The 72,089-nt window shown below is 38.2% G+C and overlaps 4 protein-coding genes and 2 long non-coding RNA genes across 6 annotated transcripts in view; 2 read left to right on the top strand and 4 right to left on the bottom strand.

Annotated features, from left to right (window-relative positions):
- nlk2 (nemo-like kinase, type 2) overlaps positions 1–7,218 on the bottom strand; it is a 78,346-nt gene extending 71,128 nt beyond the window's left edge. Inside the window, exon 1 of the mRNA XM_082179733.1 lies at positions 5,610–7,218. Within this exon, the coding sequence (XP_082035859.1) occupies positions 5,610–6,076 (467 nt within the window). The 5' untranslated portion in view covers positions 6,077–7,218. The remainder of the gene's footprint in view (positions 1–5,609) is intronic.
- An 8,849-nt stretch (positions 7,219–16,067) lies between these two features.
- On the bottom strand, positions 16,068–28,054 carry nufip2 (nuclear FMR1 interacting protein 2). Its single transcript, XM_082179717.1, has 4 exons — positions 27,678–28,054; positions 22,975–24,669; positions 19,799–19,831; positions 16,068–19,606 (listed from the first exon to the last, which is right to left on the bottom strand). The coding sequence occupies exons 1-4, from the start codon at positions 27,820–27,822 to the stop codon at positions 19,554–19,556; spliced, it is 1,926 nt and encodes a 641-aa protein (XP_082035843.1). The 5' UTR covers positions 27,823–28,054; the 3' UTR covers positions 16,068–19,553.
- A 6,847-nt stretch (positions 28,055–34,901) lies between these two features.
- LOC309505984 lies at positions 34,902–35,846 on the bottom strand. Its single transcript, XR_014208608.1, has 3 exons — positions 35,706–35,846; positions 35,235–35,309; positions 34,902–35,144 (listed from the first exon to the last, which is right to left on the bottom strand). It is a non-coding gene; the product is annotated as an uncharacterized lncRNA (long non-coding RNA).
- A 5,453-nt stretch (positions 35,847–41,299) lies between these two features.
- LOC309506884 (uncharacterized protein) lies at positions 41,300–42,802 on the top strand. The gene has a single exon (XM_082180835.1). The coding sequence runs from the start codon at positions 41,593–41,595 to the stop codon at positions 42,379–42,381; it is 789 nt and encodes a 262-aa protein (XP_082036961.1). The 5' UTR covers positions 41,300–41,592; the 3' UTR covers positions 42,382–42,802.
- Positions 42,803–57,393: 14,591 nt separating this feature from the next.
- Positions 57,394–61,874, top strand: LOC309505372 (uncharacterized protein). The gene is made up of 15 exons (XM_082178733.1): positions 57,394–57,811; positions 58,235–58,336; positions 58,424–58,495; positions 58,624–58,704; positions 58,787–58,882; positions 59,015–59,336; positions 59,509–59,794; positions 59,917–59,940; positions 60,016–60,225; positions 60,306–60,397; positions 60,540–60,644; positions 60,771–60,885; positions 60,970–61,051; positions 61,281–61,445; positions 61,537–61,874. Exons 1-15 carry the CDS (start codon positions 57,603–57,605, stop codon positions 61,811–61,813), a joined length of 2,238 nt encoding a protein of 745 aa, XP_082034859.1. The 5' UTR covers positions 57,394–57,602; the 3' UTR covers positions 61,814–61,874.
- A 113-nt stretch (positions 61,875–61,987) lies between these two features.
- Positions 61,988–63,413, bottom strand: LOC309507159. The gene is made up of 3 exons (XR_014209055.1): positions 63,186–63,413; positions 62,592–62,768; positions 61,988–62,504 (listed from the first exon to the last, which is right to left on the bottom strand). It is a non-coding gene; the product is annotated as an uncharacterized lncRNA (long non-coding RNA).
- Between the last annotated feature and the right edge of the window lie 8,676 nt (positions 63,414–72,089).

Below are 72,089 nucleotides of genomic sequence, written 5' to 3'. Positions count from 1 at the left end.
CATGACATGCGAATGCATGTGTCTGGCATTTCGTCTTTATCAGCACTGGCTCTAACAGCTCACGGATGGAGGCCGCACGTGTAAAAATACAAGTAAGTCATGAGGGCTGTGATTAAGATGGAGACAGAGATTATCTGGTAGGTCTCTGTTTTTGGATCTTGTTTGAGCAGCAGGAGGCCTGTGGGACGCAGGTTGAACAGGCCAAATCTGTTTTTATGATATGTATTGTTTGTTAATATAAATACGAGCAAACTGTTGGCAACAGACTGTGTCATTCTGCTCGCCTCCTAAGTTCTCCTGGTCGTGAATCAGTTTATCTTTCGGGCACTAGCGAAGGCCTTGATTCACAAAACATTAAGACACTGATGACACAGTTAGCTGCAACACGACTTCAAGATCAAACATTAAATATAGCTATATCAAAGCCATTGCTGTATAAATGGCAATGATATTCATTGTAGTTGTTAACAAGTACAGTGTCAATGTGAAATGTGCCATTTTACTAAGCAAAACAGGTATTCAAGAAATAAATTAAAACAAATTAAGTAAAATATAATAATTAATCAAATAAAAGGAAAATAAATAATAATAATAATAATCAAATAAATACAATAAAAATTGCAGATTATAATTAACGAAAAATAAACTATAAAAAATTACTAGGGCTGTGAAAATTAACATTCATTTTGCGCTTTTTTTCTTCATCATGACGCATTAAAAATATTTATCGCAATTAACGCAGCATCTGTTTTTGGCGTTACATTATGATTCATGCAAATGCTTTTACACCATTCAAGTGCGATTAGACACAATAGAGAACGTAGTGCTGTACTGGCGGCGTCTGTGAATCTCCTGTCTGTGTGACACACACACGACTTGTGTGCGCAGAATGCCGCTTCAGACAGTGCAAGCAAGTTTGTGCCAACATGCCCCGTTTTGTTGAGTATCCTTGAAAGCACAGTCTTAAATAAGTTAAATGAAGTCTTAAATGAACGTAAAGAGTTGTGAGAAAATGGGATGCATGTCAGATCCGAGTCTGTGCGAAAGGTCTTAAAGTGACAGCAGCCTAATAAACCTGCTGATGTCTGTCATTAGGCTAATGTTAAAGAACAAAAGAAAAAGAAAAACAATAACTTTTTTGTGCATTTTGGCAGGGAATGTAAAAATCTGAACCGGTCTAACACCAACAGAAAAGAATATATTAACTGATATATTAAAGGGCACAGGTAAATGTGACATTTATTATAATGGTTTATGTGACGATTGTTTTAAGTTCACTTAAATTAAAAGTTGTTATTTTTTTTAAAGCCTAATAAATGTTAAAATCAATAGCTTTCAATTATACTGTAATGTTGAATGGCTATAATTAATGGCTAAAATTGAGGAAAAAAGTGACAGTATTGTATCAGTGATACTGGAATTCATTCATAATGAATATTCACAAATATTTAAAACATACTGTCTTTATGTTGTTTCTACATTAATTTGGAATTCATGAAAAATTTGCAATTAATTTGTTAATTTGTTTTAATTGATTGACAGCACAAAAATTGCCAAATTGAACAATGAACAAATACATTTAAAAAAGTGAACAAAGTGGTTCTTTAAAATCTAACAACTGTATGATGTCCTGTATGATGAAACAACTAAACTAATTTTAACGTAATATTACATAAAATAAAATAAATCTCTTTTATGTACATTACCAACACATTTATAAGGAATATATATATATATACACACACACACACACACACACACACACACACACACACACTTGTGTTTATCCTCTGATAACTTTACAACATTTTCAGTAAACAAATACACTGAGAAACCCATGATCATTAGCTTTTACAGTGCATTCTGGGAATTTCTAGGGTGCAAAATTAAGTTCACTGGAACAATTCTGACAGTGAGAGCATTCGAAATGTAGAACTCCCTTGGGCTTCTGAATTAGCAAACAGGTTGAGAAAAGCAAACAAATTATTTCATGCACAAAATACATATGCACTATAATGCAAAATTAAAGACTTCTTGTCTTGGACGCCATGGCCATGAGTATGATTCCCAGGGAAACTAATCAAACGTTTACCTTGAAAGCAATGCAAGTCACTTGTCTGCCAAATTCTTTCATGTAAAATGTATGTAAATGTTAAGTAATGTAACGTAAAGTTATCAGAGGCAAGAAATTACCAAAGCTGCATCCTAAACCTGACTTACAACATGCCACATTAAGGCACACAAAACATAATACAGGACACACATGGAATTCCCAGAACCCACAAATGAGGCATCACCATCAACTGAAGCCTTCTAAAATTACAGCGGTTTAGCATTTAGCGCTCCTGTTTCCCGTAAATTTGTTTACGTACACTATGAGTCAATCTCAAACTACAAGCGTACATGCAGGTCAAGGGGTTTCAAAATAAACTTTTTGACTGAGCATCAAGAGAGAGTTATGCCACTATATCTTCCACATAAGCACTCCACGCTATTAAAAATCATACTAGAGTGACAATTTTGAGGGTATTATTAATGACAGATATGGGATATTTCCCAGAAAGCATCAGACCCAGCAGTTTGCACTTCATTTCCTGCAGACTAGAATATGATCGAGTAACGCTTAGCACACGCAGGGTCTCTTAGGCATAAACCACCAATTCTATTCCATTTCATTTTGCTTTCATTTTCATTCTGAAGACAGGATATAAACCTGTTTGCAAAATCACTGCACAATATGCTTACTTTAATAAAGCATTATTTCCTGCAATTAAGCAAATGCAAAAAGATAATATAGATTATATGTATAGTTAGAATATCAGATAATTAAATTCAACTCCATCTGCATCAGAACCAGTATGTGACACACACACACATTGTGTCCGGGCCAAAACCAATTTATCTAAACTTTTGCAGCTGCACGAATGAAAGGGCACTAACTAGAATGTAAAACACCATCCAAAACAGCCTTCTATATAGCTAACACAAGGACCAAGCTCTTCTCCTTTTTTAACTCTTCCTATATCCCAGTACAGGAACCGTTCCAATAGACAGGATCCCTACGAAGTCTTTGGCCCTGTTTACACCTGGTATTAAGATACGTTTTGGCCGATCGGATCACAAGAAGATGAAGGAGACACGTCCTTGTTTACACCTGGAGTTTTAAGAAAACACACAGAGAGCAGCAGCTTTCATTTCTGCGCTGATAGTGTGTGTTAAAAAATCACGAATGGTGAGAGAACATACATTTCCCATTATGTTTATGTTTACGCATTACGAGTTCAAAAAGGGTGCAAAGGCACCATAAAGTATCAAAACATATTGAGAAGCTAAACAATAGCTTTGTGTGACAAACAATCTGCAATTGAAGTTATTATGCACTGAAATTCATGCGTTTGCATAAAATCATGAAAGCTCCAGGTTCCATTGATTGTAATTAAAAGTAAAAGATAGCACCTTTCTTTAAAACATCTTGTTCTGTATTCCAAAGACGTAAGTCATACAGGTTTGGAACAACATGAGAGGTACTATTAAATGATTACAAAATTGTCAATTTGTAACTTTTTGGGTTAATTATACATTTAATTACCTATGGTTCTGCAGTCTGAACACCCCCTTTAAGAGGGTGCAAACCCTAAATGATTTTCCTCTATGGTCGTGCCTCTAGAGGACAGCTATAAATATACCAGCAGGCAACAGTGCAGATTAAAAGCAGACAATGAGCAACAGGAAGCGATTTTGAGGAAAGGTCAGGCTAAGATTGCATGGGCGGGGGTAGCGAGGCTGTTGATGAGAGCTCCCCTAGTTTTGTGGCCCCTCTGCAGGCACCAGTTACAGGCGATTCCTTTGGATAAACACACAGAGAGCCAAGATATGTGTGCTAGAAAAAGTCAAAGAATGAAAATGGCCCATTATTTTAATTTTGTCTATTGTGCTTAATATATTGCTTGTCCCAGGAATTAACTCTCAGATTAACCTCTGAACAGAAGTTGTGGCTGAGTCTTCTACAAGGACAGGAGGGTGTGTGCTTACAAAGGATATTGCATTTCCTTGTAGTTACAAACTCATTCTGAGAACCAGCACTCTCCTTCCTTAAAGAATTACACATATTACTCAACTTTTCATCTTTTGTCTGTATTGCCCTGTGAACTGGTTTGGTTGTGGCAGGAAGAAATTCAAAAGTTATCTACTAGGCACTTACATAAAGGGATAGTTCAGTTTTTTGAAGATATTTTGAAGAATATGGTTAACAGTTGCTGGTCCCCATTGACTTCCATAGTATGAATTTGTTTTTAATGGAAGTCAGTGGGGACAAGACACTGTTTGGTTACCCACATTCTTCAAAATATCTTCTTTTGTGTTCAACAGAACAAAGAAACTCATACAGGTTTGGAACAACTTGAGGGTTGGTTGAAGGATCCCTTTACTTTACTACATTATATTTATAGGTTCAGTGCCTATAGGTTTATACATGGAGTGAAGCAAACACCTGTGTTGGGAACTATTCTCAAGACACTCAAACTGACATGAATTAAATCTTGAGCATTTAAGTCAGCTTATCCCTTAAGTAGAGCAATGTTCCCTTAGTGTACATCTCAATTTCTTTGCCAAAAGCTGTCCCTTATTCCCCTTGAACTGTCACAAGGGAATCTAAAAATATGGTACCTCTCCATCCTAACAAACCTGACAGGTAAAACATTTTAAAGGTGCACTCTATAAGTTTTGGTTTAGGTTTAGTCAGATCTAGTTACAATGGGCAAAATGATCATTGTTATGCTATTTGTCCACTCTTTCTATTTGATCAATTGTAAACGTGCTGATCCATACCATCACTCTTTAGCTGTTATATTGCACTTTTATGTTTATTTATTGTAACGCATTTTATAAAGTAAACCAACACACTCTCATGGCAATTCATAACTATTTAACATTTCTGCAAATTGGTGAATAATTCATACAATCTCATTTTAAAAAAATTTCGCACAATCAGTTAGGGTTAAGGGATGGGCCTTCATGCTTACCTTTTTGTCTAAAAATCAAACCATACAATTCCGTACAAATTCATATCGCCATTCCGTAAAATAGTTACCGGTACGTTTTCTCTAGGGATTAAGGTGACTAAACATATTTATTGTCAGTATTAGTGGTGTTTTATTATGCTGCCTTCACGTGTCACTTCTTAAGTCCTGAGCTTGTCACATTCAAAATGTGACTTGAGAGAGCATTCATGTCCAATTTTTTAACTAGGAAACTAGTATTTAGGATTATTCCGATGGCACGTGAAGGCAACATTACTGTAAGTAAATTGGTCAATTGCACGCCACAGCTGGTCATGTGACATCAACATGGCGGCACCCATGAGGGGGGAGACCAGCTCTGTGTGGAATAACAGCTTTTTTTCTATTAGTCTGATGTATCTCGAGTCTTCATCTCATGAGAGTGTACATCATTTTAATTATACTTCCCAAAGATGCATTCTTTATTTGTAACTTTTTTATTAGCACATTACTTTTAAAGCGCACTTTCGAAGTCCAAATTAAAGTCGTCAGCAGCAACAAACGATCAACTTTCATTTACAGAAGTTGTTACAATGTGATTCAATCACTTACCAAACAACACCGAAAGCTCCGTATCCGATCGGTCTGTCCGGCTCTATATCCAGCTGTTGCTGTAAGTGATGCGAGTGGTGGTGGTGATGATGATGCGCCTTCACGGCGGCGGCTTGAACTTGCGCCGGGGCTGCAGCGGCCGCCGGCCCCGGAGCTTGACCAGGAGCGGGCGAGGGGAAGTACGGCTGCTGCTGGCTCGGGTTCAGCATCACCGCCGCCGCGGCAGCAGCAGCAGCAGCTGCGGCCGTGGAAGCGTGCTGCTGTACGGGGTGCACGGCGGCGGCCGAGCCGGGGTGCTGGAGGTGATGCTGGCCCGGGTGGTGATGGTGGTGGAGGTGGGCGGGTGGCGGGAGATGGGGCAGCTGGTGGTGATGGTGCGGGTGATGCGCTGCCACTGCCGCGGTTCCGCCGTTGTACGCAGCCATCATTTTCGCGGCATTGGAAGCCGTCGTTCCGCACAGAGCCATTCACTCACTCAACAACCAGAAAATGAGAGGTGGAAAAACAAAACAAAGAGGCGAACGAGATGGAGAGGGAGGCTGCCAAGATGTCAAACTCTCATTTGGCTGTCATAGAGCCAAACGACGGGTAAAAAAAATCAAAGCATAAATGTCCGGCATAGCCTACATCAAGATGAGTGTGAAAAGGTGTCATACTAACAACTCTCCAGCTTTGATCTGACCTACTTCGGAGGATCTTTTGCGTTATACGTTCCAGACTAGCAAAATGACAATCGCGGACATCCAAGAAAAATCTCGCGATGGATAAACAAAAGAAAAGTAAAAGAGGAGAGAGGGATTAAATCAAAATAATGCGTTCCCCCCATAATAAATCAATTCCGCACGGCCTTAAATCTCCCTCATGTTGGAGGCATGAGGAGCACCTTGCTTTGCTCTAAACTCGGGCTTGTATGGAAAGGGAAATTAGGCGAATAGTACAAGTTACGTGGGGAATGCAACATTCATCTTTTAGATTTCCTCATATTTGCCATTTTGGGCTCATCCAGCCCTGTTTCCACCGCCAGGGCTGCATGCAGTTTGCAGAAGTTACGTGGGTCTCAATCAGGCCACCGTTGCTGACTTGGTACTTGCTCGCCAGCTTACTTGTTTACATTCCCATTAAAACGCACAATTCCCCCGCATGAAAGGCTGCTGCTACACTGTATCGATCCGGAAAGCTTGTTTTGCAGTATGGCGCTCTGTTGCGCTCGAGCTCTAAGCTGTAGATGGATAGCTCCAGATCCTCTCCAAATGTCAAAATCCCCTCGAAACACCCATCACGCTGATCAACGGAGCAATCCGTTTTCCTAGAAACATTCTTCCGAAGCTTTCAACTTATTTTCCCCATCGATAACGATGTGCTCGTTCACCGGCGTGCCGCGTGCTTGCTCTCAGTATCGTGGGCATGTATATCCAGTGAAGAAGAAATCAAAATAAGAACATCCAGTGTTTCTTGCAGTCATAAAACAGGCGGCCAGCGTCCTCACCCCCTCGCCGGATGGTGCTGCCAGGACCTGGGAAGGCACACGCGCAACCCTGCCGTCTTGGGTACCCGTCTAGTCCGCGTCCGATGACAGGTCTCTGAACCAATCACGTCGCGCTTCAGAAGTAGCACAGCCAATCAGCGGACGAGAGGAAGAGACGGAGGTCCAGCCATAATAAACAGGCCCTTGTTGCATGTGGAAGCTGGCGCCATTACGGCTACACGATACTGTAAAAGACAGTGACAGTCTACGGAGATCTTGAGCCGGAATGGAAAGCGAGGGGCCCCACTTACCCAGAGCTATTACGCGAGACATGCCATCCAATTAGCACCTGCCATTGAAGTGAGTCCCTAGCCTGAAAGGAGAGCCATGATTCGCTGTCCTATCGTTTTTCAAATCGAAGAAAAATGCACAGTAACAAGGACTGTCAAACATTATACAATATACAGTATATTATAGAAATATATTAAACAGTTTATAAAGTTTATAGTTTGTTGTTACAGTGCATTGAAATAAGTTTTACTTATGAAAGATAAAGTTTAATTTTGCAATCCATTGGCCTATCTTGAGAATAGTTCATAAATATTTTTTTTCTTTATGATTCAGTCAGAATGCTTTTTATTTTTTATTTATTTTGTAGGATACTTTATAATAATAAAAAATCAGTTTCTCACCATTAAGTTCAACACCTAGCAAATCTGTAGGAATGTTATTGACATATTTTTGTTGTTGTTGTTGTTGTTGTTTTTTTTAAGAAAAAGGGCATTTTTCCTGAATGTCAGGACAGGAGAGGATGACATATGTTTAAAATGTTGTAATTTATTAATTTCAGTTTCTGTTGGCCAAAAACTATTTATATTTTTGTATACCTTTTCCATCTTGGGGCAGAACATGCCCAACTATTTGGTCAAGTGTATCTCTTTTTTTCTCTCCTAGTCTACAGATTATTTTGCAGATGTTAAGGTATGTGCCTAAACATCAATTAACATTCTGAGAAATATTCATGAAAAAAAAAAAAAAAAAGTGTGACATTTAGCCCTGGCCTCCTCTATTATTAAAACATTAGCTAACATAATGTAATATGCTCTAAATAATTCATGTGCAGGATGCATGCACATTTTACATGCATTTTTCCTTTCTTCATTTTTCTTTAGAGTAGGTTTGTTTGTGAGACTGGAAAACTTAATCAAGTTAACTTAAGCAGTTTAGAGTCTACAGCTGTACATTCCACACCTTTGACCTCAACTCTTATGTGTTTGCATAAGGATAAATGCTTCATCTCAGCAGGATCTCACACTCACAGCACTGGCAGTGTACTGAAGCATGCAGGTGTTTATTTGTGATGCTCTGTTTAAGCATTAAATCAACCATGGGTCCACTCAAATGCAGAATCTTTGATTCATTCTCAACAATTATAACATGGTGGACCTTATAGACCTTGTTTAATCTGCTTTTAAGGCCTTTTAAAATATTTTGGTAGTGTTGCACAATGATGCATCTGAGTTTACATCTGAATTTAACCACCAGGACATTAAAGTCTGAAACTAAACCAAATTGATTAGCTGTAGAATCTTCCAGACAGAGTGAATGCAGTAGGCCTACGTGTCTAATTATCCACTGGAAATATTTTAAACAGAATAATTAATCTCTTGCTCAGGTCCAAAATAAACTGGTATCCTCCTTTAAGTGCAGGCCTAGTTCTTATGGATGAGTGGGACGTGCTCTACATCGAGTCCGCGAGGATAACAGTCCCTGAACTGAATCAGGCCTCATTGATTTGGACATTTTCCCCTCTGAAAATCAAATGTAGCAGCTGCAATGTCTTAATCAATAATGCCAAGGAATCATCCACATTGCCTTACATCTTTTCATTTAAAATACCGTGCTGAATTTGCATTTGCACACATGTAATCTACCTAAATAAATCACCCAGTTGGTATTGGTCTGGTTAGAATCCTGAAAACGTAGCTTTTCATGAAAACAACGACATGAGTTGTTCAAATTAAATCGAGCTTTGAATATAATTAGTGCTAGATTTTAATCATACTCTATTATGATGATGCCCATTTTCTGCATCTTGTCTTAGTCATTTTTCTCAGCTCTTCATCTTTTCATCAGGCAGCGTATGGCACATGAAAACTTATAGAGATTTGATTCATTCTCGGGCACAACGTGCATGGATTAATTGAATCTCTGTCTGTTCAACAATTCATCCATGACCCCGAAAGCTTCACAGTACATAGAATATAGAAACAAATTCAGCTAATTTTCATGTCATTTAATTGTATCCTTTTATCTCTTCAAAATCAGACTTTATTGTCAATGCAAACAACTAGAGCTGACACTAAAAATCAAGTACATTTAGTAATATGCTGTTATCAAAAGAAAGAGTCTGTTCTCAGCTACCTGAAACTAGGTGGTTTTCCATAACCATTGGATTGTGGTGGTGAATATTTATGGTTGAGAGTGCAGCATCTGAGCGCTGATAAACTGAATTAAAGGACATATAGTGGAACCCTGCTTATTATTACTATACAGATGAAGATGCATCTATTTCTTAGGCTTCATGCTGCTATTAACATTTTCAACTCATCGGCTACATTGATGAATGAGACGCGTCCAGCCTCCCCTTATTAAGCTTTCACAGCAAAAAAGCTTTTCCTGATAGATTTCTTTTGTAATAAACTTCACGACTATAAAAGTAGAGACAGACGAACGCATGGTTGTTCCTAAGTGAACGCATCTCAGCCTGACATAACTTTCAGGCTGGCAGGTTATTAATGAAGCAATGAAGGAGGGAGATAAGAAACGTTTTGTCACACCAGCAGGAGTGATATTACCCAGCATCCATATACTGTATGCTGTAAAATTCAAAAGTAGCTTAAATTTGACTCGCTGTTGGGGTCCCAACCAAATATAAATTCCAAATCGCAATATGTGTGATTTTTTTCAGGGAGTGATTTAAAGTGTAATATTTGCTTTTATTGCAATGGAATACAAAATATATGTACTGAGACAATAGTTTAACAGGGCATTTATTTCCCCATAGAACTAATATGCTGATGGATATGTATTTTCATTTAAAATATGTTTTATGTCTGTAAACCGTTCAGTAAAGTGTAAGGACATTCAGTGTATGCCTTTAAGACATTTATGTTATGTGAATTTGCTTTTTAATGATGCACTAACGGACATCTTATATGTATGCTTGGTTTTGTGCCTTTAATTTGGTATTTATTGTGGTTTAAATAAACCACATTATGTACGCACCATGTTTAAATGCATTAAACTGCCTTTTAGTGGTATGCAAAAAAGCAAGCTCTTGTGTCCATGGATTTTGATAAGAGCTTCACAGCCCATTTTGGACATTCTGCATGCATAAGATATCTGTTTGATGTTTGCACGAGCCAAGATAATGTCTTCCTGTGTGCGTTTGCAAGCACAATGCAACAAACAGCTTCACCCATAAAGTTTTCTGACTAAATTGTCACATTTTTTTCATGGTGCATGCATTTTTTTTATTATACACTATTAATACAAAGAATTAAAGAGTAGTATGCTTATCTGAATTCAGCTTATGTTTTACTGATGTCTTCGATATTATATGGACACCTACATCTACAGTACTGGCACGGATGCAAAGTTGTCCGATGCCATTGTAGAAATACTCTGTTAATAGGCATATTTTTGGGTGCATGGTTCCTTTATTCTGCACAATACATTTTAGGGCTAAAACTTTTTGTTACTGAGTGCAAGGTTTGACATATTGACTGAGATAAGAGTGCAAAACAGTGGCTGAGGATGTCATCAATATGGCCCATCATTTGCTACACCACGCACGATCAATAATTCAATAACATGCATTTTTCATCGTCCATTCAGTTTGATCAGCTACATATAGAGATTCAAATAACTGATGAAAGAATAAAGGATGCAATAGAAAAACATCATTGCACTTTTGACCATATGCTGTACTAAGCTTGTACCCATGCACATAAATCTAATTATAATGTGGACACTGATTTAGCAGTATTCTCTTACTACAAGGATTTAGTGAATGGTTTAGGATAACCCAGACGTGTGGATCTGCACAGAGAATCGGTGTCCTAATTAGACCCTGGCATTGACAGTGAGCACTGCTTGGGGCACTGCGGAGGGGAAGCTGCAGGAATGTAGTGCTGAATAACTCCAGGCAGACCATAGTATGTAAGTGGAGCAGAAAACAGATGGTCCTGAGCATGCAAAAGAAAACACATCAAAACACAAAGAAGCCCAGTAGATATAATCGTCCCAAGAGTTGGTGCATCATGAATAGGGATGGAAATCGCAAAGAATATAATGGTTTTGGTTCCGTTTCCTCTTAACAGTTCTAGTTCATTAACGGTTCCATTGATCCATCCTTTTAGTACTTGTAAAGAATTATATTTGAAAAAAAGAATAGCAATTTCATATCTGCATTAATGCAGTCCAATAATTGGCATTGCACCACTCAACAAAACAAACAACATATGTACGTAGTAACATATTTCATTAAATGTCAAATCTTATAATGAATGAATGAATGAGGCATTTATATAGCGCTTTCATAATGTGCATCTTTAACTACATGTTGTCATAAATAACAACCAGATACTAATTTATGTCTTGCAGTTAGTTGACAGCTGTGTGTGTGTGTGTGTGTGTGTGTGTGTGTGTGTGTGTGTGTGTGTGTGTGTGTGTGTGTGTGTGTGTGTGTGTGTGTGTGTGTGTGTGTGTGTGTGTGTGTGTGTGTGTGTGTGTGTGTGTGTGTGTGTGTGTGTGTGTGTGTGTGTGTGTGTGTGTGTGTGTGTGTGTGTGTGTGTACGTACCTACTCAACCATATTTTGGAGTCAAACTGTATCCAAAAGTGAGCCAAATCAGACAAATCTCCTGAACGTCTATTTGGAGACATTCTAATTTGTGAAAATAGTTTAAAAGTAAAGTAAATTATTTGTTTAAGTATTGTTATTATTATTTGTTAAAATGCAGAAAATGTTCTGTTAGGGTGTGGTTGGATTTGGTTTTAGAGATATTTAGAGATATGATATGAATGTATTTATATAATAGTTATAAATACTGCAGTTGTAGTAGTAGTATTTATAGTTAGCTATATTTAAAAATAATAAAAGTCTATGGAATGTCCCTATTTAGATAGCTAAACGTGTGTGTGTGTGTGTGTGTGTGTGTGTGTGTGTGTGTGTGTGTGTGTGTGTGTGTGTGTGTGTGTGTGTGTGTGTGTGTGTGTGTGTGTACATGTTTGACTATACTTGTGAGGGCCAAATGTGCCCACTTATATAGTGAAATATTACGAAAACTGACTAGTGAGGACATTTTACTGGTCCTCAACAGTTAAAATGGCTTATTCATGAAAACATGTCCAAAGCATGTTTTTATTTAAATAGTGTTTTGCGTGTCTGAGAGAATATGAGAATAAACAGTTTGTACAGTATAAAAATCATTATGTCTATGGAAAGTCCCTGTGTGTGTGTGTGTGTGTGTGTGTGTGTGTGTGTGTGTGTGTGTGTGTGTGTGTGTGTGTGTGTGTGTGTGTGTGTGTGTGTGTGTGTGTGTGTGTGTGTGTGTGTGTGTGTGTGTGTGTGTGTGTGTGACTGACTAAAAAGAACCGACTCTTAAGAGTCATGCATTCAAGAATGGTACTACACTAGTTGCGTTGTGTTTTTATTTACTAAAAAAACTGCCAATTGCTCTGGAGTCGGAATACACTGATCGCGCTGTTTGTTTTTTATTCACTAAAAAGAATTGCCTCAAAAGAGTAATTCATTCTGTCATCAAACTGCACTGGTTGTGCTGTAGTTTCAGTAGTACTACAGCACCAGTAACTGTTAAGAGAACTGAACATTGTTTGGTTTGGGTGTTGATTTTAAAATTAAAACCAGTTCTGATTCTGAATAAGAACCAGATCAGTTCTTGTTTCCCAATGTGTGGAATCAGCACCACAGTTCAACTGATAAACCTCAGTAATTAAGATTTTAGGAAGAAATGTTAATAAACTGATGCCTAGCCAGTGTTTCCATTATATTTGCTGTAATCTATCCTATACAAAACATTAAAGGGATACTTCACTTTAAAATGAAAATTCTGTCATCATTTACTCACCCTCAAGTTGTTTCAAACCTGTATGAATTTCTTTCTTCTGCTGCACAGAAAGATAGATATTTTGAAGAATGTCAGTAACCAAACAGTTAACTGGAACCATTGACTTCCATAGTAGGAAAAAAAAAAGTACTATGGAAGTCAATGGTTCCAGTTAACTGTTTGGTTACTGACATTCTTCAAAATATCTTCCTATGTGTTCAGCAGAAGAAAGAAATTCATACAGGTTTGAAACAACTTGAGGGTGAGTAAATGATGACAGAATTTTCATTTTAAAGTGAAGTATCCCTTTAACAAAAGTAAGAGGACACCCAAACACATCTCCTCAGCTTGTTGAACATTTCATTTAAAAGCCAGTGGCGTTAATAAGAAGTTGGTCATCCATTTGCTGCTATAACCGCCAACATTCTCATGGGACAGATTTTCACTAGAAGTTGGAGCGGCAGCTGGGATTTGATCCTATGAGGTCAGGCACTGACGTCGGGGACCCAGTTTCTTGTTTTATGGCTTGTACATGTTATTTTGACCAACTATTGTACATGTAAGCCGTTCACACATAAAGATTACAGAGCGGAACAAAAGAACATAATTCATACACGGCTTTAAGAAATGAAGAAAAGACCACATGAGGAATGTCATGGAAGTATGTAATTGATTTTTTTTTTTTTTTTTTTAAATGATATGCACGTAAATTATTCATGATTGGATTTAATGAATCCAATACTCTAGGTACAAGTTTTAATTGCAAAATCAGGCTGTATAATGAAAAAATGTCACCGTTCATGCAGCTCCAGTCACAGAAGCCTTCAGGCCTTCTTTCAGAGGGAAACGCTGCGTTCTCGCCACACTGTGTATAGGCTGTGAGTGTTACACTGGTGAGAGACTGAAGTATTGCTGATTCCTGCGTCAGAGAGAAAGAGAGCAGTATGTGCTTGGCTTTAGTCACAGAAGCATAGAATAGAGCCTACAAAGAAATTCAGTGACACTGACCTCATACTCAGAAAGTCATCTCTATTTAAAGCACTAGGAATTTTTCTGCTGTCTATTTTTACGCTCCTGTCTTGGGCATATTTCTGATGGGGGACGGGGGTAGGAGACTGAAATCACTGCCGTTTGTGACAATTCTATCACTTTGGAGGAAGCACGCTTTGCTTTTATTAGACGTGTCAATCACGGTCCAAATATGCAGTGCTGTTTCGACGCAAGTAGGATTGTGTGATGTTTAATGGTATTATTAGAAACTAAGAAAGACTGAAGCGTTATGTTCCACTTTTATCATCTGCAGATCTTCACAGGAGATGCTGGGACACGTCAGACCCCCCTGGGGGCTTCGTACCTTCATCATTAATGTAGTTCATTGTGGATTTTCCCTATAGGCATGAGAATCAAGATCATGCTGGCCTTTTTTTCCTACACAGCCATTTTTGTTCTGCCTATTTGATGCTTATGTATACGTATAGAGTGCAAAAAACACCATTTATTCTAATGTATTTAATGTTGATAATTTTTAATGATTTTTTTTTTTATAAAGTTGGTTTGAATCTACCCCATATTTTTTTTTTTACCCGATTCTCTGTAGTAATTTTTCTAAATAAGAAAACTCCCTTCAAATGTGATTTAATTTTAAAGCAACACTCACTTCATTTCATCCCGTCACTTTTAATTTCAAGAATACTTAAGTCTGACAGTGGTAATACCATGAAACGAATAATGAATTTAATATAAAGTTATCATATTATAATTGAATGAGATAATGTTTATTAGTTCAACTCTATTATTAACAAAGTTCATCCAATATTTTCTAAATAGATTGTAGCATGATTGAAAAATAATTATTTCTATTTGAATATATAGCGGAATGTTTTTGCATACGCTTAGAGGGATTTCTGAACGTAAGCCTATTTGTCTTCCATTAATCATCTTGTAGTTCACTTTTCACTCTTGATGATGGCTTATGTACTTATCTTGCACTTTATGATGGCCAACAGCGACATCTAGTGGTGCAGATCTAAATTGCTTCGGAGGTGGAGGACTCATAACAAATGCACACGCCAAGAACATTGAACTCGAGGCAGTAGCTAAAATTGTATGGTTTCTAAATTTAGAGTTCATCAAACAATAACTAAATGTGTAGACAGATAAGAAATAGTCAATTCAAAAAGCCACCAATGTTTTATTTAGTTCTCATCCCGATGCCTTCATAAACAGCTCGACCTCCTCCAGCATTCTCTTCCCTTGACTCACCTTTACACGAGTGCCATTTTAGAGACGCCAGAGGGGTGCGGGGACTTCCCTGGGAAAACACAGGTTCCGTAGGTCCTGTTTATAATGTTATAATAACAGTAAGTCAGGGTTATAAAAATGAAGACGGAAGTAGAAAGTGGGGTGTGCTGCTGTAAATCCAAGGAGTTTATGGCTTGAGTATTAAAGGAATATTCGGAGTTCAACAGCATTGGCGGCGGCATAACGATTAGGCCTACCACAAAAATAATTTTGTCCCTTTTTAAGGTTACGGTGAGGCATTTACAATGGAAGTAAATGGAGCCATATGTATATAAACGCAGGAATTGTTAGTAAGCAATTTTATTAAAATTAAAATCATTTTTACATAGGTTTACGTATAGGATAAACATTTACCAATTGACCCCATTCACTTCCACTGTAAGTGCTCACTGTAATCTGTATGAATTTTTGAAGTAATCAACATTATTGGCCACAGATTCTGATGTTTAAGTGAACTGAATTTCCTTTCTTTAAGCAGGAAAAACATTTAAGTCAAATTACACTGTAGACTAATTCAAAAGAACACAGTGAACTAATTCAAAAGAACACTAAGAGAACAATAACTTTTTCAACAAGTTTATTAGCAGTGACAAAGATTCTTGAGACAAAATGTAACCCCCTCTTCATGACCACTAGGAAATTCAGAGAGAGCAACATAAAAATGACATATTAATTCAAACTTTTAACAGTCAAAACATGGCACAACTGAAGATTGTTGGGGGTAATGGGGGTGTGGGGACGGGGGCAAAATAAAAGCAAGAGTTTTTCATGTTCTGATGTGATTCCGTTTAATATATCGCTTAACACAGGCACCCTGAACTTGAAAAGTTCACATTATTAACTTTGCATATAATTGAGCGCATGAATGAAGACAAATACACATGCTTGCACACGAACACACATATGCATCCACACGCATAAGTTGAGTTGTCAGGACAGGACAAGAATCATTCATACATCAAGAAAACACATGAAATTTGAATATGCCAACAACGATGCATTTTCTTGGTACAGATTTCGCAATCAAACACACCATTTAAAGATCACTGTACCTCTCTCCCATCCATACGTTCTGTCATTGCTTTAAACACTAAGGGGCACCATTTAAGATTTATGTAAATAATTTATATTGCAATTATATCATTTGTGGAGTAGTAAGTGCTTATTTTAAATTGAGGAAATGAAGCTAATGTGCAACCCCCCAAAATATAAACTTCGTTCTGTTTGCATTCTGTGCATAGAACCTCTATATGTGCATTTGAACCCTGGAGTTGAGTTTTGAAAACAAAGACCAGGTTAAGTTCATTCTGCTGAGCGTTTACAGAGATGTAACTGAGTTAAGGGAACAGTTCACCCAAAAATGACAACCATGCCATTATTTACTCACCCTCAGGTTCCAAACCCATTTAAACTGGTTGTGTCTATATAATGAAAGTCAGTGGGGTCCAAAACAGCACTTTGCCCCACTGACTTTCACGCAATGAGACCTTAGTCTTGCAGGTTTGGAACAACAAAGTTGAGCAAAAGACGACAGAATCTTCATTTTTATGTGAACAATCCCTTTAATTGGAAAACAGGGATACTGGGACAATGTGTTCACAGAGGTATTTCATAATTAACTTAATCTAATAACAGATGGTTATAAATTATGCTTACATCAGTAACTCCTTAAGCAAATCCCTTGGATACACAAAAAAAAAGAAAGAAAAAAAATAAGAAAAAGAAAAATGCTCGATGTGAGCTGTTTAAAGACAAAATTTAGCTAACTACAATAAAACTCAAGTGAAGCAATGAAGAGATGTGCATCTAAAAAGCCAAGAAACAAGCTAATTATCGATCGCATGATTTCTCTACATTGCACAAAGCTTTTAAGTGGAATCCAAACGGAATTAGAGAAGATGAAGCAGAATTTAACAACCTTACATCTGTTTCGAGTTCTTTTTCCCAATATCTTTTGAACTAAGACACTGAACAGGCTTCAGACACCTCAAGAACAGAAACAGATTAAGAACTATTGCAAAACATCCCACGTTTCGTGAAGAAGACGGACCACATTGGAAACCCTCACATGTTGCATTTAAAACCTGAAAACTCTTGCAAAGGAAAGACATACAGATACGTAGTGTGGTTAACTTCTTCCATGTGTACTTAAATCTTTTCACCTGGCAGTGTTTCATGGTCATGTACAGAAAACATGGATGCCAAATGATACCTGTAAAGATGCAAACATTGGCTTTCAGTCAAAAATTAAACCCCTCAAAAGGTTACAGTAAAAAAAAAAAACTAAAAAAACCAGCTGGTACAAACATGGGACGTTCTTTTCGTTTTTGGCAATAACACTGTTGGTGCATTTTTTTTTTTGTTAGATAGAAGAACACTGCCCTAATTCTACCTGAGTGTCTTTTTACTTTATTTCCTTTTTCACTTTTTTTTTTATTTTTTATTTTGTTTCATATACATTTCTTTTGAGATTGTGGACCGACAGTCCTTAGGTAGAGGTTAAAGTTAGTAGCCTATGATTAATAACTAGAATTTCAAATATGTACTGATATGTCAATGTTTAAGGAAATACAATTCAAGAACATAATACATAAAGTGCTACTGATTCTTACGTATAAATCAATTAATCTGTGAAATGATAAAGCAGAGGATAGACTTTAAGTTTAGAATGCATTTTCTGACATTAGAAACAGAAACATTTACACAACAGCAGAATTCCTGTCAACAGCGGTTCTATTGATGAGGCTCATGTGTGCTGTAGCAAACTTAACCAATAAGCATGGAAAAACAGGAACAAATTAAAACGACGGAAATTAAAAGCATAAAAGTGTGATTGTGGCGCTCAATAAAAAAGCTAGGGGCTTCTAGTCTCTCAAGCAAAAATAAAAAGTCCAGATCGTTTGCCAGCGATTGCTCTCTATTTCAAAGAGCGGCTCTACATTACTAAACCAAAACGAAAAAAGATCCGTAATGTACCTTATTAGCATTAAAGTTAAAGCAACTGTGTGGTGTGGCACATCTTATCGATTAGTTGTGGGTACTAACTGCTACTTAAAAAATTAAAAACATAAAACACTCAAGAGAAAAGAGTATAGCATGATCTCTGCCCTCCGTTTACACACTCTCACACAACGAGCAAGAGACTCGAACGGCTGTCAGGTGACAGAAGCGTGAAGAGACGACAATAAGACTATTAAACGATAGCACTTTGAACTCTTCCAAAAGAGGACACACAGAGCAGCATACTGCACATGCACACTACAGGGCGTACGGTCTCCCATTCCGAGTGTACCTCATAACCTGCCCTTGGAGTTTTTAAGTATTTCAATGAAAAGTATAAGAAGGAAGAAAAAAAAAAAAAGAAATGGAGATGCGTCACGAACAGGACTGACCAAATCTTGTCCAGCAATTAAATTAAGACAATTAATTAATCCCAAAGGCTTGAACTAACTGCCCCCCACACACATATATGGAGCTTGATTCCCCTGAATCTCAAAAAAAAAAAAAGAAAAGAAAAAAAGAACACACAATGTAGTTCCTCTGGCTACAGTATGTTAATTCACTGGAGAGCGACACTCTTCGGTTTAGTGCCCAAATGAATTCGATGTGACCACTTTGAGTCTACATGATTATTTGAATTCAAGAGGGGACACATGGTGACATGCTTTTCTCCAGGACGCTCTCTTTAGGTCCGTGAGTACTCAAATGAGAAGCTTCCGCCCAACCAAATGTCATGACAGGGTTATCATGAGTGTTTGACGTGTGAGTTGTATGTCCCCAAAGTCATTTAAATTGTCTTCAGCAACATATCCGCTAGACCGCATTAGAGTTGAGTTCCACAGCTCCCGTTCTAATATTCTAAAACCAGCTAACCCGTCTGTTCCTCTGTGCTCAGCCTTGACTGTTAACGGGTAACAAGGTCCTTTCTAAACCATCTTAAGATTGGATTGGTTCTGATTCAGGATGTTCAGAGGCAGCAACCATGGTTCCTCAAGCACATCTTTTTGCAGCAGTGTTCATCTGAGATATAGTGTCCAGACACAGCTTCACTGAGCAGGTCCGTCCCATGACTCGCTGTAGAGGACTACTCGATTTGGATCTACGGAAAAGTGAGAGTTTGGAACTTTAAAAACCACAAACAAAATGATATGGAAATATTTAAGGGATGTGAGCAGATGGGGCACTGGGTTTCAATATGTAAATGCTGAATCACTTAAGGGTTTAATTACATGCTGATGCAAGAATTGTCTATAACCATGTCAACAGACACAAGAGGTAAATGGAAGCTTACCTTGTTTTTGCAAATTCAAAATATATTCCATTTCTGCAAAGAAGAGAAAGATGAAAGTTCAGTGTAAAAATAGATCTATCATTTTTATTTGACTTGAAAGAACTAAGTAACTGAGCTGTTTCAACTCACACTAACAGGAAAGCTTCAAAATACTGCTATTTTGTTGCTTTATATAAACAGACAGAAATAATATTTATATATATTCAGTCCCACGGTATCATTTTGTGTGCATGAGTAACAAGTAACATTCTAATTTGAGAAGGCTAAGTAACATACTCTTTTAGATCTAGTCTAAACCAATTTATCTGCAGCACACTAACTGATAACTTCCAAATTAACTTTTTTTTTTAAAACTAACTTTTTTCCAATTTAAAGTCGCGATGAAACGACAGACCTTTTCTTTTGAATTGTGATGAACATCCGAGAGGGAAAAAAAAAAAGTAGGGCGGGATCCATCGGTCTGTTGTTGATTGAATATTGAGATATTGGAGGCGGATCTGAGTGCAAGCTTGCAGTCGATTGTACAAAAAGTAAAGCAGACCAAATGATTAGAGAAGCCCGACAAAACGACACCAGAGAAGTTTGTCGTTTCACAGGTAGATTGATTTATGACATTTTGATTAAAATTTATGGGATCAAATTTAAAAAAAGAAAGAAAACTATGCATGGGTAAATCGTTCACAGTAAGAACTATGACATGCATTTACATAATAGATAGGATTAATTTTCATTTCATGTAGACTTTAACAATCAGACAATCAAAAACAGAAGAAAATTAATTTGACAAGCAACTTTGCAATACTATAATGGCATAAATAAACAATTATCAGTACTAGTGAAATATAATAAATGAATGTTTTATCATTGTAGTTTAATGATCAGAAATAAAACAATTAAAAATCATTTCTGCATATTGGTTATCAGACATCCATCTCTAGTACACATTCATAATTAGTGCTAGGTAAGTTACTCTAAAAAAGTAATTAATTACTAGCTTTTAATTACATCTAAAAAAAATCAAATAAAAAAGTATTACACTAATGTCTAAATACTATATTAACCTTTACCAGTTGAACAATACAAGGATAGACATGAAACTACTCTTAATTCTCTCAAATAAATATAAAATTGCATCAATTATTCTTGAACTGACCAAAGTATTTAAAGGGAGAAAGTTACATTAAAAACATAAATGTTATCACTAGATGTTAAATTTTGATGTTAAATCCACTATTGTTTATATAATTGTTCTAGTCTATACAGTATTTAATGCAGTTATATCAGAAGAAATTGTATTTGAAGGGTTAGTTCACCCTTTTCAAAAATGAAAATTATCCAGTAATTTACTCCCCCTCAAGCCATTCTGTGTGTATATGACTTTCTTCTTTCAGCCATATATCAAAATATATCCTGGCTCTTCCAAGCTTTATAATGGGAGTGAATAGTAACTGAGATTTTGAAGCCCACAACAGCACACCCATCTAGGCCTGTCACGATAACTATTTTTTGTTGTGCGATATATTGTCCCAGAAATAATTGCGATAAACGATATTAGTCATTTTAAGAACATTTTATGCCACTGAATATATTATCATAATAATACAGTAACAGCATAACAATGCAAGTAGGCCTACACACTTTCAAATAACAACAACCTTTTAATTTCTCAGATCACGGAAATTAAGCGTCAAAAAATTTGAATAAATTTTAAACTTGAATAAGTAGTAAATAAACATTTTATTTTAAAAAAGTGCAAGGTAACAAGTAGAAATAAACGGAGCAATTCCAATAGGGTCCTCACACCATCGGTGCTCGGGCCCTAAAAACACACTTGCAAATGCACAAAAGGCACTTATGGAGATTTTCCAATTCCCCTGTCCTTCTTTTCTCTGTGAAAGGTGCACATAGAGTGCACACTATTGCTGAAAACACAAACCCTACTTAGCAGTCAGATGTCCATATGAACAAAGACACAGAAGCTTCAACAGGCCATATCTGCTGCTAAAACTGTTTTTCTTTAGTGTGCACCATTTTGCGCTCTAACGTTTATTTTTGCAGCGGAACAGTGGATGAAATTGAGTGCATTTGAACTAGTTCTTCTAAACGGTCTGTAGTTTTCAGGAAAACACGATAACGCCTCAAATGACGCCTTTTTCACCATGTCGATGACCGCTCTGTGTATGAAGGAACTGCCAGAGCACCGCTGTTGGTGACATTCATTATGTAAACATAATAGGTGATATATTGTGTCACCAAAAACTATTGAGATCATGTAAAATTATTGTGAGATTAGTCGATATATTGATTATTGCGACAGGCCTACACCCATCCGTCATAAAAGTAATTCATACGGCTTCCGGGGGTTAATAAAGTCCTTCAAAGCGAAGCGATGCATTTTTGTACGCAAGTCGAGTTTCAGCCAAAGAGTGAACTCTGACCGACGCATGACGTATTGACGAACGTGGAAGCGCAGAGGACAAAGCAAAATAAAACACCGGTCATGAATTAGAAGTCTAAAACGAGATTTTTTTTTTTAAAGAGAAATGTCAGAGGAGCTTGAGTTTGTTGCCCAGCACTATTTGTTTGAACCACGCGAGGCGTCTACTCTCACCTAAACCTTACGCTACTCCTACATCCTACGCCAGAACTTGACTCTCTCGTGAATGTGCGGACGGACGTGATCTATTTTATCGAAATTACTAGACATGACGCTAGTAATTACTTCCTTTCCACAAGCTAGTATTTACATTTTATAAAGTTATAAATATGGATATTTTTCTTACAAAAACACATCACTTCGCTTCAGAAGGCCCTTATTAACCACCTGGAGCACTGTCAAATACTTTTATGATTGATGGATGTGCTTTTTTGGGCTTTGAACTCAGTTACTATTAACTCCCATTATAAAGCCTGGAAAAGCCAGGATATTTTTTTGGCTAAAAAAAGAAAGTCATATACACCTATGATGGCTTGAGGGTGAGTAAATTATTGGATGATATTTATTTTTGGGTGAACTAACCTTTAAAGAGTAATCTCTTACTTTACTTTTTTAAGGGAAAAGTAATTAAATTACATTAATTACTTAGTAATGCATTGCACCCAACACTGTTCATAATAAAGAAAATACTTGTAATACAAGTGAAAGTACTTAGTAAGAGGATAAAATAGTGACTTACCTTTAGTGTGATAATATACAGCAGCTTTTAGATCAAATGATCCCCAACTAGACCTCCGGTCAAAGCCCTTAGTATGGCCCTGCTCCTTGGTCGAAGCCACCTTGGGTGCAGCTGGGGAGGTGGGAGGCAGCTCAGCACAAATGTCCTTAGAGGAAGAACAAAACACTATTGCACCATGAACCCCAGTTTCATCTCTCTGAGCATCCAAGCTAAAGACAGGCATCTCGGGTACGGCCCTGCTTGCTGCCGTGGCACCGCCGCTCACACCTCGAGTAAGATTCTGAGCATTAGTCCGTTTATCTGGCTCGTGAGCCTTGGGGAAGGGTGGTTGATCCGGTCTCTGAGAGGTACTGGAGGTCTGAGTGGCCACTGTAGCAGGACAGCCTCCCTGAAAGCTCACCTCTACTGGCACGTCCTTTCCATTCGAGCAGCACGCCACGCCCTCTGGTCCAGCGCTAGGCTCATTGATAAAGGACAAGCCCCACTGATTCTGAAAAATGTCCCCCAGAGACTTCTGATTTGTCGCAACAGCAGGGGGATCAGCTTGGCGGCCACTAGGGAGTGAGAGTTGCATATTGGAGGGGGTGACGGGGTAAACGAACAGGCTGGGCTTCCTGGGCTCAGCCACAGAGGTGATGGAACTTCCGATGGCCATAGTGCCGCTACCAGGGGGTGATGCTACATTCTCAGCGGCAACAGCTGGGGTCGCTAGCAGAGGACCAGAGCTGAAATGGGGGCCAGGCAGGGGACAGCCATTCCCTTCCCCGGGCAGAGGACCGTTGGTAAAGCTAGCAGAGGTGATGGTTTTCACCGCAGACATAGGGACCTGTGGTGGTCTCCCGGGCACCTGGGGAGCAGGAGTAAGAGCCTCCCCGCCAGCTTGGGCAGTCTTATTGAGGTTCTCCTTCACTTTACTTGCATAACTGATCTTAGGCACAATCTTAGCGCTACTATTGTCCACAGGAAAGACAGGCGGAGGCTTGAACAAGGTCCATGAGTCCTCTTTGGTGGAGGTAGCCACCTTAACCTTGCTGGAGCGTTCCTCAAACCGTTTGCCAGCTGCTTTGCTGTCCAAGTTCTTGCGCTGAAGTTCAGCCACCGGCAGAGGAGGTGGGGTGGCAGAGGCAGGTGGATCCTTGGCTTTTGGGTGCAGCTCGGCTTTTGAGCCGGCTCTGCCACTCTCCACCTGAGAGCCAGAGGCAGACTCTGGTGCCACAGCTACGTGGTCTTGTTTGCCGCCCTGCTGCATGGCTTTTCCCTGGGCTAGAGCAGTCACATTGTCCCCGGATTTGCCATTCCTCTGGGCCCGGCGCTTCTTGGGAGTAGTGTATCCACTCTCGGAGCCACTGCCATCATTGTCAGCCCCGGGTTTGCAAGGGTAACCGTTGGTAAGTGATACAGAGTTGAGCGACACCACACCGTTCAGAGAAGCCAAAGCCTCTTTTTTGCCCTCAAGTGTGTTCAACTCTGAGGACTTGTCATTTTTGAAGTCCATTCTGTTTCTGCTAGTGTTTCTACTTTTTCTGTCCCCAGTTGAGTCAGTAGTGAAGGCCCGTCGAGTGGGCTTCTGTTTCAAGTTAATGTCTAGCAGGTGTCTGTCGCCATTGCCGTTTGCAGGGTGCAGGGAGCTGTCAGGGTTAAAGGAAATGGGAGTCACCTCTCCCTCCTTCAAAGTTCCATTTATTTTGCCATTTTCTGCACAGAGAAGAGAAAAATAGCAATAAACAAGTGGAATGCAAACGGCACATTTGCATCAATTGATCTACAGAACCAACATTTTTGGGCAAATATCCAGATCAGATCTCAAGTTCCAGTAAGAGAACAGGTCAAGTCTAGTCAATGTTTGCATAAGACCAAGGAATATTTAGACTAGGTATGTTCAGTTGAACCAAGCCAAGGTCAGGCAGATGACAAGCTCACTTGCAGAGTATTCAGTGTACTTCCAATTAAAGCCAGTTTAAAATGACTCAACTGCTGGAATATCTGTGATTTGATAGCCATAAATCCCACATCTTCTGAACAGAGCTAGTTTATAAAATTAAACTGCTGGCAATAAACTGAAACAGAGATCAGTGGTTTTCAAATTGGGTCTGCATAAAATTAGTCAGAATTTATTCTTAATTTTTTTGTTAAAATGTACACACACACACTCTTAAATATGTGGTTTATGGGGACTCTCCATAGGCTTTCACCAAGGCTGCATTTCTCGGATCAAATATGCAGCAAAAACAGTAATATTTGAAACATTATTACAATGTAAAATAACTGTTTTATAAGCTGTAATTTATTCCTGTGATGGCAAAGCTGAATTTTCAGCATCTTTACTCCAGTCTTCTGTGTCACACGATCCTTCAGAAATCATTCTAATATGCTGATTTGCTGCTCAAGAAACATTTTTTTTCCATCAATGCTGAAAACATTTAGGTTCAAAAGAACAATATTTTTGAAATCTATTTTTGAAATATAATCTTTTGTATGTCGAAGCACTATAAAAACATTTGGATTGAAACATAAGTGAATGTTCTGTGGAAATAAACATGACAATGATACACAACATGACAATGTACAATATAAGTTTTCACTCGCTTACTATTTTCAAACAGAATAAACGGGTATGTATACATGGGGGTCCTTAGCAACAGGATCATGATATTGGAGGTCCTTGGAATAAAAAAAAAATAGATGTTCTTTGTCAGGCAAGTGTATAGCAAGGTCTGCTTGAGTTCATGATTTCTGTGGAAACTATTTATGGCAGCTCAAGGAATGCCCTCAGAGGAACTTAAGACAGTAACAATACCATTCTGGGCTGGCAACCTGGTATACAGATTCAAATTAATCCACACAGGAGAAAATATGTCTTCGTACAGTTTATGTAAACAAGTTGGACCAACAAGTTAGCAGGACAATGCAACACTCAAATCAATGTTGTAATACATTAATGCGGTAAAAAGAGGTTTGAGATCTAAAACGGGTATGCACGACATCTGTCCTTTGAGGCTGAAAATATGAGGCGTGAAGAGAGCAGTCCATGCAAGTGTGCTTTCATCGGCCGGCTCAAATCTGGCATCGCCCTATTTTTAACCGGAGGTGTGACGTGTCAAAATGGAGTACTCAGTCATATTTGGGTAGTTCCCCAGCATTGATGTACATGTCTTAAAATGCCGAAATTAATGAAAAACACTGAGCTAAATACACCTTAAATCCCTTTAACACATTTCATGCCTGACGTGAGCTCTCATTTGTGTGGCAAAGTCACAGTAGTTGAGGTGGGTTGTTTAATCGCAACATGGCAGTCAGCAACGTTTATACTGCATGAAATAATTTACAAAATTGTTTAGCTATGTTGTTTTAAAGACCAATTTTACTCTGTTTAGATTGAACGACTTGACTATCTTCGCGTATTCGGTCAACAAACCGGCCAAGTCATCAGCTAGCTTAGCATGCTAAGTGGCCAGCCTGAATGATTAGCCGCAGGTAGCTGTGATTGTTTATAGCTGCTACGTTAATAACGATTTTGTGAAGTGACAGCTGCAACGACATATTTCAAGAGGGGCTATAAAACACACAAGGCGTTTTTATCCATCAAATATAAACAGTTGTGTAGCGGTGTATTCCTGTGAGACCTTTTACATGTCACAATAGCCAGCAGAACCTCCAAATGGCTTAATACCAAAAGTTAACCCAGCTACGCTTGCGGTGCGTTTGAACACATATGCTCACAGTTATAGGTCACTATGTACACAATAAAGCTGTATGTCACTTCGTTTTGAAATAGAAAATGTGAGGGTTCTAGAGTTGGCAGCCTTCGTCGCAAGGCGCCATGAGCTTTTCGAGACGTTGCATTCAGTCATACACAGGACAGGTTAAACAGGGTCAGAAAATGCACTTTAATATAAAAATAACAGAAATTGTATTATTTTATCAATATATGCTGTAAATATACAAGCCTATGCGTTTAATGGATAGGATTTCCCGGCTTAATCTGTATACACTTTTAGAACGTTTGTATTCGTACAGTTATAGAATGTTCCGACGCGTTCTATTCAGGCCACTCGGTGTCGAGTTCGAATCGGCGATGAGCGCTAGCCCAGGCAGTCACTGCCAGGCCCACTCACATGACTGTCAAAGAGCAATAGGCCGCGTTTCGAGTTAAGCTGGCCAAACATACACCATGAATACTGACTCGGACTACAAAAGCTAACAGAGCTGACTATGTTTCCGGATTTGTATCACCAAAATATTCGGTTTTGCACGAAAAACGGGCAGCGGTGAAGTTTGTGAGATCTGGCCGTCCATCATGGCGGACAGGAAATAACAGAACAAGCTTAGGCTACGAGCAGGAACATTCCACAGGAGCCGGTTCATGTTGCTGTGGCAGCACCAGGATAGAGCTAACAGGCTATTCTGGGTCTCTGATGGACACGTTCCCCTTAAAACGGCCCAAACTGAGAGGCATGTTTGCGAATGAATTATAAGTCAGGGAAATGTGTAATGCGTGCTGAAAAACCGGTGCACAAGGTCAATGTCCCTTCACGCTAGTTAGCTTTGCGGCTAGCCCTGGATGTAACTATTTAAAACAGTTCCGTCAGCAAAACATGCTCCGCGTTTGACTTAACTCAAGCTGTATTACCGTAAACAAACATACTACGACATGTATTTGAAGCTTGTCAGAGGAAAAACAATGAGCGTTGCTGGTCACCAACCTGTTTTCTTCGTCTGCGTTTTCTCGTTCTGGAACTGACTGTGGTTCTGATCATTGTTTACCGATATGTTCGATCGATCAGGGTCGTTCTCTGCTCCATGACTGATATATACTCCGATTGCCCCTTCGCAGGGACGTTCCTCCATTTAACGCTAGCGCAAGTGACAGAATGTGCTCAACCGGTGCTCGGTGGACGAGGGGAGTTGAGACATTTGCACTGCCCAATCACAGCCTGCGTTTGGGGGTGCCAGTGAGAGGCGGGCGGTGTTTCGTGCGTCGCGATACAAGGCGTGGATGCTTCCCAGTCAAGGCCACAGGAAGCTGTCACGCAAACTCGTGCAATCACCCTAGTCAGTGCTGTGTCAGTTAGTCTTGTCTGTTGTACACTCACTGTTGGGGAGTTTTGGAAATGTCTCGAATCTATTTGTTTAGTGCCCCCTTTCTGCCAGTGGGAGGCGACTTAATGAGCGAGTCATTGAATTGGTTATTGAATGCTCCCGTCAGGGGTAATAAATATAGTTTTTAACATTCGGACTTTTTCTGCCATCTTTCTCTCTTAGTTCTGAGCTAGAGCAACTCATAAGATGCATTGAACAGTTCATGTGAGATGTGTTCATTCAGTTTGCACGAACGAGATGTCTCATTTCATTTAGGTTGTTTACTTTTTCTCTTGTCAAACAACAAACCACAAACGGAAGTCATTTATTAGCAATGGAGAGTAGTAGCCTAAGGGAGCTGTGTGGCGTATGCTGAATTTTCTGTTCAAGTTTAAGCTTTGAATGCTTTGAAATCTTTTGTGACTTAACTGAATGAAGCAGTCCAACCAAATGGTATTTATTTTAATCGAAGGTATGAGCGCAATCAAAGTGAGAATCATTAATATGGAAGGTAATTGCTGCTTCATGACCAATTTGAAAGTTCCAAGCGACTGCCACTAGGGGGCGAAATGCTTTAGTCGTATGGCATGCGAGGGTGATAGAAATAGTGGAAAGGTGGCTTAAAGGGATAGTTCACCCATAAAAGGAAAATTCTGTCATTAATTACTCACCCTCATGTCATTCCAAACCCATAAGACTTTTTCGTTCATCTTCGGAACACAAATGAAGATCTTTTTAATGAAATCGGACAGCTTTCTGTACTCTCTATTGATAGCCACACAACTACGCTACCACTTTGACACTTCAAAAAGTTATAAAGAGATCTTAAATCTAATCCATATGAATTGAGCGCTTTAGTCACTTTATATGATGAAGATTTAATTTAGGCTTTTATTTTTTATTTTACTTTTTGAAGTCTAAGTGGTAGTTGCGTAGCTGTGAATGGAGGGACAGAAATTGCTCAGATTTCATTAAAAATATTCTCATTTGTGTTCCAGAGATGAATGAAAGTCTTACGGGTTTTGAACGACATGAGGGTAATTAAAGGTTGTATCAGCGATTTCAGGCCCAAAAAAGGCCCAAACATAAATGATCACATTCATCTAATCTTTCCTAATGATCCGCTAGCTGCCCGCCCCATAAGCAGGCCGTCAAAAAAACGCGTCTCTGTAGGCAGCCTAGGCTCTGAGATCTGGGCTGCGTTCAGCCCCGACAAAACGTTGCACAACGTTTTTTAAACAGAAACGGTGATGCGTTGAACACACTGTTCTGATGACGCAAGAGTTGCAACTATGGCAGCTGAGAAGGCCATTCTTTGTGAAGAATTTTCGGAGCCTGATGAAGTCGGTATAAATATGTGTTTAATACTACAAAATATGCCCGATGTTACAGTTACACTGCACTTGCTGCCCAGAACAAAAGATAACATCCCAATCGAGTGAAGGGATTGCTGAAACTGAAATGGAAGCACACATCTTACCTAATTCAGACTAAAACACATCTATTTAGCCTCACATGCTGACTTTATTTGTAGTTCATACTGTTTTAATACCCTGTATTTTCTTTCTCATTTTTAGGAAAAGCACTTAATTACCATTGTTTATTTCTATACCAAATGTCATACACTTGCAATGAAGCTAAAAATATAAACAACTACATCATTATGTTGATATCCTTTATTTTTACGATAAAACTTACGACAAACATGTCTTCTAATATCCTCAGTTGTTGCGTATACCGAGCTGCATCGAACACATTTGTAAATTACTTTCCTTGAACCCATTGTGCGAGTTCACTTTAATACCGCGTGCTTTATATACATGTTGCTGCTGATTGGACTGCAGTTCTGACACACCTACCAAACAAGAGAAAACGTATCTCAAACCCCGTTGCACACCGGTGCACGCCGGACGTTCAACCCGGAAACCGTAGCAAAACGTTGCGCACCGTTTTGAACTTGAACATGCCCCTGCACACAAAAACAATTGCTTTCACCAACCACTCAAAACCAAAATAAAAAGTGTTCCAACCAATCACCGACAGGGGTGGGTGTTGTGAGGTTTTCACGTGCAGCCGTGCACGAGCGTAAAACCTCACAACACCCACCCCTGTCGGTGATTGGTTGGAACCTTTACAGTCTATGGTTGGAACACTATTTATTTTGGTTTTGATAGGTGGTAAAAGCAATTGTTTTTGTGTGCAGATCTCAGAGCCTAGGCTGCCTACAGAGACACGTTTTTTTGACGGCCTGCTTATGGGGCGGGCAGCCAGCGGATCGTTAGGAAAGATTAGTTACATTTACATTTATTCATTTAGCTGACGCTTTTTATCCAAAGCGACTTACAATTGCTATATATGTCAGAGGTCGCACGCCTCTGGAGCAACTAGGGGTTAAGTGTCTTGCTCAGGGACACATTGGTGTCTCACAGTGGATTCGAACCCGGGTCCACTGTGAGACACCAATGTGTAGTTGAATCTGATCATTTATGTTTGGGCCTGAAATCGCTGATACAACCTTTAATGACATAATTTTCATTTTGGGGTGAACTAACCCTTTAGTGCCACCAATACACTACATGACTTTCAAAATGGTCGGATTGCTGTTCTTTTCACACCACACAACTGTCTTTTGTCGATCATCACCTGTGTGAACGAGCACTGATTTGCACCCAATTTCGGGCTTTTGTCTGCTGTCTCCAATTACTGTTGCCGAATGTAAAATCATGGCTTAAATCATAGTGTGTGGGCGACATAAGCAATGACTCGTTCAGTGAAGGGGTAAATGCGTGGAACTTAAAATATTAAACTTAAAATATAAATTTTAAAGGACAAGTTTGTTCACAAATGAAACACCAACACTGTGTACAGTTTTGGTACATTTGGTAGTTTGGTCGACAATTGCACATATCTTATACTGAACCTCCAACTTCTGACCGCTCAGTGTGCTTATCAAAAGCAATTGCATGTCTATTTAAACTCGAAGAGGTCAAGGGGATAGTATAAACCACAGATAGCCATGGATATCCTTCTAGAATGTTGCACTTTGGACTAACTCTCGTTTAGCAGAGTGGGGGTAGATTGCAGATCTGATGTTCTTTTAAACTTTCTATTCAAAGAATTCCGAAAAAAGTATCAGTTTCCACAAAAATATTAAGCTGCACAACTATGATGTTAAAATACCCTATATAAAAATAGAAATTATTATTTAAAATTGTAATAATATTTCACTATTACTGTTTTTTTACTGTATTTTTGAACAAGTAAATGCAGCCTAGGTTTACATAAAAAAATATTACCGACCCCCAACTTTTGAACGGTAGTGCACCATCAAAGTAACCTCTTGAATTCAGATAGTCTCACAATTTACTTTATAATAAATTGTAGTGTATATGTTTTTCCATCATAGTGTAGGCTACTACAAGCCTGCATTCCATGCATTCTCTGAAATTAACCAGAGGGGGGCAGACAAACACTGTTAAGATAATCGGTATCTTTAGTGTAGTCATATAAGTTTTATGAACATGGAATCATGAAACGACATTGTTTTAGATTTTTTGAATATGTTATCCCATTCATAATAATAAGGCAGGGGAAATTCCTTAACTATGTTTAGAATGTCCAAATCCTTTGATGGGGTCAGATTCATCAGGATAGAGTGACATGGACAACAGCCTCTGTGAACTCATCTGGGAACGTTTGAACTCCTGCACTGTGTTAGTACTTGTCGAAAGCACTAACAAAATTACTTTGTAAGTTCCTCTCTAAGGTGAAACCAAAATGTCCCTTTCGTAATCTCTGTAAACTGCATTTTCCCTTCTTTTACATGTTTAGTAGGGCTCTCTTGCCCTCTGCTTGTGTAATCAGCATTGGTGGACCTTTGAGCAAAACAACTCCATGTTTGTCAGACACTGATGTGACTTGTTTAATAGCAGAGCAGTTGATGAGCAGTTTTAATAGTCTATTCAAAAAACTGTTTTATGGCTGAGCTTGTCAGAATGTCTCTTGGACTATCCCAGCTGAAAATAATAGGTTATGTGTTTTATAAGTTTCAAAGAAAACAAATAATGCACAACTTTTCATCTAGATGTGTAGTAAATCATTCTCAGTATAAAATGATTCTTGAATTGGAAATATGAAAAAATTTAATATGCTTAAAGATGAAGTGTTTTGGGTAGGTACAATTGTTTTTAAACCTTACTATAATGCATATATCTTCAGGGCAGTCTGAACTATGAGAAAAAGGTTACGGCTTTACATTCCTAGACCATAACAAGTATTACCTACAGGCCATGTCATTGCATTTTAAGTTCTGTCAAAACAGACTTCAGCCAGAGCATAAATCACATAACTCGGCTCTATTAATCTAGCAATAGCAAACCTTGAGTGAAAGACTGGCTCTTTTAATTGCAGAGAGCTGGCTCAAATAATGCTAGTCCTCTGTCTCTGTAATGCTGTTATACAGGTATCAGGGCGACTAGCCTTGAGCATGGCATCTTACCCCTGAAAGGCCACGAGTGATTTCATATCCCCTGTCTTGTCAACACGCTTTCATCTGAACTCCAGTTAGTATCATTAACAGCTCATATTTCACTCTTCTGGAATGTTCTGGTACCTTCTCAAAAACAAATGTGAATATTAAGCATTTGCTACAGGATGAATCAATGCAAACATGATTATATGATTATAATATCTGTGGCTTGTTGTGAAGACTTTTGTAGTCTGACGTTAAGGTGCGCTCGCTTTGGTAAACCTGAAAGGGAAATCATTAGGGTTGTTTACTTGATGTTAAATGTGGAAAAAATGAGGTGCAGGCTGTAAAAAGTCAGTTTGACTCTTGCACCCGCTGACTGTCACCATGGAGACAAGCCCATCACAAATATAGCAGTACTGAGTCTGACTGAGACAACTTTCATCTTAATCCAGGTAGTATTGTCTTCATGCGCATTTATTTTGATGAGCAAGATTTTGTTTTACAGTAGAACGTTTAAAAAAATAAGGCTTGTTAGAAAGCGATACATAGGGTATAACACACACACAACACTTTTGTGTCTTCTCTGCATTTCTCTTCTTCTCTAGCTTGCTTCATAATAGTTGTCTAATAAACCTGGCATTACATATTACAAATATTGTTGGGTCTTTGACGAATTGTGTTTAAGTCATTTTGGATAAAAGTATTTTCTAAGAGTATAATTGTTAATGTAATGTATTGTGCATAATGCCTTTTAAAAAATATATTCATACAGCTCTGTCTTGGTAGAAGACTGAATGAAAGCTTGTTTATTTAGTTCGGATTGGTTCCTTTTTCTAACTGCGTCTGGGAGTGATTCATTTTTTCTGGGCCGCCTCTTACTTTTACATCTGTAGATGGAGCACAAGCAGCCAGTGCTGTGGATGGTGAGTCAGGGAACGAAGAGAGATCAGCCCATCCTCCCCTGACAAGACACAACACCCATCTTTAACACAACCTCATCAAACCTCAGGCAACCATGCCAGCTTACAAGGGTGAGTGCAGATCAAGAGGCATGTGTCAACAATGTACTGTTGTACTCTTTTACAAGGGCTTCAATGGAGGGCCAAGGAGGTCCCAGACATTTCCATTACACTGTTACATGCGCCTGCAGCGATTGTAGCATATAGTTTGGGAACCCCCTGAAATTAATGTACTGTAATGTAAAAGAACGATTGTGATGTTTCTTAAAGCTTCAGGAATGCATATGAGCGGATGAAATGTTGTAAATGCATTTGTTTAAAGCCCTGGTCCTCCAGATAGACTTGCAGGTACACTGTAAAAATAAAAGGTGCCTGGAGGAACCTTTTGGGGTTCTTCACTTTGCCACACCGGCGGAACCGTTTGTAGATCCTCTAGGCACCCTTTAAAAAGTGGTGGTTCTCTGAGGAACCACACAGGTTTCCTGAGGAACTCTTATATTAGGCACTGTGTGGAACCACTTTGGGTGCCTCCAGGAACCAAATTATATATTTTTTTTATATATTTAATTGCATGTTGTTACTACGGTTACCTTTGACTTCTATTATAATAAACAAATTGAACCAAATACAAAATAAGAATTGTTTATTACATATTTTATATTCATTTTTATACATACACTTCCATGCACATGGGAAAAAAAGCTAACTATAGATTAATATCAATGAATACACAAAAAAAATTGTATAATACATAAGCAACATGAATAATCAACCATATACAATAGGTTACACAAGAAAAGACATTTCAACAAAATGCATGGAAACACGTTCCATGTAATAAATCAATGTAAAAAAAAAACTAAAAAAACCAAAACATTTTGACTAATTAAAAATGTCCATCTTCACTTAAAGGTATAGCGGAGGATGTTTTACTTCCTGGTGGGTAGTCTAAACTATTGGTCCTCCTAATTGTCAATCATTCTGGTGAATCAATCAAACTTTTCAAAAAGTGGAGAGGGCGGGTCTTATCTAAAATTTGGAAAGATCCTCCGCTATACCTTTAACTTTAAAACATTTGTGTTTCAGTCCACTTTTTAAGTCTGACATCACTGTTTCCAAGTCCAAAAGCTCTATCAGGTGCCAATAACAAACAAACAGTGCTAATATGCACTCATTGTGCTGTAATATTCCTGAAAAATATGATCCTAACCTTTATCTCTATACCGAAATCTGCTATTTTGAATCATAAAATGTTGGGGATTTTTCACAAACGAAATCAGCAATTTCGTTTGTGGTCGAAAATGTCACTATGGGACCAAGTTGGTCACTGGAATTCGCTAGATTTGACTCATGTGTGAGCTGTGCTTCATACATTACGTGCTGACAATGGTCAATGGACCTTTTTGCCTGTGTAATTTCACGAAATTCAAAAATGTGACTGCACCTTTACTCGATGCAACATAAAATGCAATCAATAATAAAATCTTCACAAGGGACATGTGAGGTACTTAAAGAGTTAGAAAAGTGAAAAGAAGCATCAGCTTCATTTTCCGTTTGTTTTTCCTCTTTTCTGGTGGATGGTCCAGGCACTTCAGTGATTTTCAGGCCTACAGGAGGATTTTTATTCTTGTTCAAACTTGTATTTCAGCTTACCGAGATCCCTGCAAAGTACAACATTTACTGTTAGTAAGGTTATTAAAATGATAGTTGTGAAATTTAAATAATTTCCTCAGCCTTGTGATGTTCCAAACCTGTTTGACTTTCTGTCTGTGGAACCCAAAAGCAGATCTCAGGCATAATGCAACCCCAGTCACCGTTCGCTTTCACTGCATGAAACAAGCAGAAAAAAATTGTGTAAATCATTCATTAAACCATTCTTATGTACACTTGTCTAGTTCAATTCAATGCAACAATTAATATAAAAACGGTTAAGCTCCAAAAATGTCAGAGAAAAGATCCTAAAAATAATCAATGAGTTCACAACTCATGTGTTACGGGTTGTGTTGTAAGTCTTTTGAAGCCATATAATAGCTTTTTATAGTGATAATAATAATATAAAATAATAGTGATATTATTTTTCTGAGTAACATGAATGAGATTTGAGAGCATGAGGGAAGATTTTCAGAGAATAACTGATTAAAAAAACACAAGTACACAGTCAAACAATACAATTTCACACAGAAAAGTTCATAGTAATAAAGCATGTGGTGTAGGTAACTTACTGTAATTCAATGTTGCCACTGAAATGTTCAGATTATTTTAGAAATGTACTGGTTGTTCTGGGGAAACAAAAGAACAAAGCTGATTATTCACAACATAATATTTATTGACCAGTAAATGGCTTTAAAATGGTATTTGAGAGAATGAGGGCACCTGTAGTAAGGAAAGTTTGTGTTATTCAAATGATGTGGATTTGAAAACAGATGGATCATTAGGTAATATTTATTTCTTAGCCAGCAATTATTCAGTGAAGTGTTTATGCCGATGTTTTTAGTTCTAATAGTCCAAACGACTGCCAGGCTAAGTTTTTGACGGACGTGATAATATGTGTGAGGGGTGAACCATGTTTGAGTTTTTGGTAATCATAAAACATGCTGGAGAGACGTTCAAAATGTTTTTGCGTGTTATTATACTTAAATAAATTACATGTTAATCAGAGACTGACATGTTTGGCTTGTCAAAAATGTTACATTCGGCTGTCGCAAATTCGTTGACTTTTGAGAATCAAGTACATTTTTGACCATAAAAGGAGTGGTTTTGATGCACAAAGTAGTTTTTTATTGTCTCTTATAACAAAAATATTTTATTAAAACCCATGAAAATGCAGATTCTGTTGTAAATAATAGTGAAAAAAACACTTTTAAAAACTGTTGTTTCATTATAACCCTTTGCAGATTTTGACTCTTATCTTATTTTTAGTTATCTTAGTTGTAGTATTTGGTTTTACTTTTGCAACTACATGTCAAATAACTCTCATTAGAGACTGTCAGAGGCCCACACGGAAAAAAATTAATAGTTGAATAAAGTCTTTTTTTTTTTTTTTTTTTGCACAAAAAGTATTCTCGTCGCTTGAAAAACTTAAGGTTGAGCCACTGTAGTCACTTGGACTATTTTAACGATGTCTTTACTAACTTTTCTGGGCCGGCAGATATCAATTACCGAGTGAGCCAGCTCTCAGATTTCATCAAAAATATCTTAATTTGAGTTCCGAATATGAGCGAAAGTCTTATGGGATTGGAACAACATGAGGGTGAGTAATTACTGACAGAATTTTTGGGGTGAACTAACCCTTTAATGCAGTATTTAATTTCAGATTAATATAGAGACTAGGCCTTTAAAATCCAATTTTTGAAGTCAGATTAGCGCCATCTGTTGAGAGAATATAAAATAAAACATGTCATTTTATGGTGTTACCACTAGATGCCTGTATAGCTCTCTATGGAGAGGCTTGTGAATTCTCTAGTAGTTTTTGGACAAAATTACTTCCTTTTAAGATGTGGATTTGAATGTATTATTATTATTATTATTATTTTTTAATTCTCAAATAATACTTTTTGTCAAGGTTTATAAAAAATATAAAAACATTTTTTTTTAAGTGTACACGTTTTTGCATTATTATTACTACAGTCAAACCTGAATACAGAGAAAGCATTTTGTTACATGTAACATTAAAATTCAATGCAAAATGTACAAAAAATAAACAGGAATGCTTGTTTTTTCTTTAACATTGTATATTATCAACACTGGTTGTGAAAGGCGTGAACAAATTTAAAAATAGAATAGCACAAATACTAGCACTTTCATTAAAGCATTAGTGGCCAGTAGCCTACAGTGACATACAGCTAAAACATTTTTCCAAAGAATGTTGTAACAAATTCATGTTTTCCATGCGGACCTCTAATTTCTCTGCATACTTCTCAAGCCTCACCACCCCTTTAAAACCATGTATCCAAATAACTGTGTCACTGACTTCTAATAACTGCCAGAAAGCAGCTTCTCATTATCTAACTTCAGACTTAAGATTTACAAATCTTTAGACAATTCACAGGTATGGCCGAGCTATCTCTAGTTCTCCCAGCAAGTGAACGGCTATCTAAAAGGACCTTGATTTATACATGGCGACTGATAATTACTAGTGTCTAACCATTCGTCAAAAAAAAAAAAAAAAAAAGACTATGGGGATGGGTTTTAAGAGTATGCTTGAAGTTCAGTACAAGACAATTAATCTGCCAACAATTCTTGTAAATCACCAGTGTCTATGTGTTGGACTACATCAGTTAGTCTGGGGCAGTAGGTGATTTAAGTGTGCAAATGTTTCCATTACAAATGAATCACACACTGCTGGTTGTGGAGTGCAGAGAGTCAGAGTCATGGAGTGGAACAACTGACTAAATATAAATTCAAGGTCGTAGAGAAAATGAAACACACATTTATTTTGTGAACTGGTGCAAATACTGCTTCACTATACGGTCTCCGTTTTTAATTTGAGTGTATTTATTTTATTTATTTATTTTTTTGCTTGAGTTGAATCGAACACCCCACTCTTAAAAAAAGGGCAATTAATATGAATGTATTGATTTTTCACAGGTGTTTCACTCGTATTTTGAATTTCGCATTGCATTGTGTTTTAGGATTAAAGGAAAATCCGTACGGATGATGGCTAAAAAGTATTTATCTATCTGTCCATCCGTTCGTCTTTCTGGACAAAGTCTTTTTTTTTTTTGTCATGCCAGCATTCAGACTTAGCTTTTATAGTTATTACAGCCATACAGTTAATATATTGTACTTCCTTATGTTTAAATTATATTCTGTGTCCTGTTTGCTAACTTATTCCAAAATCAATTTAAATTGCAATTTAAAAGGCATTCTCAATTCAGTTCTGAATATTGCCCAACCTGCTTTGCTAATAATGGACTTGATGAGCTGGGAATCCATTCTTATTGTTTTGAGGGGCAGTTCAGGTTAAGTGTCCAGCTCAAGGGTGCTCTTTAACCTTTGACTCGACCATCAGCAGTTTCCATTTATAAATGACTTTTTGGCTGACAGTTTAGATATCGGGAGAAAAAGTGGACATTGATGAAATGTAACTTTTGGTAAAAGGTAAAAGGTCTGTGATTGTTATTTTTAGTATTACCTGCCAAAAAAATCTGGTTATTTTAAGTGTTTTAGTTCCCAAACCTTGCAAACAAACCCCTTAATTACCAAATACATCAGTCTCTCCTTTCTGTGTTCATGACCCCTAATTTTTTCTCTCATAACCACTGAGAAAAAGCGGCAAAAACAATTACACTGACATTCCCACGCTCCCTCTGTCTGGCTGTGGTAGTCCTGTTTTCGTCTTTACTAACCTTGGTGTTTTTACCCAAAAGTGTTATTATGTTTACCAGGTCAACAGAGCTGTCCAACACCCTCAATTCTCATTGATTTTATTCCTGTTCGAATGTAAAATCCCAAAGCAGCCTATAATTAGCATGCAAAGGTTGTGGCATTTTACAACTAATTTCAAATTATAGAGCAAATGCAGTATGACACAATACAGAGCCCTGTGTTTAAACAAACCTGCATTTTGGATTATAATTGCACAACAAGAAAAGGAAGAGGATGTTGTAATTCCTACTTAAGCAACTATATTTTCCACTAACAAAAACCGATTTGCCTTTCACTGCATATCTGGAAAACACCCCACGCCCATGAGGGGCATCAAGTCAACACATCTATCGGCCAAAAACAGTAGTTTTACAGTTATACAGTAGTTAAATGGCTTGACTAACCCCTCTCAGCAACTAAGGGTTTGTATAACTTCAGGTGCTTTTTGTCTATTTTAATTTTTTTTTACAATTTAACAATGCAGATTAAGGTGCAATAAGATTGGTCTTGATGAATGTTTGAATAGACTTGGTACAGGTAATTGTTCTGCTAATATGGTGCTCCATTAAAAACTTGGTTGGAAAATGACTTTGTCACAGTAGTTTTGGTGAGCTAATCTATTGTATTGTTTGTAAAATGACAGTCAAACCCATAAACCTAGATGGCTGAAGTCATAACTAGGCAGTAAAATCTGGCCAGGAAGGAAGCAATGTCCAAAATGGTGCCTTATTTCTTGTTTAAAGGTTATTGCACCACCACCCACTGCTGATATGATCTTAGCTGTTAGATGGCATTCTTGAGTCATTGGTTTGACTGGAGGCTTGTTGACTGTAAAATAGGCACAGCCCAAGAGAAGATGGAACGCTTTTGCCATGACCGGTCCGTCTTGTGGCTTCCTCAGTTGATTGTGACTTTGTACTAGTTAATTATCATCTAACCAATATTGTGCAATATTCCTCACTGAGTGGGAATGTACATGAAAATGTCAATGCATCTAAATATCAAAAAGTTGGATGGTTTTAAAATGGATGGCTCAAAATACTGAATGATTGAAGGAGGTCAGTTAATTAAAATTTCACAATATTATCCACTTTCAGTGCAAACAGAACAAACCTGAGAGTTCAAGTAGGGGATACACAAGCCGTTTGTGAGTGAGAATAAAAAGGCAACAGCACCAAAGCCCTTAACTCACAGTCATCACAGGTAATAATTGTAAATTATCTGTGTTCCTTTTCCCCAGCTTTGAAGTGAGGTGGCTACTGTCTGTTCTTGCCCGTAGGAAGCGCACATTAGATTTATGACTTTGCAGACAACCAAATTACACTGTCCCTCGTTGCAGCCCAGGAAGGCCAGTAATCGCTTAATACACAACAGCTAATTGTGACCATACAGAGATACAGAGTTTATGTGACACATGATAAGTGTTTTTCCATCCCTCTGGCAGAGAAGAGGTGTAAAGGCAAATTGGTAAAAGAGGCTTATCTGATAAAGCTGTAATTTGTCATAAATGTTCCCATTTTTCTCTCAACACCCAGGATACGGCTTAGACAATCTATCTGGATAAAGGTGAAGGAAAACTAGCAATGAAATTCTTTTCCTCTGTTGTCATTTATGCATTATGAATGATCGATGTTTGAATGGTTCAGAATTGGGAATTCTACAGGCTTCTCAGCACTTTCATAGTTACAGTCTTATGTAGAGAGGTTCTTTACTTGTTGTAATTGTAGTTCTATCTAGAACCATTTTCTGTTGAAGAACCCTTTTATGCTGAAATGGTTCTTTGTGTTGGGGATTAGGGTTCTTTATTCCCACCCTTTTGTTTTTAAAATCTGTAAAACTGTCAAAAAATTATTTCAAAATAGCTTTTGACTGGTTTTCTCGAGCTCAACCACACAAACTGTCAACACACTCTGTAGATTTGAACTTTTAAATGGTAACTAGTTGCAAACTGAAAAAATGTCATCTTGTTCTTTTTAGATCCCTTTTTCCTAAAGATGTAGTTCTCCCAAATATTTTGTCTTAATTTGCACACCCCAGTGTCATTCATTCATTTTTATTAATGGATAATAAAAATTAAGGTTCCAAAAGGAGGTTTTCACAGGGATGCCATAGAAGAACCATTTTGGGATCTCCAAAGAACCCTTTGCAATGGAAAGCTTATACGGATGTTGAAGTTTCCTCAGGGAACTATACGCCAATAAAGAACCCTTATTTTTAAGAGTGTATCCCTCTGAGAGATGTTTTTGCATTTTACAATAAATAATGAATGAACTGTGATTCCATAATATTTACAAGGAAGAATCATGTCTGCAATATCAATACTTAACTGTCAAAGCGTCAAAAACAAATATAAAGCGCCTCATTTTCACACACCGCAGTTACGTGCATCTGTCAACTCTGCAATTGTCATTCCTCGTTTTCGGCATGGTACAGTTGGAAAGATCAGATCCTGTGTGTTGAGGAGGTGTGTCAAAGCCTGTTGACTGATGTCTACGCTTGCCTGGAGGGCACTTGTAAACACAGAATACACCTTTGCTCACGTGACACATCTACAGATTGCGTTTAAAAACCCCTCTCACCCTCTCTGAGACTGACAGATCTGAACTGGTAGGTGAGGAGAAGATTTCAACATGTGGATGTTTTGCAAAAAGAACTGTTTGTAGTTCACACGGACCGTAAGAGATCTCATCTCTCATACCAAAGCCAAGATTTGTGTTTTGAAGTAGGCAAAAGTCAACAACAATGAGTTTGGGCAGCACCAGTACAGAATCTGAAGTTTCAGAGGATGAGATGGAAGATGGTCCTTTTGGTCAGGATGACGACTGTGAAGACGAAAGCCCCGGAAAGCTTTGTTCAGAGCGCTCAATGTCATCGGGCCCAAGTGACACAGAGGACGTCAAAGCAGTTAAGAGCCGTACTCGGCCCAAGCGGTCCAAAGCACGGAGAGTCGCTGCCAACGTCCGAGAACGGAAGCGCATCCTTGACTACAACCAGGCCTTCAATGCATTGCGCACTGTCCTCAAACATGATCTTAGCGGAAAGCGCCTGTCCAAGATCTCCACGCTCCGCCGTGCCATCCACCACATTTCAACTTTGTCTTTGTATCTGAGGACGCATTCAGCCACAGAACCACACGCACCTCCGTGTACCCATATGGAGTGCTACCGACAGCCAGAAGAGAACAGTTCCCTGTCTAGGAAGACGGGAACTTTCCAGGAACAGATGGATAACTACATTCCCCATCAGCCGGAGCTCGCGGTCTCTACAGAGATGTATCAGGACTCATCAAACTCGACACCATCTCAACACTACAACCACTGCGCAACCAACAGTCAGGGACACTTTGGTCACCACTGGGAGGACCCAAGCAGTGATTGCTACAGTGGAGGACCTGGATATCAACATGGGACAAGGGTCACCTGTCATCAGAACCACATGGAAACTTATGCAGATTCTGCTAACCCGTCTCTGGCTCTGCAGCTGAGTTACCTTCAATGTCATGGATACCAGCAGTTTCTCAGTATGCACTAACTTTTCTTATGCTAGTTATGTTGAAAAGCATTAGAAATGTTTTAATATAATAGTGTAGATTGTATATTTGGATACATTTCTCAGGTTAAAAAATATACTGTATATTACAGCAAATGCCTGGTAAAAATTTCTTTTATAAGTATTAGTTTATTGTACATTGTAAATAAAAAAATAAAAAAAGTGTCACAAAAATAAATTGAATTATTTTGTTGTTGCTTAAAGGCTGGCTTCAAGATTTTGTTACCTCCTTTTGTTTTTGTCATATGCTCAAACCCTCAAATAAAGCAGCTTATTAAACTGACACTGGCTCTTTTCAAACCACTGTCCTTAAAAGTACAAGTATCTTTTAAATGTAAATGTAATGCAATTAATGTACTACCAATGAGATATAAGGTATTAAGTGCAATCCAATTCATTTTGATTAAACCATGAGAACATTCAGTAAGATTCACATTATTTCTACAGTGATATCTAATCATGATTTTATTTCACAAACTTTATTTCTCATAATTGCGACTCTGTTGTGTGACTATTTCTTTAAAGTTATTCTTATTACCTGTATTATTTATTTATTTATTTAGTACTTTGAGGTGATAGTGAATTCCATATGTCATGCATTACTACAGTGTGTAGAAAAGTCAAAAGTGGTTGTAATGCAGTTTGAAATTCTTGTGGGTGGTAGAGCAAAACTGGTTAATCTGCAAAATTCCTTGTGAAGTGTTAAAACATCTGACACATGCATATTGCTGTCAACGTTAATTATGGCTTAAGTCAAGCAGGAGTTCTGCTAGTGAATTAGTTGGAATTATTGCACACCTTTCCAAATTTACTGTTGAACAAAGTGGCAGCAGGCAATCAATGGTTAGAATATAGAAAATGACAGCAAGTCTTATAGGCTATCTAATGAAAATACAGATACAAAATGGTATAAATGTGAAGCCTAAAATAATTGAGTGTAAAGCTTTATTACTGATGACTGAATGATTACTACGTGATGTCACAATCAGGTTTCTATTGTAAAATGTTCTGTAATTATTCTAATAGGATTTGCTGTGCATCTTTGCAAAGAATACTTATTAAGCAAATGGAAATATGACTTTAAAGACAATTTATGCCGTTCAACAGCAAAACAGATCTCCTTATTTTCTCTATTCCTTATACAACCTTATTCTAGGGTCATGGGGTGGAGCCAATCCCAGTTTCCTTAGGCAATGGCAGGGCTATTAACTCCTTAAGTGTTATTAAAAGTCCTTTTTTAACCATTTGAGATCTGCAAATGAGCAATAGTGTCTTAAAAAAAGTAATGTATTTAATAGAGAACTTATTCCAGCAGAAAGGGGGAAGTGATAGTCTGTCTCAGGAGGTTCTCCCCCCTCAGGACTGATGGAGGGAGTTGATTCCAGTAAGATGGGGGAACAGGAACAGGAAGGAGCTCAGAGCTCCCTCAAGGCAGATATGACTCAGCTGTGTCTCTTGATCTTGTCCTGTCCTTGGAACTTTGTCAGATTCTGTTCCTCTCCGCCCCATCACATGATGTGAGACACGTCTCTCGTTATTGACAGAACTAGCAGCCAAACTAGTAACAACTGCTTATCTTGTTCACTCATTTCAAAAGCCTTGCCATTTGAGTCAGAAGAGCTCAAGTTCAGTCAGATTGAACTAATAACAGGATTAAATTGCAAGGAAGGATTGTGGGAATGTATGAAATCTGTCCTTTTTTGACTTGCAGGCTGAAGGTTACTATGTTATTTTTAAGTCATTACACAAAATGGCCACTTGAGGGCAGCAATAACATACAAGACCAGTTGCAATGTCAAAACTGAATTTATCAGATGTTTTCTTAGCTAAAAAGTTTTTTTTTTTTTTTTTTTTTTGCAGAATACAAACCCAGTTAACTTGTAGATTTTGGGTTAGTCTTGCTGAACTCTTAGCCTATTGATGGATCAAAAAACTGTTAGAATTTACTCAGCCTCATGTCATTTTCTGATCTGGAACAAAAAAGAAGTTATTTGCTGTGTTAAAGGTTGTCATTTGCTGTGATTAATATGAAACCTGATGTGAAAGCGTGTCTTGTTACATCTTATTTGAATGTACACAAACAGCAATGAGATTTGAGCGCTGCCTACGAGGTGAGCACAAACTATTCCTTTGACCTTTATCTTTCCCCTTCCCAAAAACCCATTACCATTACCTCAGTTATACCATTAACTTGTATTAAGCCTTCACACTTGAATCCCAGCACAAAGTTAACATTTATTTTTTGCCCACACGTCTAAGGCTTATTATCATTCCATCAAATGCGAGTGTGGAATATGTTCATGTCTCTGCCATGAATTCTTTTTAGGTCTCTGTTCTCTCAGCACCTTCTTTCAGACGTTTCAAATGACTAATACAGCATGTCAATGCGAGCATAAACAGTTTAAGGCTAACAAAAGCCAGCTACAGCGCACAAGACCGATGATTCCAGCGCCGCATAAACAACCCTGTGAGCAGCAAGTCTCGTTTTTCAGAGTCCAGCTGACACTGGAGTGCACACATTCCCTGATGGATTGGGCAAAGACTAACCGCTAGCCAGCTAAATGACAGATTGCACAGTGACAGTGGAGATGATCACTGTCTTGTACAGAGGAGGCGGTTTCGACCAGTCTGGTCTAATGAGCCCAAGAGTAGGAAAATGACCCATGTGACACAGCTGCAAATCCCTGTCTTCCCTATATTTCCATTCAAGCAGTTTCTTAGCAATGTTTATTTTGCAGTTTTTTTTTTGCAAAATAATTCATAATCAAATTGCTGAGCAACCACTGAATTGAACAACACAGAATGTAGTTGCTAAGTTATTTATGTCTAAAGTGGACCGTCAAAATAAAGTGTAACCATGGGGACCTTTTTTGAAAGCTAACAATACATTACAAGCATCAAAGAAAATCAATTGGGAGATGAGGTCACCTAAAAATCAAAAGATATTTTCAATGCCATTGACTGCAGTTCTGGCACAAGGTCTAAACTTAATTTGAAATTTTCTCCCAAAATAATGCATGGTTGAATAGAGAGAGATAACTGAACAAGGCTGTCGCGTGTCCATGGAGAGATATTAGGTATTTTCAGCTGGGTTTTTTTTTCTTTTTTTCACAACCCCCCTCCAGCTCCCCTTCTACGCATTTGTGGAGGCCATTCAGGAGATTTGTGTGAGAGCCTGACACAAAATCCCAGACTGTTCTGCTGCAATATTTTTTTTGTGTGTGTCCTTCCTTTACCTCCCACAAAGTCACTCTTGTCATTGAGCTCCTGTGACAGATCAGCAGTTATTCCCACACCGCACATAGTTATTCTTGCACAAAGTTAATTCTTTGATTTATTGCCTTGAGGTTAAGACAAAAAAATAAATAAAAAATGCAGAGAGAACTTTTTAGTGCTAGATGGATGACAGAAGGAGAAGGAGGTGACATGCCCAACAACTGCATAGCCAGATCTTACCCTTTGCTGACCACCACACTAACCTTTATCATTTCCAGATGATTGCTTTGAAAATGATTTGCAATGCTTGCTAACATCTAAATTATTACATTATATTATATTGATATATTATTATTATTATATATCACTCACCTTTATGTCATTTCAAAACAGTATGGCTTTCTTTTGAGAAATGTGCGTGTGTGCGTTTGTGGAACAAAGGAGTGGTTTGGTAACAAACTTTCTTCAAAATATCTTCTTTTGCGTTTAGAAGAAAGAAAGAAAGAAAGAAAGAAAGAAAGAAAGAAAGAAAGAAAGAAAGAAAGAAAGAAAGAAAGAAAGAAAGAAAGAAAGAGAGAAATGCAATCAGGTGAAAGGGTAAAAAATATATTTTATTATATTCTTATTATATATTATTACATTTGATACTTGAATAAAATATATTTTTTAAATAAATCATGGCATTCAATGTTCTGACGTTTCCTGATTTATCGATTATAGGGAAAATAACCTCTCTATTATTATTACTACTGTAATACTATTGCAGTGTTCATTTTGTTACTTGGCTGATTTGTTTTGAAGTTGTTTTAGACTCTTTTCTTTTCTGCATTAAGATAATATACAGGCAATATTATATAATAATATCAACTCAAGTCTAAAGTTCATGTCAGCATATAAACTGTAAGAAAAACAATCTGTAGAAAAATGGTACTGGTAATTTTCTGCCAGGAGATTTTCCATTAAGTATACAGACATTTATTTTAACCCTAATCCTCCAGTACAGTACACGTACTACGGAGCCCCTAAAGGGACATGGTAATGGATAAAAATATGAGGTAAAAAAAAAAAAGGCAATTGTTTTGCGTTCCTCTGAGAAACTTTGCCTGCACAAAAAGTTTCTCGGGGGAACGCAAAACCTCCTCCCAACTCATTTATTTTTATTTTTATTTTTGTATCACCATGTCTATTTAGGGGCTCCGTAATCCATAATCCATTAGGCCTTATTTTTATGAATTCTTTTTTTGTGTGTGTGTTTATTAATTTTCTGAGTTGCTAAAGGCCTGTTCACACCAAGAATGATATAGAACTATAACGTTTTAATAATCCTTCTAATTCTATTAGAAGTCCACACCACAACTACATTGAAAATGATGCAGAGGAACAATATTGTTGGAATCATTTTCAGAATTTTTTTTTCTTACAACTGAATGATAAAAACACTGACAGCCAATCAGAATCAACCTGACTTCTTTGCGCTTATAATAAACAGAATGTTGTTATCCATTGGTGTGGACTCTAATATAGTTATCATTATCTTTCTTGGTGTGAACGGGCTTAATGGGGGTAATTACATGTTGCTTTCACATGTGTTCTGCAACAGGCCTTAGTCCAACATAAAGAGCGAATTGTATTGATAGTCGCGAATCCCAGATTGAAACTCACCATCCGTTACACTTGCCTCTGATCACTCACTGAGAGATAAGTGAGCTTGTCAGCACAACAAAAGCCCAGTTTGTGGCCTATCACAATAAAGACAGGGTCTGTTTATCATTAAATAGCAGTGTCATAAACACATGGCCAATCCACAGAGACATGTCAGATCTGGACTGACAGACAGTATGAATTAGTTATGCTCTGTACTGGGAAACGGACACCATGTTATTTCAACATGACATTTCATTCTTTGAAATTTGGACTGGGTTTGTGATTCCAATGCCAGTGTGATGTGGCAGGCATATAGGAGGAGGTAGAGGAAATGTGTTTAAGCATCAGTGGAATCAGTTATAATTCATTTTGTCATTAATAAGGCAAAAGCATGTCACATTTGCATTAAAAAAAATTGCCTGGCAAATTGTTATGTTCAATTTATATTCCCTGGCAGTGAAGCATTTTGAGAGACTGATAAAGGTGTCAAATGTAATATAAAATGAGCTTTTACATACAAAAAATTGCATAAAAAATGATTGCATGCACTTTTAATTTAAAGTCGGCATGAAACGGAAGTTGTGATAGACGTTTCTTTCTCTATTGTGAAGAACACTGGAGTGCAGAAGCTTCTTAAACTAGAAAAAAATGTAGGGTGGGACTTGATTTTGTCCATCAGGAATTGTTTGGATTGTTGGATTGTTGTCTATTGTATTGCTGTGATGTCATGTGAGTGACAGGTTGTCCCGCCCTCGCGCCAGTAAACACATCCATCAGAGAAGAGATGAGGGCTGGATCTGAAATTGCATACTTCCCTACTATATAGTAGGCAAAAAACAGTATGTGACGAGAAGTACTGTATGTCCGAATTCACAGTACTCATAAGTACCCGGATGACCTTCTACTTCTGGCGAGATTCTGAAGTGTGCTTATGATGGACACTTTATTATCCCATGAGGCCACGGGAGAGGATTTGTGAATGGCAGTGAGGTGACATAACTGGCACTGGTAGGTCACATGATAATGACAACATGGCAAATCTAGTATGTCCGGATTACTTACACGCATTAATACTACAACATCGTTTTTTAGCGGTCGTGAACTAATTACTTATTTAAAATAAGTAGCTTACCTCAAGAGAGTATGAGATTTCGGACACAGCCGAGATGTTGTTGCAAGAGGGAGGGGAAGTTATTTTGATTAAAGATTATGAGGGCTCATGAATAAAAAAAAAATAATGATGTGCACGGGTAAATCATTAATAATAAACTGGAATATTCCATAAAAAAATAGCCATTTTGATTTCATGGTTACTTGAAGTCCCATCTTCCCATTTCAACAGTAAATACGTCAGCACAGGATTCAGGAAAGAAAATTGTGCTCATCGAGTCATTTTATGGGATCTTGCGTTGTGCTCCAGGTAGCATTAGTCGATTCAATCACAGAGACAGCCGGAGTCATCCATCCCTCAGTCACGGTCTGTTCAGAGCAGCGCGGCAGGGGGAAGATGCTGCCGTGGCTCCAAAGAAAGCTGACACCTGATCTTATATCAACCTGCCAGAGCTCCTGACTGATATCATTACGTTTTTTTTCTCCATTACCTTTTATCTTTCAGGGGCATTTAAGAGGTTTTGCCATCCGTCCAAACTATAAATGCACCGTCCTTGAATCTAATGTTTCCTTTCTCTCTCTTCCTTTCTTCCATGTTTCAAAATTGCTCGTTCTTGTTTATTTCTGTGATTTACAGCTACTCAGATAGCATGGGTATTCAGTGGGATCAAAATATTTGGATATTGAAGCCACATTGATTGTCACTGCATTAGATAAAATATAAAACCAAGTGTCATTTAAAAAAAAAAAACATAAGTTTTGAAATAACATCTCATACAAAGGTTTTAAGATTTGGAATGTCTGACTATATTCCTGCAAACCTTAATACATAGGAATTAGAGTTGTTAGTAATATATATATATATATATATATATATATATATATATATATATATATATATATATATATATATATATATATACATACATATATATATATATATATATATATATATATATATATATATATATACATACATTACTAACAACTCTCTCTCTCTCTATATATATGTATATGAATGTATGTGTGTGTGTGTGTGTGTGTGTGTGTGTGTGTGTGTGTGTGTGTGTGTGTGTGTGTGTATATTATTTGTCACATTTAAATGTTATTATATATTACAATTCCAAAGTTTAGGGTCAGTAAGGTTTTTGAAAGAAGTACAGTGGGGAGAACAAGTATTTGATACACTGCCGATTTTGCAGGTTTTCCCACTTACAAAGCATGTAGAGGTCTGTAATTCAAAAATCCAGAAAATCACCTTGTATGAATTTTAAATAATTAATTTGCATTTTATTGCATGACATAAGTATTTCATCACCTACCAACCAGTAAGAATTCCGGCTCTCACAGACCTGTTAGTTTTTCTTTAAGAAGCCCTCCTGTTCTCCACTCATTACCTGTATTAACTGCACCTGTTTGAACTTGTTACTTGTATAAAAGACACCTGTCCACACACTCAATCAAAAAGACTCCAACCTCTCCACAATGGCCAAGACCAGAGAGCTGTGTAAGGACATCAGGGATAAAATTGTAGACCTGCACAAGGCTGGGATGGCCTTGCAAGATCTCACCTCGTGGGGCATCAATGATCATGAGGAAGGTGAGGGACAGCCCAGAACTACACTGCAGGACCTGGTAAATGACCTGAAGAGAGCTGGGACCACAGTCTCAAAGAAAACCATTAGTAACACACTAAATTTAAGGATTAAAATCCTGCAGCGCACGCAAGGCCCCCCTGCTCAAGCCAGCGCATGTCCAGTCCCGTCTGAAGTTTGCCAATGACCATCTGGATGATCCAGAGGAGGAATGGGAGAAGGTCATGTGGTCTGATGAGACAAAAATAGAGCTTTTTGGTCTAAACTCCACTCGCCGTGTTTGGAGGAAGAAGAAGGATGAGTACAACCCCAAGAACACCATCCCAACCGTGAAGCATGGAGGTGGAAACATCATTCTTTGGGGATGCTTTTCTGCAAAGGGGACAGGACGACTGCATCGTATTGAGGGGAGGATGGATGGGGCCATGTATTGCGAGATCTTGGCCAACAACCTCCTTCCCTCAGTAAGAGCATTGAAGATGGGTCGTGGCTGGGTCTTCCAGCATGACAACGACCCGAAACACACAGCCAGGGCAACTAAGGAGTGGCTCCGTAAGAAGCATATCAAGGTCCTGGAGTGGCCTAGCCAGTCTCCAGACCTGAACCCAATAGAAAATCTTTGGAGGGAGCTGAAAGTCTGTATTGCCCAGAGACAGCCCCGAAACCTGAAGCATCTGGAGAAGGTCTGTATGGAGGAGTGGGCCAAAATCCCTGCTGCAGTGTGTGAAAACCTGGTCAAGAACTACAGGAAACGTATGATCTCTGTAATTGCAAACAAAGGTTTCTGTACCAAATATTAAGTTCTGCTTTTCTGATGTATCAAATACTTATGTCATGCAATAAAATGCAAATTAATTTCTTAAAAATCATACAATGTGATTTTCTGGATTTTTGTTTTAGATTCCGTCACTTACAGTTGAAGAGTACCTATGATAAAAATTACAGACTTCTACATGCTTTGTAAGTGGGAAAACCTGCAAAATCGGCAGTGTTCTTGTTCTCCCCACTGTATCTGATGCTCACCAGGGCTGCATTTATTTAATCAAAAATACTGTAAAAACTGTAAAATTGTGGAATATCATTACAATTTAAAATAACTGTGTTCTATTTTAATATATTTAAAATGTAATTGATTCCTGTGATGGCTAACCTGAATTTTCAGCATCATTACTCCAGTCTTCAGTGTCACATGATCCTTCAGAAATCATTCTAATATGCTGATTTAGTACTCAAGGAAACATTTCTTCTTATTATCAATATTGAAAACAGTGGTGCTGCTTAATATTTTTATGTGAAGCTGATACTTTTTTTTTTTTTTTTTTCAGGATTCTTTGATGAACAGAAAGTTCAAAAGAACAGCATTTATTTGTAATAGATATGTAATTGACAACCATGGTTTAATTGCAACAATGGCTCAGGAAAGTCAAGGCAATTCTGAGCCATAGTGTCATATGACATTCAGACATTTTTATTAGTTACTAATGAGTTTTTTGGCCCACTGTATCAGCTGCCACTCAGGCTGCCTGGTGACATGCGCTGCTCGGAGGAAGCAGGTGTAAAGGTTTTGAGCCCAGTGCTCTCAGGCGCCGTGTGCTGCCTTCTGCTGCCTCCCTTCAAGCGCAGATTCTTATCTCTTTTTCCTCCCTGGGGACATCAAGCTTTGCCTATCTGCCTGGAAGGCAACACCGGGGGATGAACCCAGCTGCTTGGTGTTATTTGTAACTGTGATATGCCAACTGGGGTAGCATTTATTAACAGCCTGCAGTTGAAAAACTATAATATCACTAAACTTTCAATGTCATTGCTTCTGCTGTGCACATTTACATGTTTAACTATACGAGTTGAGGTCATTATGTAGTTACATATTTTAAAGAATTTGAGCTTAAAATTGAGAAATCAAATCAAGAAATCAGCTGTGGATAAATAGATTTAAGAATATGCAATTTGATAATCAAAAATGATAAAAAATTAACAGACTGAAAATACAACGTACAATGTCTACTTTTTAATGAATGTATTATTTTTGCTGATCTAGATTTATATTCTTTCATCTATTGATCCACGTGTTGATTGCTTAATTGATTTTTCAGTGGATGTAGTGTTGGTTTTCTCACTTGATTTCTTGATGGATTTATCTACAGTATTTGATGGGTCTCAGTTCCGTGTTGTGCCTTGTGCTTGTTTACTTTGTACATTTTGTTGTGTTGTGCACCATTGGGTATTAATTGATTCATCAGTTTCTCAAATGAAAACTGAGTGTCACATTTGGGTCCCATACTCTCTATACTGTATACTAATATCTATATAATGGATAAAACGGATAAAAAAGCCAAAAGAAATAAATATCTTCCCCCTTGAGATATCTAAGAAATAAATCCCTGAACAAGTCCAGCTGCTGCAGATGATGCAATGCATTTCAAGAAAAGAGAGTTTTTGACACTATCTCTTTATTAGATTCAAGTGACTCACCTTCCTGCTTGCTAAGATAGACTCTCAGTCTTTTCTCAATGCTTATTTACTAGAGAGCTGTCAGTGGCCAGACATGCAGTGATAACCTTCAAAGCTTTGCAATCCAATTTTCCTGCAGTCTCTCATTTGCATGTGCTGTGCCCGGCCTGATATGTTAGAGCATTTGCTACATATATCCACTTGACTTTTACTGCATCCTTATAGAGTAAAGCACACACAGCGCTCAGGGAAAAGTAGCTTGTGCCTCATCTATCCATGAAATGCCACTGTTCCCCAGAGTTACTGTCTACAGCATGGTACGTCTTTGTTAATTAAAACCAGAGAGTAAAATCAGCTTGTTAATACCCACAGGGCAAGTGGAAGGGTTGTGGTCATCTGCTTGACACAATCTGTAATTGTAAGCAAGGTTGAACTGTGAGATGCAGTCATGTAGAATCGTCTAATTGACAATAACCAGTGCAGACATGGTGTGGTTATTTTTGTGTTCTCAGGTCAATTAATGCACAACCGGGATTCATGACTCCAGCCTGGTAAATTGTTCTGCTAGAACAAACAACTGACTCTCCAGAGATGAAATCCTGATATTATCTTCACTTTAGACAATAAGATCTGTGTTATATTATTTGGGCCTAAGGCTCAAAATACAGTCAATTCCAATGTAGGGTCCCCATTTGTCAACCATTACCAGTATTGATTTTGAGTATGCGCTGAAATTACAGTTCTGGTCCATACAGATAAGCTGATAATTATGTTCATGTGGTGATCTGTAATTTTATGGTATGATTTAAAAATTATGTTCTACTAATAAAACACTAAAATCACTAAAATCAGTAGCTTTAAATTCTAAAGTGAATATAGGGAAAACATTATAATGTACAATATAAAAAAATAGTTTTATTTTGAGATTTGGATATTGAGATAGTGAGATTTCGTTCTATTGTAAAAGTATATATTTTATAATGATTTACATTAAACACGCATGGCAATGTAAGCTACTGTTCAAAAGCTTGGGCTCTGTAAGGAATATAATATATTTTAAAATGTAATTTATTATTGTGATGGCAAAGCTGATTTTTCAGCAGCCATTACTCCAGTCTTCAGTGTCACAGATGTGGTACAGATATATGGTGCATCCCTGGCTTTTCTAGATTAGCCTGTAAAATCCAAAGCAGGGAGACTCGGAAGTAATGCAATTTTGTATCAATGACAAATTAGTTTTTTTTTCTTGACCCACTGTTCCATTCTGATGCAGGAACCTATTTCCCAGAGTGTGGTTCTCATTAGGGAAAGCAATCAGGCCGTTCATTAGCCCATGGCCAAGATGGAGGGCTTCAATCTACAGGGGGAAACGGCAGCTGAACTGCGTTCTTGCGAAGTCTGTGACCCGTGCAGTTTGCTCAATCTGCAGAGCTCCATTTATAATTAATTGCGTGCACATTTCCTTTCCCTTTTGCCCCATCCCACCTCCCTATTCTTCAGCAAATGTGAAGTCAGCCTGAAGCAAAACTATCGATTAGAAAGCAGAACTCGTGGGGAGCGCTGCATGTTTCAATTAAACACTCATATTATATCTGCGAGTGAAAAGCTTCCCATGCATAGAAATAATTTCCTGCTATCTTCATCATTACATCTCCCATTCACATTTGATGGAATAACCTTGTTTCGCTGCACCCATTCTCTCATAGATTGTATTCTCAGCTGCCTTCTCCTGTGCTACATGTTAGGATAGATTAACGTTTGAAAGGGAAACTGGGTTTTGTTGGTACTTTGTCAGCTCTGGCTGCTGTTAGGATGGAGTTTCTCTCAGCTATTGATTTGTTATTAAAACATAGTGCCCTCAGGCCTGTCAGATAGCGAGGATGTGAAAATGAAAGCCGTCATCTCCTGCTGATTTCTCCACCGGTGCGATGGCAGGGGGTGTGGAGGAGAGCGAGTGTAACCCTCTCAAGCTTTAGTCTCTGTGACAATAGACTCGGCGAGGTAACTAAAAACAAAACCCAAGCGAAACTCCATTAGTTGTCTTAATTCTGATGTATTAAGTGATCGAAATCCACGGTAAAAACTATAGACATTGGTCAAAAGATAATAAACCCAAAAATGCACTATGCCTTGTTATTGTCGATTTTAAAGATGCAACCTTTTCAGCTCACCTACTTTCTATCTGACATTGCAATGTCCCTAATTGGTCTCCAGTAGAGCCCTTTGTGGCTGTTTGGACCACTGTCTTTTCTCTGGGGATCTCATTGTGAATAGGCTGCCTTCCAGCTTGCGTGCAGTCCAGGTTCTTCTCCCCACAGGGAGGCCTGTGTCTTCTCATTACTAAAGTAGACGGCATTCCTGATCGATTTGGCTCATTTGCTCCCCGAGCTTAAAAACCTCAAGAGTCAGACTCAGTGTAAATTGGCCCTTAGTGCAGCTCTGAGTTGTATTTCTTTACTGTTGCACTGTGGATTAAAGGCGAGGTTAGGAGTATTGCATGTCATCCCAGAAGACTTGGTGACAAAATAGAAGCAGTCACGCCAGGAGTTTTGCGGAGGGAAACAAAAGCAGTTGAACAGAGTGGAAAGCTTCAAGTTTAGCTTGGCAAAGCTCATGTTTCAGCACCATGGACAGCTCCAGACCGACTCATGCTCGTACAGGGTGAAATGGAGGAAGAGGCAACTTTGCAGGAAATTGCAAAGACTGCACAAAACTCAATAAGGTGTGAACTGAAGCATTCAATCAGAGATTGTAATAACAATAGGCTGAGAGCACGAAAAAAGATGACTGGGGCATTTGTCTTCCTTCTTGTCTGTGTCTTCCTTCTTCCAGGGTTGCACAAAATTCAGAATGAAAGAATTGGCATCCTTTCAGTCAATCAGTCCATCCATCCATCCGTCCGTCCATCCGTCCGTAATCAGATAAGCCTTCAATGGTTTAATTAAAGTTAAAGGTCCTATGGCATGGATTATTTTATAATGTTTCCTGGGGTGCCCTTATAATGTTAGTATGTTTTTAGATAAAAACGATGAACGCTCTGTTTGAAGGGGTGTGTCTGCTGTGAGACTTCAGTGTAAACGCCCACTGCTGTGATTGGCTGACATGCTTGCATATGAAATAGCTAGCCTTACATGTGGAACTCCCTCGAAAACTTTTACTATTACAGCTATTATACGTTTTTTTTACTATTACAGCTATCGAGATTAACGAATCGTGAGAAGTTTTTTAAGTATTTAGATCTATTCCCATCACATAAAAGGTTGCAGTGATGAGCATTGAGCAGATGACAGACTGTTGATCGCGTGAATAAAGATCTTATCATTGCAACACAGTTTCTGCACTCTCAATTATGCTTTCACCAATGCAAACATGATGTAAAAACAGTAAGAGCTTCGTTGTGCAGATTGATTTCATAACGAGTTTTGGCAAGTGTCCAGATAAACTCGAGCCGTGTGATTGACAGCTTGGGCGATTGGAAAGGGATTGTTCTTTGATCGCTTTCTGTATACACTCTAAACAAAAATGGTGCTAAATAGCACTAAAAGTGGTTCATTGGCTTGTAATCATAGGGGAACCACTTTAAGTGCCATATAGCACCTATCTTTAAAGGTGCTATACAGCACCTTTGTCAAATGGTGCTATGTAGAACCATAAGAGGTGCCATATAGCACCTTGGTTATTTATAATTGCTTCAACAAAAATGGTGCTCAACAGTACCCAACAGTGGTTCTTTGGCTCGTAATAATAGGGGAACCTCTTTTGGTACTATATGGCACTTAAGAAGCTTTATAGCACATTTGTCAAATGGTGCTATATAGAACCATTTATGTTTTTTGTTTTTTTTACATTTGAGGTAGTAGGGCCCATTATCATGCCAGATACTACAATTGATGAGTCAATATGCTCCTAAATGACAATTACTTACTTTAATTAATTAATTACCAAATCGTGGTTTAAAAGATTCAAAATCCTGTGTGGGGTCTTGTGTGGGGGCCCTGGAATATATATAGGCGGGACTTGTATTCAGGAAAATCACTATACAGGGCCGGCGCTCCGCACACGCACATCACGCACTGCGCGTAGGGCACCAAGTGCTTGGGGGGGCACCAAAAAATCTGGGTCGTGAAAAATCATCACAATAGGGTACTAGTATAAATAACAAATAAAATATGTCTAAAGCATGTTAATATTGGGTTTAAGTGGTCGTTCAATGAGGCATATTATATGTTGATCCGACGAAAATTATGTGTGTATTTAAGTGGTCCAGTGGTAGAATTTTTGCCAAGCGTGTCAGAGGTTCTGAGTTCTAATCCGCACTCATATAGTTTTTTTTTTTTTTTTTTTTTTTCATCAAAACCGATTATGTTTTTTAGTGGTTGTATATCAGGCAGGGACACTTTTTGTGCTTTTTGTTTTCTAATTGTACCGGAGCGAATAGAGAGTCTCTCCACAACGGATTGAAAAGCGCGTCTGAGTGAAGGCTGTGCGCGAGCCAGAAACAAACATAGTATCCGCGCCGCTGATCGCTCGGCAACGAGCACTTTGATCAGTTGATTTAAAAAAACAACACATTTCAGCGCTAGATCGACTCTTATTTAAAAAACGAATGAAATGAATGCTCTGCTGGTTAACTGGAGATGTTTTGTTTGTTTGTATTGGTACATTCGTGCCGCGAGATGTTTCAAAAGTGGTGGGGACATGTCCTACCCGCAAATTACGCCTATGCGTATGCATGTCCAGGGGCGTCGCTATAGTAGTGCAAAAGATCCACCAAGCATTTGTGCTTAGGGCACCCAAATGGCTAGCGCCGGCCCTGTCACTATATTTTAATGTCGTTTTTCTAATCCTATCACCAACTAAACTAAGAGACTAAGAGAGCCTTTAAATAACTGTAGGTGCTTAAAGGAGAACTTGGTAACTTTTTTAACTTAATAAAACTGTCTAGAAATCATTTGGATGGTTAAACAACCTGTTCTGGTGATATTGGTGACTTTTCCAGCTCCCCCCAGCGTTCCCAGGCGGAAAACCAACCTTGCAACTTCTGTACTACCGTCCCGGTAAGATATAAATTGGAAGTCTCGTGAGACGCGAGAACGAGAACGAGAATAAGCGCGAAACACGAATTGCTTTACGGCAATTCGACATAAACACACACGCCCCCCTCAATACTAGCTAGTACAAACGACGATCATGGCGACGATGGATCACTCTCGTTTACCAGCGAAACGACAAAAAAGACGTTTATCGTCGGAGGAGCTGAAGGAGAGGAAAAAACTTGCTGACCGTGCGAGGGACCGCACGAGAGTTAATATTGGTCGAGCGTTCAATGAGTGGCGAGAGCTAAAGGATAGTGAACAATGCAAAACAGATGCTGACCTGGCGTTTCTACTAATGCAATTGTAAGTAACTCTTTGTTTTCTTTATTCATTATTCTTGTTAGTGTTTATAAATGTATTCAATTCATCTGTGGTAAAGTTACTTAGCTGACTGGCTAGCGAGACAATGTTAGATTGTTAACTGCTGTATTAGGTTGCTGCTATAACCAGTTATAAGTGGCAAACTTGACAGGCAACTATTGTCATATATGCATTTTACATCGGGACTTATAGTGCTACATAATAACCTAGGCTAATAACCAAGATCTGTCTCTGCATTTGTGTTTTAGCATAAATCAAAAATACCTGTCTGCTAACTAGAGTATATCAAATCATTTTATTTTGTAATGTATTAGCATTAGTCATCAATGTTTGTTCATTTTTACGTTGTGTAGAAAATTTACACATTGTGTAAAGGTGTCGCCTGTATTCTCGATTTTGTTGTAGCTACAAGCGATGGCAAGCGACAACGTCCACGCCACGCAAGGGACAATCCAGACCACCACAACCAGTGGTGTCCAGTATAGGTGAGGAGTCGGATCGTGACCTGTACGTTTTTTCTTCCAAAGCAGTATTATTTTAGACAATGTCGATATTGCAGAAATTGATTGATGGTTTGTTTATTTTTTCAATCAGAGAAATGAATGCTAATGAGATTGGTGTTCAAACGCTGGTTAGAGAGGGAGAAATTGAGGTTTTAGAATCCAGGTGAGCTTGCCTTGCACCTCATGCTGTGTTGTACCGTATTTGTATTTGATTTGGGTTGATATGTTTCTTTTCTGTTTACTTTCCACCTGTTTATGTAGTTGGTCATGTGTTTATTGTTATGCTTGCAGCATGCATTCCCTGGATATCAGTAAACATGAAGAACAAGATTCACCAGATGAAGAGGCAGTGAATGATTTGAGGAATACATAGTAAGTAATGTATATTGTGTATCATATAGATCCACTGATTTATACAATATTTCAAAGGTGTTTATACATGTTTAATTTACAGCATTGTCATGGATGATTTTTGGGGTCACCCAAGTAATATGGACTTGGAAGATGGGGACAGCTCCGATGAGGATTTTGTCCCATCTCTTCATTTGAGGTAAAATCATTTGTTTAATTTGTAGTAGTAAACAAGGTGGTGGCCTGATCGTACAACTGATTAAATTATTTAACGTTTAATAATATTTTGATGTGCTGTTCAATGCATACATATTTTGCCTCTTTTACACAGAACTGTTGGTGCCAAAACGGACAAGCTTCCGGAAATCAGTGTGGACGAAGCTGTGTTTGATTTTGTAGTAGCAGATAACGCTGTAGAGGAATCAGAATCAGAATCTGTTCCAGACCAACAGAGGATAACTACGGAGGAAGACCTAGTTGGTAAATGTGCCAATATTACTTATAATGACAATCTCCTTCAACTTGCTCGGCACCTGAAACTACCCATCAAGAAGTGCCAACACATGGACAGGCTGTCTGGTGTTCCATGCCCTGGTGTTGCACCATTTCAGGTCACTCTGAAACCTCGGGGGACTGGAGCAGTTTTGGAATGGGTAAGATGTTGCTGGCAAATGTGAATGTACATGTAATTTAGATCCCAATCAATTGTAGCCATTAAATATGGAAAGTCTTGCATTGGCACGGCATATGTGGTCGTTCATAACTGTTGGATGCATGTTTTTTCCGGTTAATTAATAATGATACATTTTTTTCCCTTTACATTAGTTATGCCCCTTCAGACACAGCCAGTGGAAGTGGAACTCGCAGCCAACGTTAAAGTTTGGCATGCAGGGTGGTGACTTCATGCTGTCCACAAATATATTATTGTCTGGCAACAACTACAGAAAAATAGCTCTGCTTTTAAAGTTCATGGCTATGGGGATGGTTACAGAGTCAACCTACTATCGGATCCAAGATGCATACTGCATAGAGCCTGTTCAAGAATTCTGGGACAACATCAAGGCCAAAGTCATGGAGCGTATGCGTCAAAAGGACCATATTGTTGTTTTAGGTGAGGCATACTTTTGTGTCTTTGCCAACTTCAATTCATTACTTAGAAATTCATTTTTAGCCACGACTTATATTCAACGTGTGATTTATAATGCCTTTTATTCTATTGTCTTTGGGCTGTAGGAGATGGCCGGATGGACTCTCCTGGTAAGTTTTGAGTGCATATGTTTAATTTCAGGGATTAGGACATTTCATTTGCTGACAGCTGTGCTTATGCTTCAGGACACTGTGCTCAGTATTGCACGTACACTACTATTGAGCAAGACTCCAGAGACATTATACACATCGTTTCTGTCGACAAAAGGGAGACTAGTCGCAACTCGGTGATCATGGAGAAGGAGTGCTTCATTCGCACCATGGATGCTCTGCTCCCAAATGTAAAAATAAAAGAAGTGGTTACTGATGCTCACCCACAAATCACCGCATTACTCAGTAAGCAGAATTTATGTGCTATATTATTTGAAGTCTTTACTTCAATATTGTAATTGTCAATTATTATTTTTTATTCGCAGATCCTGAACGTGGACGATACAAATCATGGGGATTACAGCATTCTCTTGACATTTGGCATGCTGCTAAAAGTCTAAGCAAAAGGCTTCGAAAGGTATGTTTTCATCCACACTATCATACTGGCAGGGTTCTCAACAATGCCATATTAATCAACGTTTTACCTGTAACATCATGGCAAGAGAAGAGTTTGTTCAAATATTTATATTGACACTGCTATTGATGTGCATGGCACTCAGGCTGGAGCAAAGAAAGGGCAAAAACTAATTCACTCCTGGTCCCGTGACATCGTCAATCACTTTTGGTACTGCAGCAAACAGGCCTCCACAGAGGAGGAATTCAAGGTATGTTTAAGATTATAGTTTTTTTAATGTAAACAATTTATACGTTATGTGTCAATTTGTTTGATTGTTTTATGTATTGTACATTTTTTTTTCTTTTTTTTTCTTTTTTTTCTTATATTCTTGCAGTTGATGTGGGTTGGTGTGATGCATCATGTCTGCAATGAACATTTTTGGGCAACCGGTTGCTGTCAGCATGAGCTACTGGAGGAAGGCACCCAAGACAAGCCTTGGATGGAGCAAGGTGATCAAATTAGAAATAGAACTGAAAAAAATGTATACCCTACCTGACTGCACTTATTACACTCATAATATGATGCGTTTACAGGTTCAGCAGCTCACCGGGCCCTGGCTGCAATTGTTTTTGATAAGAGATGGCTGAACCAGGTGAAGAAGTTCCTAAACTTCAGGTAATCATCTGCTCTAATTTTTTTCATTTGCAATGTTTTTAATTGTGCACTCAAGCTACAGTCATTTATTTACTTATCTAATTCGATATTGGACATACTGAAGGGGAGGTCCCTATTTCATTTGGACGTAAGGAAAGGGTTGCAGTAGATTTGTAGATGTGTGGTGAGTACATAAGATAATTTAACTCAATTAATTAATCAATTATTCTGCCACAAATTTGATTTACAGGACAACATCAGATTTGGAGAGTTTCCAAAATCACATCCTGCTCTACGCATCTAAGCGCATGTCGTACACCCCATTTATATACAAGACCAGGACACTGCTGGCTGCAATTGATTATAATCTGCACAATCGACGCATGCCAGCACGCAACAAGGATGGCCACAAAATGTAAGTACTAACTATAAGAAATTTTTACACGGTTTTATATATATATACATTTTTTAACTGAGCCTAGTAAAAAAATGCCATTGTTTTACAGGTACAAAAGAACGTACAATAAAAAATCAAAAAACTGGTCTGTGTATACAGTGAAGGAGAAAAAGGATTACAAGTACATCCCTGACCTCCAGAAGGCCATTCTTGGTAGGAGACTGAAGAGTGGGACCGGCCTTCCCCGCAAGACCATTCTAAGAGAAGATGATCCAAGGCGACTTGGTTTGGTGTCCTCTGCACAGCCACCACCACCCACGTCAGAGCTCGTCCAAAAACATGTGTCACGAGGTGACACAGCGCCCACAAACCCACAAGAGGACTGACACTATTCCCTCTTACAAATTGCAACAATGTAAATTGTTTAAATTATGGAAACTTTTTTATTTATTATATATTTTATTATACAAATAAACACGTTAAATAAATACTGTCTCTTTTCAAATGTACAATAAAATATTCTTATTTTTAAATAACTATTTACAATGAAGGAGGTTAAATTCTTTCAATTTAAACATGACGTGTTACCCTAAATCCTGTGTAGTGACCCCTTGGGTCCGGAAAGGTGTCTCTAATTTTCCAAACACAACAGCTTGGGATGACGACCCTATTCCCTATTCCAAGGCGGCCATGCTGCCACAGTACAAACTGGCGGTAGGCTGAATGTCTGTACTGTCGCTGCTCCTCCCCTGGCTCCTGGTGATCATTTAGGGCAAAAATGTCATTCCAAGCTCCACGGGCCAGTCGCAACACCCCCTCGTCTAATACATAGTATGCCATGTATGCCATGTTGCTGATACAGTGCTCGTGGGTTTGGCGACAGCAGACCTTTTCGACATCTGTTGCCATATCACGACAATGGCCACAAACGCACCAGTGAAGTCCTTCTGGGTCTGGGTCTGGTTGTTGTGTTACCTCCATTAAAGACAAGATGTCAAACATCAACCCAGGTAGTCTTGTAACTACTTTTTCAAGAAGTACGTCCTTCTGGCCAGGCTCCAGAAACTTAATTTTCTCCTACAACACATTATTTATGTTATTACATACATATATCTTCAGCAAAAAACTAACAGTAAGAATAATGTTGTCTGATCACAAACAAACCTTTGTCTCGTGTGTCCGTTTCTCCTGCAGTTCCCTCAGCCTGCTCTGGACATCAGGTTCTAGGTCCTTATGTCTTGTGACCCTCCTAGGTGCCCTCGTCCTTGGAGGTTTAGTGTTCCTTCTGGTTCCTATAGCCTGAGGGGTGAATTCGGACGAGGCCGAAGTCGAAGTTGAATCCTGTAATATTATCATTCGATGAAAAAGTTTAATATACCGTAGAAAGCTAATATAAAACACTAACATTTGATTTTGTAGTCAAGGAAAATTGTGAGCAATTGGTTTATACTTACGGTAGGTCGACTAACTCCATTTAGATCTATAATTGTTTAATAATAACAGGTAAAACATTCCTTATAAACTATAATTTTTTTTTACTTTATAAAATAATGCAACTTAAGCATTTTCTTCATGATGATAAGCTAAACTTTGCAATAACAGTTCCATTGGGGGTAGGTTACACTATAAATAATATAATTACTAGCTGTAATACTTTCTTGCTTTATCCACACAACCCCTGTTACGGTTTATGTTTGATAACAGAATACAAAATGTACATGTCAATGTTCTATGATGTGTGTATGAAGTATTACCCACCTCAGTAGACATGACTCCACACGATACAGTTGGCTCACTCCGATCATAACAAACGCACATGAGCAGCGGTAGATAGGGGGAGGAGGCCGCCGCAAGTGAGTTTTTCACGACAGTGTTGTGAAATATACTCCCCACAGCTGTAGGGGGAGCTCGTGGGGAAAATATGCGACAACAAAAGGGAAAATCAGCGAAGAAGTGACTAGAGTTCGCTAAAGTTACCAAGTTCTCCTTTAACAGGTTTTTTGTATGGTAATGGTGCCATATAGCACCTTAACCACCCCAAAGAACCGCTAAAGAACCGCTGAAGAACCAAACTGGGCTTAACAGGTTCTTTAAATGGTAGTGGTGCTATATAGCACCTTAACCACCGCAAAGAACCCCTGAAGAACCGCTGAAGAACCATTTTTTTTTAGTGTGTATATATGAATCACAGTTTAAGTAAGATTATTTTCATCCTACTAAGAGGAACGACGTGAAGTTGATCGTTTAGTCACTGGCTTGATTTACTGATGCATAAATAGTATTGAATGATTTTGAGAGAAAGATTATCTGTCTGAACTTGAACAATTACACATCAGAAATTCACATAACCCACCGGTTCTTCAGAGGCTCGGATGAAGGAACTAAAAAATACTTTTGTGTTCATTTGTACATCCAAACACTGAACAACTACCATGGTTCGCTCGTTTGCAAGCCATGATGTCTCTCGAGGAAGAACCAATATCGCTCTCGCACAGTCGTAGCTAATTTTCTCATGGGCGGGCCAAATTCTCTTTGCGGGCAAAGCAGAGGAAGGGGAGGTAACCTTTCCCCTTATGACGACATAAGGGGAAGATTCCAGATTCGCCCGTCTGAGCTTTCATTTTCTCAAAGGCGAAGCTGGATACCCAGGGCTTGGTTTACACCTATCACAATTTCTAACCACTGGGGGACCATAGGCAGGCTATGGGAACTCATATTAATGTTAAAAAAAACTCATAAAGTGAAATTTTCATGCCATGGGACCTGTAAAGATTAGAGTTATTTGAATTTCTTTGATAACATTTTATTTCTACTTCCATACATTTAAATTCCAATTATGTATACTGTTTGCTACCTCAATTCAAATTCGATTCAAAATTTATTAAAAAAATTCAAATAAAATAAAATTCTGAGTCCACCACCCAGGTATTAGCATGCTCGTCTCTTCCAAAGTGTCCTCTTTTTTTCTGCTAGGCATTGAAGCCTGACCTCTCTCTGACCACACACATTCAGATTAGAGAGGTCCTGGATAGGACACCCCGCTGAGGCCTGACTGCTTGCAGATAGTGTGTATAATCGGGTTGGCAAAGAAATGTTATCACTGGGGCATGGCTACTGTCCTTGCCCTTGACAACCTTCTGGAGGAACCCCTCTGACAGAGGATGGGGAGAGGACCAAATCTGGCAGCAAAGAGTAAGAAAGGCACAAGAACCGGTGTGCCAATCCTGCTCACTTGGCTTCCTGGCTTGAGTGATGAAGTGGGCGATTGTTCCTGACAAAGACGGATGGCAAACTTAAAGCAAGTTTTCTTGGAGCAAATTGATGACTTGTGTACCAATCCATCTAAGAAAAGGTTAATAAGGCTGGTACTCAAGAGCGATTATAGTTTATGGCCTCTATCAAAACAGAACAGCACCAGTATAATAACATCCATCCCATAATGCTGGTATTACGTACATCAAGAAACTAAATATTGAAATACTTGCATTAGTTAATTATGTGGTTAGGACTTAGAAGAACATGCTTAATGTTTAAGCTTGGAGCTATTTGAAAGTCTCCTTGCCTTGCTCTTTTCTAGCTCCAGCTCAGTTCAACCGATCAGTGTAGCACTTGAAGCTAATCACATTGCTAATGAATTATGCACTGAGCTCAAGGCTTTTACATCGAGTTAGAGAGGGCAGGCTGGCAGAGAGGCAATTCATCTGGCATGAATCAACAGACAAGCAGCAGGAAAGGAAGAGGCGAAGAGCACTGAGTTTGACAGAGGGCCCTCAACTTCTTCCATTACATTAATGTCTTTTGCGACATGCACCGCACACATTCTTGCCTTTCCATCTACTTATCCAACAGGACCAAGATAGAGGAATATTTCAGCTCTCAGATAGCACCCGCCACCATCATATGTCCTGCTTGACATATTGTTTCCGCAAACAGCTGTAATGAAATGTGCGCCGCAGCTGCTCTCTTAGTATTGCACGTTGATGCAGGCTCTGCGATTTGGCATTGGGAAAATAGTCAGGCTTATAAAGGTTGATGACCTCTTATGCTGTAAAAAAAAAAAAAAAGAAGTCATTTTAAAGTGACAGCCATGAAATTTCAGCTCAAATAGCAGAGGCAGCTTATGAAATGCCTGGATGGATGTAATCAGATGGAGGTCATGGTGTTCGTCCTTCTTATAGATCATATACAGTATATGTGGTGCAGAAGCTGTGTAGCTCTTTACACTAAACAATCTAGTAAGCTTTGGAAAAGTTTGCTTTTTACGCTATAAGGGTCATTCTACAAAGCATGTGCCACTTGTTTCCCATAAATACATGTATAAAAATGACTTTTACAGTATGTTAGACATTTTTCTAAATGCTGCAACAATTATTTAATTTAATTTAATTTAATTTAATTTAATTTAATTTAATTTAATTTAATTTCATTTCTTTTCTTTTCTTTTCTTTTTTATTTCTAAGAAGCAACTTTTAGTTCCACAACCATCACAAATGTGTGCAATTTATAGTTAATTACAAATATCATTTGGAAAATTGTCAACCATAATTATGTGCCAGCAGATATAGAAATTATTTATAATTGGTACATTTAGCTGGAGTTGGCACATACCAATTTAATAACACTTAAACACTTTCTTTTTTATATCTTATAGAATTTTTTAAATCTTACAAACATTTACTTTAAAAATCACCTCATCAAACCAGAAAGGTACTGTTTTATAGAATGACCCAAAAGCTCCTTTGACTTTTCAGGCATTCCCATCCAGATGCAATACTTGTGATAAAACACAGCGGCGCACAGAGAAGATAAACAGCGGAACATATTCATCAACCCTTCCTTCTGCGTCCGTGACCTAACTTTCAAAAATGTCCCTAGTGTTAAAAATAGACATGACACACAAGCAGTCCGTATATCAACATCAGTGAAATGACAACGAAGACCTCTACTCGCAGACCACCACTGCAGGGATTTGAAAGTGCATCTTTATCACTGTCTCAGCTTGTTGTGCCTGGCGGCTGCGAGCAGGTTAGTTGTCACCCTGATGAGCTATCTGAGTAATGTGCTGATCGAAAGAAATGGGACCGCACTGTCAGCCACTGCAGCCAGTATCCTGCATCCAATGGCTTTTTCAATGTAACAGATGGGGACTGGGAAATGTGACTGCTCTTTGGATGGCAGTGAGGAGATATTGCCCACACAGGCTGGGCCAGTGTTATTTCCCTGCTGGCCTTCTCCACTGATATGGGACCTTGCTTCTACCTAGACCCCTTGCATTATGAGATATGAATTTTTAATTACTTTTGGACCCATTTTGGACCTAGAAATAGTGTAGAATGTTCAATATTTCTAAAGTTTTAAAACCCTTTTTTTGTATTTTATTTTATCTTATTTTTATGTTATATTTTAGATTTAGTTTATTCTTTCATCATGAAGGGTGTATTTTTGGCCTGTCCCCAGTCGTATTATTATTATTATTATTATTATTTTAGTGTAGAATGTCTGTTCACGTTAAAATAATTTTTCTGTTAAAATTATATTTTGAATCCCAGATTTTCATTGGACTCATATTGAAACCCACTGGTTATGTGGACAACATAGAAGTTAAATGGATAGTTCACAAAAAATAAATAAAAATAAACTGTTATTATTTAACCCATAAATGCATGAATGTTTTTGCCAATAATTATTACATATTCGGGTCTTTAGCGACCCAGATCTCAATCTAACATGGATGGTTCGCTAACTTTCGCAATGATATAAAACTCTCCTGATATTGCAGTAACAATTGTAGAAGAATAAAATAAAGCATATTTTGTTATCTTTTGGAGCTTGGAAGGGTTCAGTTTGAGCAGATGTTTTATACCATCATCACTGTCTGGCACGGTGATGGTGTCATTATAATACTATAGTTCTTTGCCATAATCCATTTTCTGGACAGGCACAGATGTTGAAATGCTGCAGAATCAATGCTTTCTCTCTTCCTCAGAAGATACTGCAATGCAGAGACAATCTCTGCCCCCCTGCTAAATACTCTCATCTAATGTGAAAACTTTCCCAACTCTTAAGTTTGTTGATCTGCTGATCAAGTCAAGCCCATAGATCAATGGAGATGTAAAATACTGTATTTAAAAGCATTATTGGGCTCCTATAATACCGTTGCTGTGGCTGACAGAAAATCCATGCATTAATTAATATCTGAGGCGCATAGGTTTCTGCATGCTGCTCCAGGCTCCAGCAACCCCCCTCAGGACCATCCCTATCAAACACACAAACAGAGCCATCGATCAGGCAGTTAAATTTTAATTATTCTGTAAACAGACTCATTCATTTTGGGAGTATGCAGCTCTTGTGTGGTTGCAGGCGCTACTGGCCTGTTTACTGCAACAAACAGCAGCTAAATGTGATGGTTTTGATATAGTAAGATTTCATGTTCAATAGCTGTATCTTGCAGGAGAGTGGTTTTAGACGGATAGATCCTTTCTTGTGTTTTATTTATCCCTAGGGCCCTTAAAGTATCAAACTGCTTTTCATTTGTGGAGTTCTCTAAATTTTGCAGAGTTTATGATGTGCAAGTGATAAAAAAACAAACAGAGAAAAGCATAGATGCATATCAAAGTCAAATGTTTTTATGCTCCCAGAAATACATCAGTCTTGGAATAAGAGTACAAGATTTTGGTTTCAGGCACAAGAGCAAATACTGATTCTAAATAGCAGCTAACATGAAAGATGTAATTTAATATAATGGTCTTGTTCATTTGTTTGTCGATTCAAATGTGTCAGGAACAGAGCCGTTTCATAAAGAAGACGTCTGTGTTGTAATAGTATTAGTAGTCTTGTGCCATTCTCACCACAGTCAGTTCGGAAGATTCTGATGCACAGTGCGGAAGTGGCTTAAACCACAATCTGTTTTATTATATGATTACATGGCTCTCTGGAATACTGAATTCTGATTGGTGAGTCACAGCACTCGGAGATCAAATATTTCGTGATATTCCCTGAAAATGTGCGAAATCTGCGTTATTTTAATGTTACTTGTATCACACTGCGGACTCACTTTCTCTTGTTTCATTCAAACGCATCAGTTATTGATTGTCATATAAATGACCACAGAAAACTTCAGTATTAGGCTAATATTAGTGCAATATTGTTGCAGTCTTCATTTGTTTGTTAATTTCAACTTGAATAATATATTTATTTATTTTTTATTTATTTATTCAGTGGTTTTATTTTGCGATAATGTGATAATTAGATAGCTTTCAGCTTCAAACTTACCGTGTCGCAGTCGGCCACAGGGTATCTATGCATTTTTATTACATTTTGACTGGTATTGTGTTTAATGGATAAATGACTATGGATATAAAAATGGACAAATAACAGTCTTTCCAAACAAGATGTAAATTGCCCCTGTCAGAAAAAAAAGAATATAATACCTCACACAAATTTTAAAAGACACATCGTTCCTCTTCACAGACGAATTGTCTAACTGTCTGTGTGTTTCACCTGCTGAATTTAAAATAGGCAGCTTACAGTCAAAATGATAGCAACATGTGGATATGTAATCTGTGAATAACCTAAAAAAGTGTCATTTAATATCCATAACCATGGGTGCATGCAAGTTATGAGGAAATCTTTAAAACAAACCTGAGGCTATGGCTGCTGATGAAATATCTGCAAAATCAAGAGACTAAGAGGGAGACAGAGTGAGAGGGAGAGCAATGCTTTCATTTAGACTGATTCATATATTTAGAGGTGGGTGTGTATGTTCATCGAATACATCAAGCACAGATGGATTGGCTGAGACTTGATTACACCCATTTACTTTCCAGCAAGCTAACGCCTCCTTTTTAAGAAGGAACATTTACACCAATCAGAGGGAGTTTCTCATTTGCAAACTCTTATGATGTGAAATCTAAAGCTATTGTGCAAGGGGTCATCAAGATCTCGTCAGCCACAATTCAACTACTTTTGTGGCATGTTTTTTATCGTCTCTGTCTGTCTGTGTCATTTCCTGATTTCATCATCAGGGGTTTATGGCAGTCCCGAGGCTAAGCGTATAGAAATAATGTCTTTAGCGTTGGTCATAACCAGGGCCAGTTCAGTCCACATAACGAGTTTACTTTTTTTTGTTCAATTTTGAAATGTAACACTTCACTCAAGAATTGATAAACTGGTTTAAATGTAATCGAGAGGTAAAATTTTACTCACACACACACAAGCACACACACACACAATAACCTTATCCCTAAAACCAAGTCTTGACCCTCAAACAGGCCTTTAAAGGGGTCTCAGAAAGTGAGGACCAGCCAAAATGTCCTCACTTTACACTTTTTGATACAACTAAATGAGTCAGAGTGCACAAAAAGGCACACAAAAAGATTAAGAACCTGTGCCAGCATTTTGTCTTTTCAAAGGATTTTGTTATTAATTAGGCCGCATTTCCATCAAATCCAGGGCTTTTAACAGCGCCTGTCAATGAATGGATGACATCATTGGCTAGCTGCTAACAGCTCAATGGACCTAGTGACAGACATTGGCTGAGCAACACAATTAATTTCTCTATGCACACCAGGCGCCATTGGTCTTTTCTTCTTCTTCATCAAAATCTTTATATTCAACTTCTTTTCCGCATCAACAGCCAGACATGGGATAAAATAAAAAGTGCATCAGGTTTTAGAGCGGGGGAGACAGAAAATTGTCCAAAAGCATTTCAGTAATATCCCATTAAACTCAATCACACCTTTCTGGGTGAAATTGCTCAATTTTGCCAAATAATGGTAGAGATATAAACAAGATATTCTTTTTTCAGGTTTATCCAGGCTTTCTATCACAAACATCAAAGATATGTATTTGGACTCTAAAGTGAGCAATTCAATACATATTCTATCGCTGTTCAAAAATTGGCACAATGTACAGATTCTCATAGAATGCATGCAGCACAATGCCAAGTTGTCATTTTCATAATCGTCCCTTTGCTAAGCTCCACCCTCTTACTGTCGCTCGGATAGACTAGCATTACAGTACAGAAGGAATCAAGATTTTCACAAACCGCGTAAAGTGATAACATGATCCTCACATGGGCTGGAATTAAGTGTGACATTACAATGTGATTAAAACTGGAGAGGCAAATCGAGGCAAACGCTTCCTTCCCACATCAGCTGAAAAGAGAAAACCCTCATTTAAAAGTGATTACAAGTGATAAGGTATAAGTGAAGAAATTGCTTCCTAATGTTTCTACAACCAATTTACTTTGAACTCTAGTACTGCCACCTCTTCTATGACCTGAATCAATGAGTCATTTTGACCCAGACACACGTTTTGTGTTTTATGCACTAAAGTACAAAGAAAAATTGTAGCCAATGATTGTGTCTCAGGAACGGGGTAGAAATATTAGAAGACTTTATTTTTTACCTTTGTGCATAAGTCTCAAAATGTGTTTCTGGGTTAAACTGATACAAAAGGATGTAGCAGGTCACATTAATTAATTATAATTACAGTATGTCTTCAATATGAATTTATCTTAGCTCAAATGTAGTTGTCTTTACTGAAGTTCTACAGTATATCCTCTCTGAGTAGCCACAGTAGTGATGTTTTACCGTAATTTTGGAATATTACATTTAAAGTAACCATGCACACAGATATTCTATAGACTTAAATTAGAAAATACCTAAAGCTTGTCTGTTAATATTATGGATGGCAACAGTTGCGAGGGTAGGATTGATCAGAAAAGGCGGGCCTTAAAGGGATAGTTCAGTCAAAATGGAAATTCTGTCATCATTTGCTCATTGTTCCAAACCTGTATGAGTTTCTTTCTTCTGCTGAACACAAAAGATGATATTTTGAAACATTTTTCAAAATATCATCTTTTGTGTTCAGCAGAAGAAAGAAACTCATACAGGTTTAGAACAACTTGATGGTGGGTAAATGATGACAGAATTCCCATTTTTGGTAAAAATGTCCACACTATAACTGTAAATATAATGATAACTTTTAGCATTCATACCAGTGGACAATATCGTTCTGTTTATTATAAGCACACGCTGCAGTTTTGTCGTCTGATGCTTTAAATGCTCAAGCTCTTTAAAGTAGGATGGATTCTGATTGGCTGTCAATATTTTTTATCATTCGTCAGGTGAAGAAAAATCATTCTGAAAGTGATTCAAACTAAATAATTTCTCTGTGCCATTACCGTTAGTTGTGGTGTGGTTATTCTTTTACATTTAGAACATTTTTAGAGCAATATATTTTTCGTTGTATCTATTGTTCTTGGTGTGAATGGGTTCAATTGTAATTTTTCCTTCCAGACTCAAACAGCTGACATGTCATTTAGTTACAAGAGGATGTTACAAGAGGAAGAGTGTAACGTTTAAAAGAACCAATTGCTATCATCAGGCTGTTATTTGTTGAGGCAGTGATATATTTGTCATGCACAGAATCTGGCAGATAGGAAAGTGCTATCTGACACCACAAGCATTTTTATCTACTTTGAGACATGGTTTATATCCTGCAAAGGCTATTAGTTCAGTAGGAGTTTGTGGGGTTAGTGTTGTCGCCGATAAATCATTTCGGTGGAGGCGATGGAGAATGGCTGCACTTTAATCTGGCACTCCCCTGAGTTTTCATTAATGCCCTCCCCAGAGGTCCAAGGGACAACATGACCCGATT

The sequence above is a fragment of the Leuciscus leuciscus genome, assembly GCF_965113295.1.
Source record: "Leuciscus leuciscus genome assembly, chromosome: 9".
In the NCBI taxonomy this organism is placed as follows: domain Eukaryota; kingdom Metazoa; phylum Chordata; class Actinopteri; order Cypriniformes; family Leuciscidae; genus Leuciscus; species Leuciscus leuciscus.
Note: the sequence above shows the minus strand (reverse complement) of the source record. Positions and strands in the feature narration are given on the sequence as shown.

Excerpts from the sequence above, each read along its gene's own strand:
- nufip2 (XM_082179717.1), bottom strand. The coding sequence starts at position 27,822 with ATGGAGGAACGTCCCTGCGAAGGGGCAATCGGAGTATATATCAGTCAT. Across the intron at positions 19,832-22,974 it reads TGTATATTATCACACTAAAG|AAATGGAATATATTTTGAAT; the intron begins GTAAGTCACTAT and ends TCTTCTTTGCAG. Across the intron at positions 19,607-19,798 it reads TTTGAATTTGCAAAAACAAG|ATCCAAATCGAGTAGTCCTC; the intron begins GTAAGCTTCCAT and ends ACTTTTCCGTAG.
- LOC309505372 (XM_082178733.1), top strand. The coding sequence starts at position 57,603 with ATGGCGACGATGGATCACTCTCGTTTACCAGCGAAACGACAAAAAAGA. Across the intron at positions 57,812-58,234 it reads GCGTTTCTACTAATGCAATT|CTACAAGCGATGGCAAGCGA; the intron begins GTAAGTAACTCT and ends ATTTTGTTGTAG. Across the intron at positions 60,645-60,770 it reads CCACAGAGGAGGAATTCAAG|TTGATGTGGGTTGGTGTGAT; the intron begins GTATGTTTAAGA and ends ATATTCTTGCAG.
- LOC309506884 (XM_082180835.1), top strand. The coding sequence starts at position 41,593 with ATGAGTTTGGGCAGCACCAGTACAGAATCTGAAGTTTCAGAGGATGAG.